This window comes from Vipera ursinii, assembly GCF_947247035.1.
Source record: "Vipera ursinii genome assembly, chromosome: 2".
NCBI lineage: Eukaryota > Metazoa > Chordata > Lepidosauria > Squamata > Viperidae > Vipera > Vipera ursinii.
The window spans coordinates 11,296,885-11,367,046 of NC_139513.1; the positions used below are offsets into that span (position 1 = coordinate 11,296,885).

The 70,162-nt window shown below is 46.9% G+C and overlaps 4 protein-coding genes across 8 annotated transcripts in view; 3 read left to right on the forward strand and 1 right to left on the reverse strand.

Annotated features, from left to right (window-relative positions):
• LOC310636604 (uncharacterized protein) overlaps window positions 1–3,493 on the forward strand; it is a 7,915-nt gene extending 4,422 nt beyond the window's left edge. For both annotated transcript variants that reach the window (XM_083356566.1, XM_083356567.1), the window contains exon 4: window positions 1,463–3,493. In XM_083356566.1, coding sequence (XP_083212692.1) covers window positions 1,463–2,388 — 926 coding nt within the window. In that variant the 3' untranslated portion in view covers window positions 2,389–3,493. The remainder of the gene's footprint in view (window positions 1–1,462) is intronic.
• Window positions 3,494–10,501: 7,008 nt separating this feature from the next.
• LOC310636467 (uncharacterized protein) lies at window positions 10,502–28,900 on the reverse strand. Of its 2 annotated transcripts, none has more exons than XM_083356330.1 (4): window positions 28,776–28,900; window positions 19,131–20,144; window positions 16,799–16,904; window positions 10,502–13,295 (listed from the first exon to the last, which is right to left on the reverse strand). In XM_083356330.1, the coding sequence occupies exons 2-4, from the start codon at window positions 19,896–19,898 to the stop codon at window positions 11,137–11,139; spliced, it is 3,033 nt and encodes a 1,010-aa protein (XP_083212456.1). In that variant the 5' UTR covers window positions 19,899–20,144; window positions 28,776–28,900; the 3' UTR covers window positions 10,502–11,136. The 2 variants fall into 2 exon arrangements, with proteins under 2 accessions (XP_083212456.1, XP_083212455.1); XM_083356329.1 differs by lacking the exon at window positions 28,776–28,900 and adding an exon at window positions 20,366–20,399.
• Window positions 28,901–39,378: 10,478 nt separating this feature from the next.
• LOC310636498 (uncharacterized protein) lies at window positions 39,379–52,374 on the forward strand. Of its 2 annotated transcripts, XM_083356409.1 has the most exons (4): window positions 39,379–39,435; window positions 44,699–45,317; window positions 49,521–49,647; window positions 50,866–52,374. In XM_083356409.1, exons 2-4 carry the CDS (start codon window positions 44,712–44,714, stop codon window positions 51,969–51,971), a joined length of 1,839 nt encoding a protein of 612 aa, XP_083212535.1. In that variant the 5' UTR covers window positions 39,379–39,435; window positions 44,699–44,711; the 3' UTR covers window positions 51,972–52,374. The 2 variants fall into 2 exon arrangements, with proteins under 2 accessions (XP_083212535.1, XP_083212534.1); XM_083356408.1 differs by lacking the exon at window positions 39,379–39,435 and having other exon boundaries at window positions 44,595–45,317.
• A 7,247-nt stretch (window positions 52,375–59,621) lies between these two features.
• The window catches only part of LOC310636525 (zinc finger protein 397-like), a 39,654-nt gene continuing 29,113 nt past the window's right edge, over window positions 59,622–70,162 (forward strand). For both annotated transcript variants that reach the window (XM_083356451.1, XM_083356450.1), the window contains exons 1-3: window positions 59,622–59,873; window positions 65,189–66,081; window positions 70,039–70,129. In XM_083356451.1, the coding sequence (XP_083212577.1) occupies window positions 65,296–66,081; window positions 70,039–70,129 (877 nt within the window). In that variant the 5' untranslated portion in view covers window positions 59,622–59,873; window positions 65,189–65,295. The remainder of the gene's footprint in view (window positions 59,874–65,188; window positions 66,082–70,038; window positions 70,130–70,162) is intronic.

Sequence of the window (70,162 nt, forward strand, 5' to 3'; positions counted from 1 at the left end):
GCTAGGCAACGGGTGGTACTCGGATGTTGCCGTACATCCTCAAAGTGGTACGATGAGTGAAAAGGTTGAAAAGCCCTGTTTTAAGTAACATCATCAGCGCTAGCAACGACGAGGAAAATGAAACGTCTGCGAGAAAACCACCAGGCTCAGAGAGCACCAAGGGCCCGTCCTTTCAACCCTGTGCTACGAATGTTATCCTAAGGCAGGGATGTCAAACTCAATTTCATTGAGGGCCACAGCAGCATTGCGGTTGCCCTCAGGGGGCCGGGTGGGCGTGGCCTACTGGGTGGGCGTGGCTAGAGTGCGTATGGCCTACTGGGTGGGCGTGGCCAGCTCTACATCGTTCGCATCAAGGGTGCCTATGGGCGCCTGGGCAGGAGTGCGACAGATCTGAAGGTCTCTGGCAGGAGGAGGGTCTCTGGGCCAGGGCCAAGGCAGCGGGGGCCGTTCCCTCACTGTTTCCAGGATGGCTTCACATGAAACCACTTCGTGGGCCGGATCCGGCCCCCGGGCCTTGTGTTTGACATATCTGTCCTAAATGGTTGTTGCTCTTCTTCCCTGTGTTCTACATTGCGCGATATGAAGGCAAACAGCTCAAGCATTTACAGAGCGCCTCATTATTGGTTACCTGTTGCCCTCCGGGTGAGATTTTAAGATGCTGGTACTTACCTTTAAAGCCTTGCATGGCTTAGGACCGGGCTACTTGCAGGATCATCTGCTGCCGGGAACAAATTCCCATCGTCCAGTACGCTCACACAGAGAGGGCCTCCTCAGGGTACCGTCGGCTAAACAATGTCGGCTGGCGACCCCCAGGGGGAGGGCCTTCTCTGTGGGAGCGCCAGCCCTGTGGAACCAGCTCCCCCATGAGCTTTGGATGGCCCAAGATCTCCAATCCTTTCGCCGCGGCCTCAAAACACTCCTTTTCCAACTGGCTGACCTGGACTGACAGGGATTTTAATTATGTTTTTAATTTTTAACTCTAACTTTTAATTTATTTTAATTTTAATTTTAATTTATTGTACAGAGGCCTTTAATTTTAATTTTTATCTTAACTTCTGTATTTACTATACGTTACTGTTGTTAGCCGCCCTGAGTCCTTCGGGAGATAGGGCGGCATATAAGTCCCAATAATAAATAAATAATATCAAAATCAAGATTGCACCAACACACAACCACCCTGCAATGTAGAACACAGGGAAGAAGAGCAACAACCATTTAGGACCTCTGGTACAAGAACACGGGCAATGACTAGAGCTCTGGCTACAACACATGGAACTATCAGCAATTCACTTTTGACAACAGATACCCAGAGACAACTACAACCCCCCAAAATGGAATGTTATCCTTTAAGGGGAACTCTTGTTACGTTATCGGTAGTCCCGGCTTGCACGCGGTTGGTTCCTTAGTCCAGTTATCCAGACTCCTCTTAAGCAGTTTTTTTTTTCCTCCTGTGTTCCTGCAGAAATGATCCAGATTAAGGAGGAGCCCGCGGAGATATCCGTAACGATACTCGAGCATCCAAATGCCGAAGGGACGAGTGCCAACAAGTGTGCCCTGTGTGGAAAGACCTTCAGTTGCAAGTCAGACCTCACCAGGCACCAGAGAACTCACACGGGCGAGAAGCCGTTCCGATGCTTCGAGTGTGGGAAAAGCTTCAGCCGAGGAGATTATCTGATTTTGCACCAAAAGCTTCACCGGGGGGAGAAGCCGTACAAGTGCTCAGAGTGCGGCAAGGGCTTCTACCGAAGCACCCGGCTGATTTCCCATAAAAAGGTCCACCTCGCCGAGAGGCTGTACAAGTGTTTCCGTTGCGGCAAGAGCTTCGGCGACGAGGCCAAGCTGGCCCAGCACAAGCAGGCCAAGCACACGAACGAGAGGCCGCACACCTGTGCCGAGTGCGGCAAGAGCTTCCGTCGCAGCACGCACCTCACCCGGCACCAGAAAATCCACACCCGCAAGGCCCGCTATCGCTGCCTGCAGTGCGAGAAGACCTTCACTTGTCGGAAGCACCTCCTCGCCCACGAACGGACTCACACAGGAGACAAGCCGTACAAATGCCTGGACTGCGGCAAGAGGTTCAGCTTCAGCGGGAACCTCGCCTCGCACCTGAGAATGCACACGGGCGAGAAGCCGTACCTGTGCCTCGAGTGCGGGAAGAGTTTCAGCCGGAGCGCGCACCTCACTTTGCACCAGAGGACCCACACCGGGGAAAAGCCATACACCTGCCTGGAGTGCGGGCGAGCCTTCAGCCAGAGCAGCAACCTCACCTCGCATCAGCGCATCCACACCGGGGAGAAGCCGTACGAGTGTCCTGTGTGCGGGAAACAGTTCTCGCGGGGCGACTCGCTGGTCTCGCATCAGAGGATCCACGCCGCCGAAATCAACTGATTTGGGGTTAAAAGGGCGTTTGGCGCAACTGGGCCACTCGGCAACAGGCTTCGATTATTGGGGGGGGGGAACAAAAAGGAAAAGATGGCAGACTCTTGCTTCGCGTCAAATAATCGGTGTGTGTCGGAAAGCTGCTTCGTTGTTGTCTTTGGGGATTCTCAAAGGTCGCGGTTGTCTGAAAGCTGCTTTTTTCCAAAAGATAACCGGATTTTCTTGGTTTTTTTTTTTCCCTTGGAAACGTTTCGCTTCTCATCTCGGATGAGAAGTGAAACTTTTTCAAGGAAAAAAAAAAAGTCCGGTTGTCTTTCAGAAAAAAGCACCTTTGGGACTTCTTCATTTGTTACCTACATGGACAAACAGAATTGGAAAACGATATTCAAGGATAGTGTATTATTTGTTACAGACGTTTATAAGATTCTAAGCAATGCCTTGCTGGATTGGACCCCAGGCCCATCTTGCCTGCCCAAGGAAGCCCTCAGGTCTCCCAGAAGATGGCCTTCAGAGGCAGCCATCTTGCCAGCCAGACTTTCGGAAGTGGCGTCCACGCACTTCCGGTGGGCCATTCTGGGCCTGGGAGGCCTCCCTCACTCTGAACGGATTTCCTGAGATGGCATCCATGCACTTCCGGTGGGCCGTTCTGGGCCTGGGAGCCCTCCCTCACTCTGAATGGACTTCCTGAGGTGGCATCCATGCACTTCCGGTGGGCCGTTCTGGGCCTGGGAGCCCTCCCTCACTCTGAATGGACTTCCTGAGGTGGCATCCATGCACTTCCGGTAGGCCGTTCTGGGCCTGGGAGCCCTCCCTCCCTCTGAACGGACTTCCTGAGGTGGCATCCATGCACTTCCGGTGGGCCGTTCAGGGCCTGGGAGCCCTCCCTCACTCTGAATGGACTTCCTGAGGTGGCATCCATGCACTTCCGGTGGGCCGTTCTGGGCCTGGGAGGCCTCCCTCACTCTGAACGGATTTCCTGAGGTGGCATCCATGCACTTCCGGTGGGCCGTTCTGGGCCTGGGAGGCCTCCCTCACTCTGAATGGACTTCCTGAGGTGGCATCCATGCACTTCCGGTGGGCCGTTCTGGGCCTGGGAGCCCTCCCTCACTCTGAATGGACTTCCTGAGGTGGCATCCATGCACTTCCGGTGGGCCGTTCTGGGCCTGGGAGGCCTCCCTCACTCTGAACGGATTTCCTGAGGTGGCATCCATACACTTCCGGTGGGCCGTTCTGGGCCTGGGAGGCCTCTCTCACTCTGAATGGACTTCCTGAGGTGGCATCCATGCACTTCCGGTGGGCTGTTCTGGGCCTGGGAGGCCTCCCTCACTCTGAACGGATTTCCTGAGGTGGCATCCATGCACTTCCGGTGGGCCGTTCTGGGCCTGGGAGGCCTCCCTCACTCTGAACGGATTTCCTGAGGTGGCATCCATGCACTTCCGGTGGGCCGTTCTGGGCCTGGGAGGCCTCCTCGGCTGTGAACGGATTTCCGGAGGTGGCATCCATGCACTTCCGGTGAGCCGTTCTTGGCCTGGGAGGCCTCCCTCACTCTGAACGGACTTCCAGAGGTGGCATCCACGCACTTCCGGTGGGCCGTTCTGGGCCTGGGAAGCCTCCCCGGCTTTGAATGGACTTCCAGAGGTGGCATCCACGCACTTCCGGTGGGCCGTTCTGGGCCTGGGAGGCCTCCCCGGCTCTGAACGGATTTCCGGAGGTGGTGTCCACGCACTTCCGATGGACCGTTCTGGGAGGCCTCCCCGGCTCTGAATGGACTTCCAGAGGTGGCATCCACGCAGTTCCGGTGGGCCGTTCTGGGCCTTGCAAAAAAGGGCTAGCTACCGGTTCTACCGAACCGGTGTGAACCAGCTGAATTCCACCACCGCACTTAATGCCGCAAATCTCTTCGAACCCAGAGAGATTCCATAGTGTTCATATTTGTTCCTTTTTTTTTTTGATGGGTAATTCAAAATCTTTTGTTGGTTGTAAAAGGGGGGCAAACTATATTTTTTGCCTCTTCTTACAAGGTTTTATATATATATATCATATATTTATGGCAAAGGATGAGACTGGATTGGCCCGGAAGCCATTTTGCAGTCCTAGAGGATTAAAAACAACAACAACCCATTGTTATGCCATCTAAAGTTGGAGCGATGCATGTTAAAAGGTCTTTAATTAACTAGGTGTTGCTTTGTTCTTAAGGGGAGTTCTGCTGGGTGATCATTTGAAAAATCCTCCTTAATGACCTTGAAGGAAAAATCCAGAGGTGATTGCTGGATTTTTTTTTTTGCTGAGAGCGATGAACTTGGTTCAAAACATGGAACAAACCTTTGTGGATCACACACACACACACACACACAACACACATACATGTTTTTGTAGATTTTCACGGGTACAGGTATGTAGGTCTTGGCGTATCTGGGTCTTTTTCCATGTAAGATTGAAGAGTGTCTTGGCGACATTTCGACGAGGTCCCACTTGTCATCTTCAGGCTGGTGTCTTCGGCTTCGTGCACGAAGCCGAAGACACCAGCCTGAAGATGGCAAGTGGGACCTCGTAGAAACGTCGCCAAGACATTCTCAATCTTACACGGGAAAAGACACACACAAACACACACACACACACACACACACACAGATATCCCAGCATCTTCCCAAGGAGACCGAAACAAGGCACACATTTCCTTTCTATTCTTTTTTTTCTTAAATCCCACACAACATCCATGTCAGGGCAGGCCAGACACAGAGAGAATAAATAGGGACTGGCTGAAAGGCATTTTCTATTTGGAAATGTTTGAGGGAATCCCTTGCTGCCTTGCTCTGACAGCATTCTGATATTCCACGTGAACCCAACCTTGATCTGAGATCCTTTTAACCGTCCTGGAGAGAGAAATGAACTTTAATCCAAACCATAGAGTTGAAAGGGACCTCAGAGGTCATTTAGTCTGATCCCCTTGCTCCAAGCCCTGTTGGAACATCTCTGACGGATGACCACCCAGCCTCTAAAGACCTCCAGTGAGAGAGACCTCACTATTTGAGGGTGGGTGGGTGAAAGCCAGAAGGACTCTTCCATTGCCTGATTAGGAGGCGGAGGCTGTGATCCCGTAAACCCAACTTGGAAGAGAATGTCTCTAATAATAACAGCATCACGATTTGGTAAATTCTTCAGCAATATTTCAGCCTGCTTTCTAGCATTCCCATAGGCGTGGGAAACCTATTCTGTTCTTTCCCTCTCTTACATCCCGTCCATTTCTTTTCCCTAGTGCCCAAAGGCAGCCAACATGGTTCTCTTCTTGCACCAACAGCTGTGCAAGGAAAACGGGTGGGAAGGAAGAAGTGGGTTAAATTTGACCCTGGATTTTCCCCCAAACCCACCCGAAATTTGTTTCCAGAACTGCTGCGGTCCTCAAAGAATTTGAAGGTCTTCTGTCACTGGATCCCACAGTCTTTAAGAAAAAGGATTTAGGAGAGTTGGCTTTGAATCAATTTCTCTAGCGGAAAAAAATATACATTTCGGGATGCAGACCTGAAAAACCAGATTGGGGGAAATCAGCGATGGAGAAAATCTTAACAATTTGATGGCATAAGACTCAAAAGAAACTTATTGGCTCTAAAAAGTGTGCCTCTACATATTTCCTGTTCCATCTCAAGAGTGCTGGGTACATTTAGCAATCCGTCTTTATACCACTGTGTTAATCCAGTGTTATTTCAGTGCTAGTCGGGGGTTGGACTAGATGACCTCCAGGATCCCTTTCGTTCTATGAAACCTATTATCCCACTTCTTCCTCCACCCTGTTTAGACAAAACAAAAAAGTTCAGGGGACTTTCCTGGTTTTATTATATTATAGATGATATAATTATTGTAATTGTATTCTATTATCTATCCTGATGGGAGAGCTCTGTGGAATTAAGCGCTTAAATTTGTAACATTTCACCGATCTTAACAGCTTTTCTCAAAACCATGTACTTATGAATTGCTAAATAAAACCGAGTCAAAACATGGTCAGTTTTGGAAACTATTTTTTTTTTTGTTAAAACGACTGCTGAAATTATCACTTCATCAGATCGTGAAATAGTTTTAACCTGTTACGTGCCCTGGTGTCGCAGTGGTTAGAATGAGGTATTGCAGGCTAATTCTGCCCATTGCCAGGAGTTCGATCCTGACCAGCTCAAGGTTGACTCAGCCTTCCATCCTTTCAAGGTCAGTAAAATGAGGACCCAGATTGTTGGGGTCAATATGCTGACTCTGAAAACCACTTAGTGCTATGAAGCACCATAAAAGCAGTATATAAGTCTACATGCTATTGCTACGTGAATGCAGCTAGTAATGGACCAGAAACCATGAATTTCTCAAGTAAAATCTACACTTAAGTGCTGACCACAATGTTATATTTCTCTTCCCATATCTGAATCCAGTAAGAGAAGTGTGGTTAAAATAATATAATTAATATAAAATGCCATCCAAAGCACGTGAAAAAAAGGAGCACAGCCTCCAGGATGGAATATACAATGGATAAGCAAAAAGACTTTTTTTTTAAAAAAAATTAAGTTTATTGGAAAAACAGAAGGACAGAAATGAGTTAAAAGCAGCTATCAGGAGACAAATTCTGACATACTTCCTGATCTGTAACACACACACACACGCACACCGGCAATCTCAACAGGACTTGCATCATGGGAGAGCAACTTGGCCACAGAAGATGAAGTCTAATGAGAAATACAGGTAATCCTCAACTTACAACCATTCATTTAGTGACGGTTTGAAGTTTACGACGACACTGAAAAAAGTGACTTAATACCATTTTCCACACGTACGACCACGGCAGCGTCCTCATGGTCAAAATTCAGATGCTTGGCAACCGACTCATATTTACGACGGTCGCGAGAGTCCCGGGGTCACGTGATCCCCTTTGGCAGCTTTCTGACAAATGGGAAAGCCAGGTTCGTTTCACAACCGTATCACGAACTGAATCGCCGCAGGGATTCACTTAACAACTGTGACAAGAAAGGTCGTAAAATGGGGCAAAACTCACTGAACAAACGTCTCGCTTAGCAACAGAAATTTTGGGGGGGGTCAGTCGTGGTCGTTAAGTCTACCTCTACGCTGGAATGAAAATTCCTAAATTTGCCAGTTTATTTTAATAACACACACACACACACTTTTTTTTCTGCCTGGCCTCCCTCCCCCAAATCCCATCCCCAATTACTTTTTGTGCCCCCACGTGGTTTTCCATCTTCAGGTAACTGTGTTTAGAGACACCTTAATATGCACAGAGAAGATTTCTCCTCAATTTCCTCCGTTACACGGGGCCTTAACAGGCATCAGTGAAGTTAAGATGGAGCCGTCACCGTGGTAACCCCCTTCTCGAGTTTTGGACTCCTTCACCCTTTAATAAAGTCTTAGCAATCTTGACTCTGGTCTACAGCCTGTGGAAAAATCCTCAGGTGAGATTTCTTAGTCTTGGCAACTTCCAAGATGGGCGGACTTCAACTCCCAGAATTCCCCAGCCAGCCATGGCTGGCTGGGGAATTCTGGGAGTTGAAGTCCACCCATCTTGGGAGTTGCCTAGTTTGAGAAACAGGGATAGTCCATCCGCCATGGGAATTTAGCTCAGGGTTTCTCCTTGTATCTAGGCAAGATCTGATGGGGAATCCAAGAAGGATATTCCTGCTTACTTCCCGAGACTTGAAGGATCTTTTAGGAAGGAAAGAGAAAGCGGCAATGGCATTTTCCAAGGTCAAAAATTGTGGGAAGGTGGCAACTCGTAAAAGAGAGCGCCACTTAGCTGGAGGAAGCCAAGAGGAGAAGAAAAGGCGACCTTGAATTTTTTTGGTTTTTTTTTTTAAGGAATTTAATGCTCCTAAAGTAGCGACTCTTTGACCAGGTTTGTTTCTAGTGTGCCGTGTCTTATTCTACTTTTTCCCCCCAATATTAATTTATTCATATCCCCCCTATTTTTACAAATTAGCTCAAGACGGCGAACCTATCCTCCACCTCTTTTTAATGTTTCTACATTGTGTATATTCAGGGTAATCTGTACGTTCAGTAGCGGAGAACTTTCCAGGAAAGTTCATAATTTCCCCTCAAACCATGATGATGATGATGATGGTGATGTTATCCATTCAGCCGTGATGACTGTTGGCCAGGCCTTGCCACATCTTTCAGTGTTGCACTATTGCACACTAAAACAACTGGACACGAGAGCAATTCTCCCCACCCCACCCCCTATGCCATCACTCTGCTAAACAACTAATTCCCACAACTCTGTCAAACTACCTAGTAGGGCTGCATAACTTTTATCCTTCTCATCCTTCCTATTACCTATTCCTTATTTTCTTAGGACTATAACTTTGCTGCTTGTATGGAATACTGCATCGTTTGGGTCACCAGGATGTAAAAAACGATGTTGAGACTCTCTAGAAGGAGTACAGAGATGTTAAGGAGACTGCAGGCTAAAACTAATAAGGAATGGCTGCTGGAATTGGGTATGTCTAGCACGGCTCAGCTTGGAAAGCTCTCCCTTTCCCCTCAGCATGGCCGGCTCAGGAATTCTGGGAGTTGAAGTCCACGAGTCACAAAGCAGCCTAGGCCAGGGGTAGGCCACCTTGGCTCTTTTGTGACTCGTGGACTTCAACTCCCAGAATTCCTGAGCCAGCACGGCTCAGCTTGGAAACCTCTCCCTTTCCCCTCAGCATGGCTGGCTCAGGAATTCTGGGAGTTGAAGTCCACAAGTCACAAAGCGGCCTAGGCCAGGGTTAGGCAACCTTGGCTCTTTTGTGACTCGTGGACTTCAACTCCCAGAATTCATGAGCCAGCATGGCTCAGCTTGGAAACCTCTCCATTTCCCTTTAACATGGCTGGCTCAGGCATTCTGGGAGTTGTAGTCCATGACTCATAAAAGAGCCAAGGTTGCCTACCCCTAGTCTAGTGGGCAGAACTCGCTGAACAAACATCTCGCTTAGCAACAGAAATTTTGGGCTCAATTGCAGTCATTAGGTCGAGGTCTATCTGTATAGCATTCATCGTTCTCTGGCGAGCCAGAGAACTACTGATATATTGAATACTGTACCCCGGCGCTTCCCAACCTTTCCAGATTGACCGCAGGCAGGCGGAGGGGATGGCTCCACAGAGATACAGGGCTACACCCCAGGGATTGGGGACCCCTGCTGTACCGGATTCAAAAAGATTGAGAACTCTGGTCCTGGAGCAAAGGACGAGAGCAATTGGAATGGTGAGAAGAGGCTGGGAGGAAAGGGAGCTTAGATTAGGAATAGTCCTCAGAATGGGATGTTCCTGGATTGGTTTTGGGCAGGGGTAGGCCACCTTGGCTCTTTGATGACTTGTGGACTTCAACTCCCAGAATTCCTGAGCCAGCACGGCTCAGCTTGGAAACCTCTCCCTTTCCCCTCAGCATGGCCGGCTCAGGAATTCTGGGAGTTGAAGTCCACGAGTCATAAAGCGGCCTAGGCCAGGGTTAGGCAACCTTGGCTCTTTTATGACTCGTGGACTTCAACTCCCAGAATTCCTGAGCCAGCACGGCTCAGCTTGGAAACCTCTCCCTTTCCCCTCAGCATGGTTTCGGGTAATCAGCCGCACACATCCCTGGGTTTCTTCTAAAACACAGTCACAAGGATGCACAGGGCACAGTGCAAACAATCTCAAGGGTGTTCTTTGGGCCAGCTGTAAGGGGTTCAGTGTCTAGTGGTTCGGTGTTTCTCAGCCTTGTCAGCTTTTAAAACGTTTGGCTGGGGAATTCTGGGAGTTGAAGTCCAGGTATCTTAAAAGTTGCCAAAGCGGAGAAACCGCTCTTTTCTATGCTGTGCTCTGGGGTCACGTGACTAGCAGGGAGGAGGGGCTTAGAGCGGAGGCCCAGAATCCTGCAAAAGCCTCCGTTCTAAGCTCCTCCCTCTTCTAGTCATGTGACCCAGAACGGGAAATTAGGGGAGGGGCTGTATTTCTCTGCACTCCCCAACCTTCCTAGTTCATTTTTCAATCTTGGCCACTTTAAGATGGGTGGACGTCAACTCCCAGAATTCCCCAGCCAGCAACGCTGGCTGGGGAATTCTGGGAGTTGGAGTCCACCCATCTTAAAGTGGCCAAGGTTGAAAAGCATTGCATGAACAAACCTAATCTTTCATCCGTTTTTGCTTTCAATCTGGTGCCCGGCTGGTCCTTTTTCCAGAACAGGATGGTGCTCACAGACAATTTCTTTCACATTATATTTCTTTCCCACCTTCCGTTGGTTTAGAAAAATGGAACAACGATGGACAACAGCAACTGCCGAAGCCCAAAGCGAAGAAGCAGAGGCAGCAGGGAAGAGCGAGGATAGTTGGCGAAATCAGTGCATTTTTACTGGCGACGTCATTCTGTAACGCAGCAGATCTCAAACTTGGCGACTTTTTTTTTTTTTTTGCAGACGTGTGGACTCCAACTCCCAGAATTCCCCAGCTAGGGAATCCTGGGAAGTGAAGTCCGCATATCTTAAAAGCTGCTAAGGTCGAAAAAACACGGCCTTCAAACAATAATCGTGAGGAACACTGCTGCAAAAGTCAAGACGTCGGTAGCCGTTTTTGAAGACGGCGGCCCCCTGTTTAATACGATCGGTGTCCTCAAAACTGTTTCACACATCTGTGTATTTTATAGTTCTGGCTCCGTCCTCGGTGGATCCTTCCGTAAAGATCAAGGTCTGTCCCACAACTGCCCTTTACCAACTGAATATTATCATTTTCCCTCCCCCGCTCCCCATGCTTGGGTGACTGAGGCCTAGCATAACCCTTCAGCGGTATTCCTTCCCTGTTCCCATTTTTGTTTCTCACAGTCATGGGACCTCTGATGTCTGGTAAGATTAGATCTTTGGCAGAAACCTTGTCCACAGTCCGCGCATCGATACGGCTTCTCTCCCGTGTGGATTCTCCGATGGACAATCAGGTGCGCCCTTTGGCTGAAGCCTTGCCCGCACTCCACACACTTGTGAGGTTTCTCCCCCGTGTGGGTTCTCTGGTGCACCACGAGGTGTGTCCTTTGCGTAAAACTCTGACCACACTCCGAGCAAATGTAGGGTTTCTCTCCCGTGTGGATCCTCTGATGCCGGATGAGGTTGGATCTCTGGCTGAAACTCTGCCCGCACTCGGCGCAGAGGTGAGGTTTTTCTCCCGTGTGGATTCTTTGATGGATCACCAGGTGCGCTTCCCACGTGAAGGTCTGGCCGCACTGGCCGCACTGAAAAGGCTTCTCTTTTGTGTGGATCCTCTGGTGAGCCACAAAGTTCTTCCTCCGATTGAACGTCTTCCCGCAATCCATGCACTGGCGAGGTTCTTCGCCGGCGTGGATTTTTTGATGCCGGATGAAATTCGATTGCCAGTTAAACATCTTCCCACACTTCATGCACTGATACGGGTTAGCTCGCAGGGAGATCGTCTCGTGGGTCCTGTGGCCCGGCTCAAGGCTGAGGCCCACCCGGTGATTTGAGCTGTGGTATGAAGCCTTCTCCTCCGTGTGGACTTTCTGATGTTTAATAAGGTGCGGGCTCTGCCGAAAACTCTTCCCACAGTCAAGACAGGTGAAGGGTTTTTCCCCGGTGTGAATCCTCTGGTGGCTGATGAGGTTTGCCCTCTGGTTGAATCTTTTCCCACAGTCGGAGCATTTGTGAGGTTTTTCTCGGGTGTGGATGCTCTGGTGTCTCCGGAGGTTCCCCCTGCGGCTGAATACTTTCCCACACCGGAAACACGGATAGGGTTCCTCTGCCGTTTGGTCCTGTCTGACAAGACCGCTTGGCTGGTGGGGCGCACTGTCGCCCGTGTGAATCTTCTGATGCTTGATGAGGTTGGATTTCTGGCCAAAGCTCTTCTCGCACTCGGAGCACTTGTACGGCTTCTCCCCCGTGTGGATTCGGAGATGCCTCACCAGATTGGACCGCTGGCTGAAACTCTGCCCGCAGTCGGCACATTTGTGGGGCTTCTCGCCGGTGTGCAACCGCTTGTGGATGATCAGGTGAGCTCTCCACCGGAAGCTTTTCCCACAGTCCGGACACCGGTACGGTTTCTCCCCAGTGTGGATCCTCTGATGTGCATTCAGGTTGGTCCTCTGGTTGAACCGCTTCCCGCACTCCAAGCACTTGTGCGGCTTGTCTTTCGTGTGGATGCTCTGATGCCTAAGGAGGTTGCCTCGCCGGGAGAAGATTTTCCCGCACTTGAAGCACTGACAGGGGTTTTCTCCGAGAGAATCCTCGTCCAATCTGCGGCGATTCGACCTCTGAGCCAGCCTCTTCCCGTTAATGGAGCGTCGCGGCGGCCTGTCCCCCAAATGGACGCTCTGGTGCTTGACGAGGTTCGATTTCTGAGTGAAGCTCTTCTCGCATTCCAGACATTTGTACGGCTTCTCCCCGGTGTGGACTCGGTGGTGTCGAACAAGATTGGAGACCTGGCTAAAACTCTGCCCGCAGTCTGTGCACTGGTGAGGTTTCTCTCCGGTGTGAATCCTCCGATGAATGATGAGGTTGGCGCTCCGACTGAAACATTTCCCACAGTCAACGCAGGGATAAGGCTTCTCGCCGGTGTGGAAGCGCTGGTGTCGCATAAAACTGGTTTCCCACTTGAAGCTTTTCCCGCATTTTGAGCACTGAAATGTCTTTCCTCCCACATGGGTTCTCTGGTGCCTGTTGAGATTGGATTTTTGAGTAAAGCCCTTGCCGCAAACAGCGCATACGTGTCTCCGCTTTCCCGTGGGCGCTTTGTCCTCCGAGACACGTTCACCGGAGACCCCGCTCTCGTCGAGAATGGCGTTGTTTCTTCTCTTGTCTGTGGGGAATCTCTGCTCCCATCTTTGTGCCGCTTGTTCCCCAAAGTTTTCTTCCAGAACTTGAGTTTCAGCTTTTTCCAATAAGACTTCAAAGACAGCCTCTTCATCGTCACTCTCCCACTTATCTGTCAAGATTGAAAGAGAGCATTAGAAAAGCTACGGCTCATACAGGTAGAATGGTTGAAACAACACAGATCCATATTCTGTGCTACTTTTTTCCCCCCATTTATTTATTTTTTTAACCCTTCTAATGCGTGACTACAATCAGTTTAAGATAATTTCACCACAATTTGTTTCAGGGCAAGCCAAGTTTAATTTGAAAGTTATGGGCTTCCCGTTTCCTGAGACTCTGCATAATGTGAGAAATAGGGATAATAATGGAATGGAACGGAACGGAACAGAACAGAATTTTATTGTCACTTTAAATGTGCACTAATCAGCATACATTAAAATGAAATTTTGTTTCATGCAGCACTCAAAAGATTACCATTATACATATACCCACATACACACACATACATGACACAGAGAATTAGCTTGTAAGCCGCCCTGAGTCTTCGGAGAAGGGCGGGATATAAATGGAATTAAAATAAAAAAAAATAAAAATATATATGTTTATGGCTTCCTGGCTTATTCCTGGTTTGTTTTTCTACCATGCCCCAACCATCCTCAGAAGAGAAGAATAAGAGAGAGAGAGAGAGAGAGAGAGAGAGAGAGAGAGAGAGAGAGAGAGAGAGAGAGAGAGAGAGAGAGAGAGAGAGAGAGAGAGAGAGAGATCAAACCAGGACATAGACTAACCAGCAATGATTACTTTGCCTGGCTGCTAGACTAACATTTGTTCATTTGAAAAATAAACCACATTTTTTTGGGGTCGGGGGGAAACCCACAGTTTTTTTTCCTCAGCTTCCGTTTTTTTCTTCAGCTTCTGTTTCTGAAATTGTGCTGGGAGCCATTTTCTCTTCAGGAAACTGAGGAGAATTGTCTTGCCCGCTGCAAAAAAACTGGGAGCGATTCTTTCCAAGTTGGAATCTCACAAAACCTTCTTCAGCAAGCTCTATTATGAGTTCCTTGCCCACTTCCGCCAGATATTTAGACTGCATTTAGCCTTTTTATTACCCTATCAAGTCCTTCCCAAAGATCTGGTAAGGCCACACTTGGAATACTGCATCCAGTTTTGGTCACCACGATGTTAAAAAAGATGATGAGACTCTAGAAAGAGTGCTGAGAAGAGCAACAAAGAGGATTAGGGGACTGGAGGCTAAAACATACAAGGAACGGTTGCTGGAATTGGGTATGTGTAGTTTAATGAAAAGAAGGACGACGGGGGACATGATAGCAGTGTTCCAGTATCTCAGGGGCTGCCCCAAAGAAGAGGGAGTCAAGCTATTCTCCAAAGCACCTGAAAGCAGGACAAGAAGCAACGAATGGAAACTAGTCAAGGAGAGACGCAACCTAGAACTAAGGAGAAACTTCCTGACAAGTTAGAACAACTAACCAGTGGAACCTGGAAGTCTTTAGGAAGAGACTGGACAGCCATTTGTCTGAAATGGTATAGGGTTTCCTGCCTGAGCAGGGGGTTGGACTAGAATTTATTTATTTATTTATTTATTTATTTATTTATTTATTTTTTGATTTGATTTGATTTGATTTGATTTGTATACCGCCCTTTCCCGAAGGACTCAGGGCGGTTTACAGGGTGTTTAAAAGAAAAATCAATACAAAAGTTAAAACAATTAAAAAGATTAAATCAGTCCCTGAGAGAAAAATAAAAAAAAACCAGTTAAAATTAAAATTCTCAGCCTGGGCCAGAGAGCTCGAAGACAGATGACCTCCAAGGTCCCTTTCTACTTTATCATCCTCATCCTCATCCTCTGGGATGGGCAGATGTTGCTGTTTGATGGTTAGAAAGATATAATTACGGGATGTAAGCTGTTCCCAATAAAACTGCCTTTTGCAATGGACTGATGGGGATTTTGTTGAGGTCAGTGGTGTTCAAACGGTGCTCGGGCTGTTTTGGGATTGCAGCCAAGGTGTTATTAACCGCAGGCATTGTCTTTGCTTTCTTTTGCTACTGTCATTCAATTTCTAATGGCAGATCTTTACACTTTGTGATTTTCTCCAGTTCTTTCTCTTTTCGATTCTGTCACATTCGGGTAGGGCCGTGTTCCCCTGTCTAGACTTTATTCGAAGTTACGATGAACCTCCTCGGGGCTATTCACAAATGTGAATCTGAAGTTTCCCTCCCTGCGGTCACACGGTCCCATTTTGGGGCACTCAAGAAATCAGCCCACGTTTGCAGCCGTTTGCAGCCATGCAAAGTTACCGGCATTCACTTCCCTTTTCCAGAAACAAAAAAAAAAAATGCCAGTTTCCAGCAGAAAATGTACATTGCGGTCACGTGACTTTGCATGGCTGCAAATGGCTGCAAATGTGGGCTGATTTCTGAGCGCGCAAAAAATGGGACTTTGTGACTGTGTCATACTCTCCAAAGAACTTAGAGGCATTGTTTACTTTAAAGAATCTTTATTCGAGTAGCATGGCATCGGCACGTACATGGTCGAAGCCAAAATCTGAATTCCCCTCCCCTTGGCACAAAGTATCAAGCACAATTCCCTCCTCTAATTAACAGTCATAAATCACATTCTCCAATTACTTTGAAATGCAGGCTTTCCCTCCAGTTCTCCAACCCGCCAGGTCTTATCATCTCTTATTTCAAAAACTCTGAACATTATAACACTATTATAATGTTATGTCTAACTAACTCCCATTACATTCCTCCTCCTCCTCCTCCCACCAGTATCATCTAGCTCTAGCTCTAACTCTAAGAGTGAAACACAAGTATAAAAAGGGCTGCATCTCCAAAGAGCCTTGGTGGAGCAGTGGGCTAATGCCTCCTTAAGTAACACCAGCTGCCTGCAATTAGTGCAGGTTCGAGTCCCACCAGGCTCAAGGTTGACTCAGCCTTCCATCCTTTCCAGGTAGGTAAAATGAGGAGCCAGATTGTTGGGGGCAATTAAGCTGACTTTGTAATAATGCCGCTTGGGGTGTGTGTGTGAAAGCCCTAATAAGCAGGCATATACATAGAATGAAGGCTATTGCTAAGCACATTGGTTTGTGCTTAAATTGTAAGCCGCCCTGAGTCTTCGGAGAAGGGCGGGATATAAATGGGATAAAAATAAAATAAATATGTTGTCAAAGCAAGAATATCTGGTGTTAGCAGCACTGACAGACTGCAAGGAGGGAAAATTCAAATTCACAACTTCGAATGAAGCCTGGACCGTGGAACATGGCCCTACCCGAATATGACAGAATGGAAAAGAGAAAGAACTGGAAAATAAAGAGTCATTGGCAGAGAATAGATGAACTTAAAACAACGGTGGTGTTCGCTTTACAGTTGTAGCCTTCCCTTAGGGACTGCCACAAAAAAGGTCATAAAGTCAGATGTAGCCCCATATCTGCTTAATGATCTGCTTTAATGACTGGCATGGCACTTACGACCCCAACTCAAGGCTCAACGACGGTTGCAAGTTGAAGACTACCAGCGTCGCTCTCGACAGTCGAGATGGGCAGCATAGTAAAGCCGTAACTAAATAAATAAATAAATAAATTCACGGCAAAGCATCCGTACCCAACCAGTTGGCCTGTTCCTGCTTGATTTCCCGGCAAGGCTGTTTTTCGCCAGCGTCGTCTTCTCTCGAAAAACTCATGGCTACTTCTTCAAACTCTCCCAGCACCTAAAACGATAGAAAGCAAGAATGTGGGGTGGAGGGGGGGCTGCAAGTCTGGCTACTCGAATCAGAATGACGAGGGGAGCCTCACCTGGCCGGTTCTGGCCCTTTGGGATGCGTGTGCGATGTCACAACAACACAAAGTATGAAGATGGTGGGGTGTGCTGCACAGCGGTGGAACCATTTAGTCGGGAAACACATTTCACAACTCCACTTTACTGAGACAGGCTACAAGCAGTGTTTTTCAACCTTGGCAATTCTGGGAGTTGAGGCCCGCAACTCTTAAAAAGTTGCCAAGTTTTGGAGACCCCCTTGTCTACACTCAAAAAAATGAGCATTCGGGACGAGGCGCAGCCTTGGGAAATGTTAAAACAGGCAGTAAGGCCTGGAGAAAAAAACTGGAAAACTAATTCCTGGGCTTAGTATGAAGTGGGAAAGTCAGAGAGACCCCAAATGTTTCTGGTGAAGAGACCGGCTTGATCACATTTTTATTTTATTTTAATTCCATTTATATCCCGCCCTTCTCCGAAGACTCAGGGCGGCTTACAAGCTTAGCAGTAGCCTTCATTCTATGTATATGCCTGCTTATTAGGGCTTTCACACACCCCACAAGCGGCATTATTACAAAGTCAGCTTAATTGCCCCCAACAATCTGGGTCCTCATTTTACCTACCTGGGAAGGATGGAAGGCTGAGTCAACCTTGAGCCTGGTGGGACTCGAACCTGCACTAATTGCAGGCAGCTGGTGTTACTTAAGGAGGCATTAGCCTACTGCTCCACCAAGGCTCCAAGCACATTTCAGGCTGTTGGCTCACCGATACCCTTCAAGGGGGAAATGCAAAATTTCAGGCACCAAATTTATTGCTGACTGGAAAGCCTTCTGTACTTTTTGTGTGAAACAACAAAAAAAATGAACTTGTGCTATATGCTTTTGATTAGGAAAAAAAAATAAGATTATAGAAATGGGAAGATCCTGCTCTAGCCACAGAATAAGAGGTAAAGTTATAATTGTTGAAAAGAAAATTGGACTTTTTTTATATCTTCTTTCCTCTTTTTCCTACACTTTTGGCTTTCTCCTTCCCCCCCCCCCCCGCCCGCTATTCTGCCTTTAGGACAAGAAGGCCTGGAGGAACGTTGTCCATGGGGTTGCGATGGGTCGGACACGACTTCGCAGCTAATGACAACTACAGCAAAAATCCTGCCTTCACTTTATTCTAAATATGTCCATCAATGATTCTAAATACATTCTGGCAAAGTTCCAACTTTCTTTGCTAAAATCTTTATAAAGTTATTTATTTTATTTATTTTTATTTTAATCCCATTTATATCCCGCCCTTCTCCGAAGACTCAGGGCGGCTTACAATTTAAGCACAAACCAATGTGCTTTAGCAATACTATCAGCATTTCGGGCACAGAGGACCAGTGATCAAGGCAAAGAATTTATCCCTCAGTTTGAGGAGGCAGCAGCTAATTTCAGCCTACAATAAAAGAATTTTCCAACCTCAGCTGCTTTAGAATTTATGAACACCATCTCCCAGAATTCCCCCAGCCGGCATGTAATTTTGAGAATTGAAGCTCACACATCTTAACGCAAGCTGGCTGCAGAACTCTGGGACCTGGAAGCCTGCAGATCTTAAAGCAAAGGGGCTGAGGAATTCTGGGAGTTGAAGTCCACACATCTTAAAAGTTGCTGAGGTTGAGACACACTTGATTCCACCTGTCGGTCCCTGCTGAGACACAATGAGAGAGCAACTGCGATACCGCTTCATAGTGCTTTACAGCAGTGGCCCCCAAACCTTTGGGCACCAGGGACCCGGTTCCATGGAGGTTTTTCCACCGACCGGAAGGGGCGTGCTTTCACATGCCGCCTGCATCCCGTGGATGGGGCTTCGCTCGTTTGCACGGCCCGGTTTCTGGCATGCCGGAGCACGGGGCCGGTCCACGGATCAGGGATCGGGGATCCCTCCTTTACAGCTCTCTCTAAGCGTTTTACAGAGTCAGCATACGGCTCCCCTACAATCCGGGTCCCCGTTTTACCAACCTCGGAAGGATGGAAGGCTGAGTCAACCTTGAGCCGGTCAGGATCGAACTCCTGGCGGTGAGCAGAGTCAGCCTGCAACACTGCACTTTAAGCCCTGTGCCACCCTGGCTCTTATGAGATGAAGGACCGATGGAAAACTCATCCCCAGCTCCCCCAACTCACCCCACCCCAGAAACAACCCCCCCCCTTACTTCCTGTTTCCAACTCTCAGTCTCTTGCTGCCTCAGCAGGAAGTCTTCCACCAAGGCCACCGCCTGGGCACAGGTCTCTGGCCCGCTTTCTCCAACCCAGCCCTGGATGTCCTCGGGCAAGATGGCTAAGAACTGCTCCAGGACCACCAGCTCCACCATCCGCTCCTTCGAATTCAGCTCCGGCTGCAGCCAGTTGAGACACAGCTCCCGCAGCCGGGCGCAGACGTCCCAGGGCCCCTCCGCCTCTTGGTAGCAAAGCCACCGGAAGTGCTGCCGATGCAGCTCCGCGCTGGGGGTCTCCTCGGCCTGGCCCTCTCCCTTCACCTCTCCATCGTCGCTCTGCTCTGCGGGGTCCCCGTCCAGGCCGGTTTTGAAAGGCCTCTCTCGCGGCAGAAGCCCACCTGCCTCTTCCTGTGGGGGCTGTTCGCCGGCCCCGGTTTCAACAGGAGCCAGAAGCCCCGGGATCTGGCGGTTGCTCCAACCCGAACACGGGGACTCTCTGTTCTTCAGGATGTCTCGCCATTGGGCTTCCCAACATGGCGACAGCATCCCCTCTTCGAGATCCCGCTCTGTTGGCTTGGCTGTCATCCGGCTAAAATGCTCTCCGATGGTGAAAGCCTGGATAACGTAAGGGCTCTTCCTGAAACGGGTCGGGCCGGCCAGCGCAAGGCCATTTCTCTCGAGCTCCTCCATTTTGACTCCTTTTTCTAGCCTGCTTTCGTAAGGGGGGAGGCCCACGGAGGACACCTCCTGTCGCTCGGCCGCCATTTCGACCTTGGCTCTGCTCAATTGCTCGCCTTCCCAGCCCAGCGCTGGTTTCTTTCTGCGGACATGACCGAGGTGTGTGTGTGTGTGTGTGTGTGTGTGTGTGTGTGTGTGTGTGTCTGAGTCCAAGTCTGGGCAAGTTCAGAGCGGTACATACAAGGCAGAGACGATGGGATTTCAGAGCTTCTCACCTACAGAAAAAAAAATTGGGAACATCTCTCTCTCTCTCTCTCTCCGAAGAACTTCTTCCTGAAGGACAGAGAAAGAAATGTGGGTGAGAAAAAAAATATAATACTGAAACGGTCACTCGCTGAACAGCAGAATCCCAGAGCTACAAAGGGGCCACACTGAGGTCATCCAATCCAGCCCTTTCCAGATTAAACCACTCTCAGGAAATCGTCTTGAGCAACCAGGTGAAAAACCAGCCTAACAACTCTCTGCTAAGACTCCCTCCACAAAACGGCTCTTACCCTTTAGGAAGTTTCTTCGAACGTTCGGTCAGGATCTACCCGGTCATCAGTTAAATCCATGGAATGGAACAAAACAGCATTTCTCAAAGGGAGAAATGTGAAAACAACTACCCCTGTTTTCTCGAAAGCCCTACCCCGGAAATAAGCCCTAGCTTGATTTTTTTTTGGGGGGGTGGGCCTAATATAAGCCCTATCCCGAAAATAAGCCCTAGTTTTGTGGTGAGGCACACACTTAAAAATCAAGCTAGGGCGGGTGTGTGTGCGGATCTGCCCTATGTGCACCCGCTTAACTGGCAGCCAGGCCTCTCCTCGCAGGCCCACTTCTTCTGAGGGGTCTCTTGCAGCCAGACCTGCATTTCTCAGTCACAGGCCTTTCCGGAAGGCTGAGAACCGAGCTACGGATTCAATCCATGGTTCGGTTCTGCAAGACCTCTGCCGCCAAGAACCGAACTACGGATTGAATCCATAGCTCGGTACTCGGCTGCAGAGGCCTTCCGGAAAGGCCTGACTGCAAAATGCAGGCCGGAATGCAGCTGCAAAAATGAAGCTGCTCCTTTGGCCCCAGGAAGAAGTGGACCGGCTGGGCTGGGTTGTCGGTGATAAGAACCCCCACCGAAAATAAGACCTGTGCCTCTTTTGGAGGCCAAAAAAGGCCCAAAAAAAAGGAGACCCGGCCTTATTTTTTGGGAATCACAGGTATAAGTCACTTTTTAAATTTCAAATGGTCTATACCAGGGGTAGGCAACCTTGGCTCTTATATGACTTGTGGACTTCAACTCCCAGAATTCCTGAGCCAGGAATTCTGGGAGTTGAAGTCCACGTGTCATAAAAGAGCCAAGGTTGCCTACCCGTGGTCTACATGATTGGTCGAAAGTCGAGGGCTACCTGTTCATCATTACTCCTGGCACTCTGCCTCTATTGGTAGTTCTCAACCTGTGACCACAACTGGCACAAGATTATTGCTAAATTATTGTCCAGCAGGAGTGACACCTGATTTTATGACTTCTTTTGCCACGGTTGATAAGCAGATCCCTGCAGTCGTTAAATGAAACGTGTGGCCGTTAAGCAAATGCGGCTTCCCCTGTGGCTTGCAGGAAGCCAGCTGGGAAGGTTGCAAAGGGCCACCACGTGACCCCGGGACGCTGCAACCCTTGTAAACACGGACCTCTTAAGGAAAGCTCTCTTAGGATCCGTCCAGCCATCTTAACTGCCCTTGAATATTCAGGCTCTGCTGAAAACAAGACTGCAGGTAGTCCTCGACTTACGATCCCAAGTCAGCCCCAAATTTCTGTCGCTAAGTGAGACATTGGTCGAGTGAGGTTTTGCTTGCCACCGTTAAGTGAAACGCTGCATTGAACCGCAGTGTTAAGTTGGCGACCCGGTTGGTAAGTGAATCTGGCCTGCCTTATCGATTTTGCTTGTCCGACAGTGACAGAAGGTTCCAGAAAGTTACCAAAGGAGATCACATGACCTCAGGACAGTGCAACTCTCCTAGGTACGAATCAGTGACCAAGTGCCCAAATTTGGATCACATGACCGTGGGGAATGCTGCGATGGCTGTTAAGTGTGAGGATCAATTATAAGTCACTTTTCTAGTATTGTAACTTCAAGCGGTGGCTAAACAAACAATGCTGAAGTCGAGTGTGTTTCCCTTTTGTTCAGATTATGCCATTTACGGCTGTCTTGGTGAAAAAGGGGAAGTTTCCACTTCCCTCCAGCTTATACTTCTGCCATCTTTTCCCAAGTTAGAGATGACTTTTCAAAAAAAAAAAAAAGGATCTTTGTATTTAATTGGCAAAGTCTTCTAAATCTGAAATGCACTCAACTTCAATGAGACCATAGGTCTGCATGGTCTGCATGGCAGACCAAACGTTTCTGAATAATTTGACAAATACTAGTTATAGCGATGTTGTATTTTTTTCTTTCTGATTCATATTTATTTCTTTTTTTTTTTTAGAAATTTTTTATTGGTTTTCTGGTTTTACATTTGAATATTTGAAAAGCAACGTGGCGGCTGAGTTGTTCAATAATTCAATAACCTACAAATATCTTTAGCACAGATCTCAAACTATTACATTAAATGTTTCCTCTCTTTTCTCCTTAGTATTTACTGTCCCCATCTTTAAATTAATACAACTCTGATTACATCAATTCAATCAAAAATAACTTTCTTACATTTATCAATAAGGTTTGGCTTATACATATCCTAGTTGGATTAACATTCAATCTTTTTAGACAATCAATGTCCCGACTAAATTTTCCCAATTTTTAGGTTTCCCATTAATATTCGTATTTATGACGGATGGGGTTCCCTTTTGTGACCTTCAGATTCATTTAACAACCAGCTTACTAACTGAACATCTGCAGTGATTTGCTTAACAACGGGGGCAAGGAAGGTCATAAAAATGGGGCAAAACTCACTTAACAAACGTTTCGCTTAGCAATAATCATTTGGGGCTCAATCGTGGTCCTAAGTCAAGGACTACCTGGATTCAAACCTGTTTAAAGTGGTAAAAAGCTGAACACGGGAGGAGGAACATGCATTTTTTGTGTGCCCACAGACAAGCTTTCTTCAATGCTAGGCTGCATTAACAGAGGGATAGAATCAAGATCAAGTGAACTACTAATACTACTTTACAATGCCTTGGTAAGGCCACACCTGGAATACTGCATCCAGTTTTGGTTACCACGATGTAAAAAAGATGTCGAGACTCTAGAAAGGGTACAGAGAAGAGCAACAAAGATGATTAGGGGACTGGAGGCTAAAACATATAGGGAACGGTTGCTGGAATTGGGTATGTGTAGTCTAATGAAGAGAAGGACGAGGGGTGACATGATAGCAGTCTTCCAGTATCTCAGGGGCTGCCCCAAAGAAGAGGGAGTCAAGCTATTCTCCAAAGCACCCGAAAGCAGGACAAGAAGCAACGGATGGAAACTAACCAAGGAGAGAAGCAACCTAGAACTAAGGAGAAACTTCCTGACAGCTAGAACAATTAACCAGTGGAACAACCTGCCTCCAGAAGCTGTGAATGCTCCAACACTGGAGGTTTTTAAGAAGAGACTGGACAGCCATTTGCCTGAAATGGTATAGGGTTTCCTGCCTGAGCAGGGGGTTGGACTAGATGACCTCCAAGGTCCCTTCCAACTTTATATTATTATTATTATTATTATTATTATTATTATTATTATTATTATTATTATTATTATTATTATTATTTCCTGATCTGATGAAACTGCACACACTGGAGCAACGTGTCTCAATCTCAGCAAATTTCAGAGGTGTAAACTTCAACTCCCAGAATTTCCCCAGCACCGTACTGAAGAAGCCATCTTCCCCTTTTGGACAAGCGGGGGTGGGTGGGAGGGAGGGGGGGAAGGGATTATTGCTTGGCTTCCAGGGCAAACAGAAAAGGGGAAGTTTGGAAAGAGGAACCAACCCAGCAGGAAAAAAATAAAATCAAAAAGTGGAACTGTGGGTCCAACCCAACCTCAAAAAGTTCTTTTAATTTTCCTCTTTCATCTTTTAAACCTGTAAGCTAGAGCGGTCTGCCAATTACTTGGAATCGCTTGGGTTCTTTTCAGCTAAAGAGTGGGGTAAAATATTCCAGAATTCCACCGTTTTGCAGATCCTGGAAGCTGTCCTGATTTGCTGGTTTCGTCGGATTACGAATGTGGGAAGAGTTTTCCGCTCTCCCTTGGAAAAAGTATCCTTTGATTTCAGCGGGGGCAGCACACAGAGCTTTTTCTTGGAAAAAGCTCAGTGGGTTAATACTTGGATGGGAGACCAAAAGGAAATCCAAGAGCTGCAGATTAGTCTGGGAGGTAAACAATTTTCCAGAAAACAGTAGTGGTAAACCACTTCTGTTTTGCCTGCAAAAAAAAAAATATGGTTATGATAACGAAAGCCCCGCAAGCTTAAAGTATCCCCTGCTTTAGGCAATAACCCAACTGCTTCTAAGAGAAGCTCTCTTAAAATCCAGCCATCGAAACCGTCCTTGAATGTTCAGCTTCTAGTGAACACAAGATCACAGGTGGTCCTCGACTTACGACCACAATTGAGCCCCCAAATTTCTGTCGCTAAGCGAGACATCGGTTGGGCGGGTTTTTTTGCCCCGTTTTACCACCTCTCTCTTGCCACAGCTGTTAAGTGAAACGCTGCATTTAGCTGTGCAGTGTGCACTGCACTGTGTTAAGTCAGTGACGCGGCTGTGGGGTGGAGCTGGCCGCCTCAGCGATTTTGCTTGTCAGAAAGCGACTGAAGGTTACAGACAAGTACAGAAGGGGGGGAATCACATGACCTCAGGACAATGCCGACGTCATAAATATGAGTCCGCTGCCGAGCGTCTGAATTTGGATCGCACGACCACGAGGATGCTGCCAACGGTCGCCAGTGCGAAATACGAACATCGGTCCCTTTTTTATTTTAATTCCATTTATATCCCGCCCTTCTCCGAAGACTCAGGGCGGCTTACAAGCTTAGCAGTAGCCTTCATTCTATGTATATGCCTGCTTATTAGGGCTTTCACACACACCCCTCAAGCGGCATTATTACAAAGTCAGCTTAATTTTCCAGTGCTGTTGTAACTTCGGTCACTCAATGAAACGTCATAAGTAAAGGACTACTTGTACAGCCGAAGCAACCCCACCAAACAATGTCTCGTCAAGAGAAATGCAGAAAACTAAAGCAGACTCTCGTTGAGCAAATGTGAAAATGTTCAGGACGAAAATATTGTGAGACACAGAAACGGCTTCCCAGCCTGAAGCCCAGAAAAGACAACCCAAGTCAAACTGAGGCAGGGCTATTGCCCTGTACACCGCCCTGAGTCCTTCGGGAGAAGGACGGTATAAAAATAAAATAAATAAATAAATAAATAAATAAATAAATAAATAAATAAATAAATAAATAAATAAATACAGCAACCGAGAAGCTGGCAAGAGCCTTTGCTTGAGAACCCTACAAGATGGCTGCTAGCGAACGGCCCAGTTCACACGACCCATTAAGCCAGCTTAGAGAAAAGACCTAGAAAGGGCATTTGAACAACGAGATCTTTACGTTCTGTGAAACCCAGTCCATTCACCTCTTTTGTGGCTCCAGGCACTGCGCCTCAAAGTGGGTGAATTTATCGACCAGGTTATTCAGTTTTGGGGAGTAGAGAAATGTACACCACTCTTTTACAGCGAAGGGGGCTTTGAGGGTACATTTCCTACAAACGTAGAGGATTACGAGGATGTGCTCACACCAACCAAACTGCAATCTAGTTAACAACTCTGAGGCTAGTGTGTTGTGCAACTAGCCCCATGGCTTGGGTGGTCTGGTACGTTCGTTATGCAAAGGTTCCATTGAGATTAAGCATAGATGTGTCATGCAACCATAGCATAAGAGTTAAAAACTATCCTGTTGGGGGACCTGAGGATCAGACAAGGCTGACAATATAAAGTTAAATAGCCTTGAGAAAACCAAGATCATGGCATCCGGCCCTCTCAATTCCTGGCAAATAGATGGGGAAGAAATGGAGGTAGTGAGAGATTTTATTTTCCTGGGCTCCAAGATCACCGCAGACGGGGACTTCAGCCAAGAAATTAAAAGACGCTTGCTCCTGAGGAGGAAAGCCATGGCAAATCTAGACAGCACACTAAAAAGCAGAGACATCACCCTGCCAACAAAAGTGCGTATAGTCAAGGCTATGGTCTTCCCAGTTGCAATGTATGGCTGTGAAAGTTGGACCATGAGAAAGGCTGAGAACCAAAGAATTGAGGCCTTTGAACTATGGTGCCGGAGAAGACTCCTGCGAGTCCCTTGGACTGCAAGGCAATCAAACCAGTCAGTCCTAGAGGAGATCAACCCTGACTGCTCTTTAGAAGGCCAGATCCTGAAGTGGAAACTCAAATACTTTGGCCACCTAATGAGAAGGAAGGACTCACTGGAGAAGAGCCTAATGCTGGGAAAGATTGAGGGCAAGAGAAGAAGGGGACGACAGAGAATGAGGTGGCTGGATGGAGTCACTGAAGCAGTAGGCGTGAGCTTAAATGGACTCCAGAAGATGGCAGAGGACAGGAAAGCCTGGAGGAACATTGTCCATGGGGTCGCAATGGGTCGGACATGACTCCGTAACTAACAACAACAAGCCTTGAGAATTAGGCAGCTTCCTAAGCTGCTAGTCCCCTGCGAAAGACTGCAGACCATCACCCTTGTTTTGCATCCCAAAGCAACCCACAATCCTAGAACTGCCAGAGGAGTACAGGTAATCCTTGACTTACAGCAGTTCATTTAATGACCATTCAAAGTTACAATGGCACTGAAAAAAGCCAATGATGACCATTTTTCGCACTTACGACCATTGCAGTATCCCCAAGGACAGGTGATCAAAATTCAGACACTTGGCAACCGGCTCTTATTTATGACAGTCACAGCATCCCGGGATCGCGTGATCCCCTTTTGTGACCTTCTGACAAGCAACGTCAACGAGGAAGCCAGATTCACTTAACAACCAGGTTACTCACTTGACTCAACTGTGGCAAGGTGGTCGTAAAACGGGGCAAAAGTCATTTAACAAACATATCCCTTAACAACAGAAATTTTGGACTCCATTGTGGTCGTAAGCCAAGGACTATCCCTGTATCTCAAAATCTGAAGACACCCTTTGAAACATCCAAGAAAAGGGATCTGGGGTCCGACTGAAAACAAAGCAGAAGCCTAAAAAAAAGGGACAGCCAGCATCCCCCCCCCCCATGTAGGGCTTTTTTTTTCCTCATAGAACGCTCAGAACGGAGTTCCGGCACCTTTTTTGGATGGAACCATGTAGGGTAGGCAAGGCGGGTTTGTATGACATGTGTGAGTTCCGGCACCTTTTTCTTTTACAAAAAAAGCACTGCCCCTATGGAAGAGAAAGCCCTCTGAAGCGGGTTTCACCATTCGGCTGGATCTGCACTCATCTGAACTGTCTCAAAGGTGCTTTTTCCAGAGACAACTGGACTGTCTCGGTTTTCGTTGAAGACATTTCGTTTCTCATCCAAGAAGCTTCCTCAGCTCTGACTGGATGGGGGGGTGGAGGGGGAGAGAGAGACACCAGGCAGAAAACATCTTGCAGCCAAGAAGTCTCCAGACCAATTTTCCCTACTCAGAATGATCCCGAAGACACAGACAAACCTCCAAACGGCCTCAAGGACTCTCTAAAAAAAAAAAATAGGAAGCAAACGACCAGCTGCTGTCTGCAAGGAATATAAAATCCTTCCATTCCCCACCATCCAGTCGTCAGCTTGAAGAAGCTTCTTGGAGGAGAGGCCAAAGGTCTTCAAAGAAAAAGAAAAAAAAAAACAAACCAACCAAGAAAGTCCTGGAGGAAAAAAAAGCACCTTTGGGACAACCGTGAACCTGGACCAACCGAGAATCTCCGTAGGCGCTCATCTGAACGGCAAACCCTCCGCTTCCCCACAACAGCGGACCCAACTTACAAATCCGCTTGGCAAGGCTTCCCACAACCAGGGCTTTTTTTTTTTTCTCATAGAACGCTCAGAATGGAGTTCCGGCACCTTTTTTTGGATGGAACCTTGTAGGGTAGGCAAGGCAAGTTGTATGACATGTGAGTTATAATAATAATAATAATATAAAGTTGGAAGGGACCTTGGAGGTCATCTAGTCCAACCCCCTGCTCAGGCAGGAAACCCTATACCATTTCAAGCAAATGGCTGTCCAGTCTCTTCTTAAAAACCTCCAGTGTTGGAGCATTCACCGCTTCTGGAGGCAGGTTGTTCCACTGGTTAATTGTTCTAACTGTCAGGAAGTTTCTCCTTAGTTCTAGGTTGCTTCTCTCCTTGACTAGTTTCCATCCGTTGCATCTTGTCCTGCTTTCAGGCGCTTTGGAGAATAGCTTGACTCCCTCTTCTTTGGGGCAACCCCTGAGATATTGGAACACTGCTATCATGTCACCCCTCACCCTTCTCTTCGTTAAACTACACATACCCAATTCCAGCAACCGTTCCCTATATGTTCTAGCCTCCAGCCCCCTAATCATCTTTGTTGCTCTTCTCTGTACTCTTTATAGAGTCTCAACATCTTTTTTACATCGTGGTGACCAAAACTGGATGCAGTATTCCAGGTGTGGCCTTACCAAGGCATTGTAAAGTGGTATTAGTACTTCACCTGATCTTGATTCTATCCCTCTGTTCCGGCACCTTTTCTTTTCCAAAAAAAAAAAAGCACTGCCCACAACCCTTCTTAAGTTGATCCAAGTTTAAACCAGGCACGCACACCCAAGCCCCCCTCAACCCAGCCGGCTGGCCGAACACGCAACACCCCAAAAGCTGGCACAGCAAGTCGTGTGAACCCACCACTTTCCCCCCAGCCACCCAGCCACCCCGCCGCTCCCTTCCCAGAACTGTGGCTGATGATGGCCTTTGCAGACCTACTTACCCTCCAGGATGCCCGCTTGGGGGAAGAGGGGCTGAATGCAAGCTTGTGCAAGCTTGCACACACACACACACACACACACACACACACCGGTCCCCGCTTTCCTTAGGAACCCCGACCCCCATGCACCCCCTCTTTTGCACCCGCGGCTGCAACTCCCCACCCTCCGCTCGCAGCCACCATCGCGGCTCGTCTGGGCACCGATTGCAAGCTGCACATCCCGGAGGGTGTCGGAGGAGCGATGCGCCGCCCCTCCCCGCACACCCACAAATTCCCACGCCTCTCTAGGCCTCCCTGCTCGTTGGTTTTAAACCGCGGCGGGTCCGCCGGCCGGGAGCTTCCGCCCATCTCCCTTCTGGCATTTCCGGCCGGACGCGGGCGGGGGGGAAAGAGGAGGAGGAGAGGAAAAGGCTTATCACGTGGATCCCGTGGCGTCACGTGATCGCCTCCCTACAGGTGGGAGGGAGGGAGGGAGGAGGGAGGGGGAAATCTGGGGCAGGAAATGCTCTTCTTAGAACCAGCTGGCCAGCTGCAGGTAGGCGTTCAACAGGAGTAACCCCGCTGACGAGTAGTCCTCGACTTGGGACCACGATTTTAAGAAGAGACTGGCCAGCCATTTGCCTGAAATGGTCTAGGGTTTCCTGCCTGAGCAGGGGGTTGGACTAGACGACCTCCAAGGTCTTTACAAAAACAAAATTTTACAATATATCCCCAAATCCCTCCCACCCCAAACCCCCCTACTTCCCAGAGCTAAATACAGGATTATAGTTACAATAATCATATTCTAAATAAAAATTATGCATAATATACAATTAACAATTAAATGAGCCTTGGTGGAGCAGTGGGCTGATGCCTCCTTAAGTAGCACCAGCTGCCTGCAATTAGTGCAGGTTGGCATCCCACCAGGCTCCAGGTTGACTCAGCCTTCCATCCTTCCCAGGTAGGTAAAATGAGGACCCAGATTGTTGGGGACAATAAGCTGACTTTGTAATAATGCCGCTTGGGGTGTGTGTGAAAGCCCTAAGAAGCAGGCATATACATAGAATGAAGGCTACTGCTAAGCTTGTAAGCTGCCCTGAGTCTTCCGAGAAGGGCGGGATATAAATGGAATTAAAATAAAAATAAATAAAATAAATAAACCAAATTCATAATGCGCTTTAACTCTCTTTTAACATAACTACCAACAACGTACCAATAACAATATCCCACTAAAATCTACTCATAAGCTAAATGGAACTTTTTAGTCCCATATTTGTTCTGAATATAATTTATCCTTCTCCTCCAAACTGAAATATATCTTTCCTGTGAATGATCTTTCAAATAAGCAGAAATCTTAGACATTTCTGCAAGATTCGAAACTTTAAACACCCATTCTTCTATAGTGGGCAAACTATCCTTCTTCCAATATTGTCCCACCAGTAACCGTGCTGCCGTTATCATGTTCAACATCAAGTTGGTTTCTTTAACATCACAATCTACAACAATGCCCAATAAAAACAATTGCGGGGAAAACTTTATCTTTCTCTTAACCTTCCAACTTTATATTATATTATATTATATTATTATATTTCGGTTGAAAAAGCGAGAACGTTGGTTCACTTCGCCCTGGTTTTACGACCTTTTCTTTGCCACCGTGGTTAAGTGGACCGCTTGCAGGCTGTTCTATCTTGTTAAGTGAATCTGACTTTGCCTTTGTCAGGACGTCGCAAAAAAAAGGGGGGGGATCACGTCACACACAGACACAGACACACACACACACACCCAGGACACAGCAACCGTTCTAAAAATAGGAGCCAGTTGCCAAGTGTCTGTATTGATCACGTGATTATGGGCATCGTGCAGTGGTTGGAAGGGTGAAAAAATGGTCATAAGCAGTGCTTTTTTTGTAAAAGGAAAAAGGTGCCGGGACTCAGACGTGTCATACAAACCCGCCTTGCCTACCCTACAAGGTTCCATCCAAAAAAGGTGCCGGAACTCCGTTCTGAGCGTTCTATGAGAAAAAAACCCCCTGATTTTAAGTCACTTTTTCCAGTGCTGTTGAAACTTTGAACGGTCAGTAAATGAACTGTTGTAAGTCAAGGACTACCTGTATTTAAGCTGCCAAACCTAGGAGTTGAGAGAGAAGAGTTTTAAACTAGTCAAATATACTCTGCTGGATTTCTATTCTATTTATTCTATGTATATGCCTGCTTATTAGGGCTTTCACACACACCCCAAGCAGCATTATTACAAAGTCAGCTTAATTGCCCCCAACAATCTGGGTCCTCATTTTACCTACCTCGGAAGGATGGAAGGCTGAGTCAACCTTTTTTATTTTATCATATTTGTATAGCCGCCCATCTTACATGAAAGCAACTCTGGGCTGTGTACAACATTCCTATAGTCACATTTTTGTCATTTTCATCAATAATAATAATAATAATAATAATAATAATAATAATAATAATAATAATGTTGGAAGGGACCTTGGAGGTCATCTAGTCCAACCCCCTACTGAGGAGTTACAGGACTGTTGTACTGTTCAAGAGGTTAACACAGCCTCAGGGACTTTCAGCTGGATGGCCGTCAATGGGCAATTCTGGGAGTTGAAATCCACATATCTGAAAGTTGCTGAGGTTGAGAAACACTGGATTAAAAAGAGACAATCTGCCTCAAATCTAATACTTTCCAGGTGTGTTAAATTATATCTCCTGTACTCCCTTGGACAATCTGATTGTGAGTGCTGAGGCTTGTAATCCAACACCTTTGGAGGGCAATGAAGTTCGAGCTAGTTGATACAAGCCTTTGTGGGCTCCACTCATTATAGAAAATGCTGGGTGTGGGGTGTTTTTAGCCCTTAGGTTCCAGCAAATGCAGAGGAAGGGGATAATGAAGCAGATCCAAAATCTACAACTTCTGAATTTCTCTAATAATTTAATGACAAGATGCTCTACAAGAGATCTGACAAGCTTAAAGAGCAAAAGTTAACATGTGGAAACAACAATGGCTTGCCACAAAAAGGAAAAGAATTGAGAATAATACTGGTGTAAATTCAATTAAGTTTTCTTCTCTTTTGTTTTTCTGAGTTCATTTCTTTAATTTCTTTGTTCTACCTTCTTACCCCATTTCTGTACTTCACATAATGTTGCTTTACCAAAAGAAATAGTGTGATGTAATAGTAATCTAATCTAGAGCCCTAGGATTCCATAGTGGTCTCCTGTCCCAGATGTATTTATTTTACTAGTAACTTAACACAGCTAACATATCCAATCCATTCCTCCTCCGAGTTTCCTCACCACAACAACCCTGTGAGGTGTCTTGGGCTGATAGGGAGTGACTGGCCCAAATTCACCCAGCTGGCCTTCATGGCTAAGGCAGGACTTGAACTCGCAGCCTCCAGTAGGTAAGATCAACTAGACGTCTGTTTATTAAAGCCTGCTTTCTTGAAGTCCAAGATACAGCCTCATTTAGCTGTTACATTTCTTTATCGTTACACTAGCCTACAAACATCTCTGTCTCTTAATTTAGTAAAAAGGTAAAGGTTCCCCCGCACATGCGTGCTAGTAGTTTCCGACTCTAGGGGCCGGTGCTCATCTCTGTTTCAAAGCCGAAGAGCCAGCGCTTCTCCGAGGACGTCTCCGTGGTCATGTGGCTGGCATGACTAGAAGCCAGAGGCACACGGAACGCTGTTACCTTCCCACCGTAGGGGTCCCTATTTTTCTACTTGCATTTTTTACGTGCTTTCGAACTGCTAGGTTGGCAGAAGCTGGGACGCGTAACAGGCGCTCACTCTGTTACGCGGCTCTCGGGATTCGACCCGCCAAACTGCCGACCATCTGATCGACAAGCTCAGCGTCCTAACCCACTGAGACACCGCGTCCCTCGTCTCTTAATTTAGGATACTGTAAATTAAACCCGTGGACAAAAAAATTAACTCCCAACCCTTTTCTCCGCATACATTTATTATTTACTGTTGGTGAGTCACACAGCCAGCCTGATGTTTAGGCTGGATATGATGTTTTTATCCCCAATCAAATCCTTCGCCAGGGGCCTGAGATAGGCAGATACTGTTTAATAATATGAAAGGTATTGTTGTAGGATGTAAACTATTTCAACTAAGGCTGCCTTTTGCAAATTGAGAGTGATTTTGTCAGTGCTGATGTTATTCAAGCAGTACTCCAGTAATAGGTCTATGGCAGTGGTGTCAAACTCAATTTCATTGAGCATTCAGCATCGCGGTTGCCCTCAGGGGGCCAGGTGGGTATGGCCAGGGTGGGTGTGGCCTACTGGGTAGGCATGGCTGGAGTGGGTGTGGCCTACTGGGTGGGCGTGGCCAGCTCTACATCGTTCGCATCAAGGGTGCCTATGGGGGCCTGGGCAGGAGTGGGACAGATCTGAGGGTCTCTGGCAGGAGGAGGGTCTCTGGGCCAGGGCCAAGGCAGTGGGGGCCGTTCCCTCACTGTTTCCAGGATGGCTTTGCAGGCCACATGAAACCACTTCGCGGGCCGGATCTGGCCCCCAGGCCTTGTGTTTGACATGTCTGGTCTATGGAGATTCTCAGTCATCCAGGTTGTCGTCGTCCCAAAGGTGCTTTTTCAACGAGGCAACCGGACTTCCTTGTTTTTCTTTGAAGACGTTTCACTTCTCATCCAAGAAGTTTCTTCAGCTCTGACTGGATGGTGGGGAATGGAAGGAGTTATCACGTGAAGTACTAATACCACTTTACAATGCCTTGGTAAGGCCACACCTGGAATGCTGCATCCAGTTTTGGTCACCACGATGTAAAAAAGATGTCGAGACTCTAGAAAGGGTACAGAGAAGAGCAACAAAGATGATTGGGGGACGGGAGGCTAAAACATACAGGGAACGGTTGCTGGAATTGGGTATGTGTAGTCTAACGAAGAGAAGGGTGAGGGGTGACATGATAGCAGTCTTCCAATATCTCAGGGGCTGCCCCAAAGAAGAGGGAGTCAAGCTGTTCTCCAAAGCACCTGAAAGCAGGACAAGAAGCAATGGATGGAAACTAGTCAAGGAGAGAAGCAACCTAGAACTAAAGAGAAACTTCCTGACAGTTAGAACAACTAACCAGTGGAACAACCTGCCTCCAGAAGCGGTGAATGCTCCAACACTGGAAGTTTTTAAGAAGAGACTGGCCAGCCATTTGCCTGAAATGGTAGAGGGTTTCCTGCCTGAGCAGGGGGTTGGACTAGATGACCTCCAAGGTCCCTTCCAACTTATATTCCTTGTAGACAGCTGGTCATTTACTTCCTTTTAGAGAGTCGTTGAGGCCACTTGGAGGTTTGTCTGTGTCCTCTGGGTAGGGCAAATGGGTGTGGAGCCTTCTTGGAACTACTAAAAGGGCTGTGTTGTAGACTGGAGATCGATGATGTTGCATCCTACCCCTCTATTGAGAGAGGGATATTCAATTTTGGCATAAATGGCCCTCCCAACGGAGGACCGAGCTGTCTGCAAGGAATATAAATCCTTCCATTCCCCAACATCAAGAAAATCCAGTTGCCTCTTGAAATAGCACCCTTGGTACTCCAGTAATAGTAATTTGATGTTTTGGATTGCACTCAAGGCATCTATATATTGTCTTTCTTTCCACAGTTGTTCTACTGCTACTTGCAGGTCTTTTGTGTTATGTGATTTTCTCCAATTCTTTCTCTTCTCTTCTGCTCTTTGCAACATCTGCTATCCAGACTTTTTTGTTGGTCTTTTTTTTTTTTAATCAACAGTTGTTAAGTCCTGGAGTGTTGTGTGGTCACCCTTATTATTCTATTAAAAGTAAAGACAGTCTCACATTGTATGACTGTGGGTGGCTTACAGGATACTGCAACTTAAAAAAACAACAACAGAATATAGCTCCATGGCATGGTAGGCGGCAGATAAATGAAATAAAAAATATAAAAGTGCAAAAAACAACAACAACACAGCAGCTAAAGCATCTCACAGTCATCCATTCTATGTCTTCCACCCATCCCGCAGGAAGGCTAAAATGATCTATTATTGAGATTGGCTATAATAACGGCGATCAAACTGGTCAGTCCTAGAGGAGATCAACCCTGACTGCTCTTTAGAAGGCCAGATCCTGAAGCTAAAACTCAAATACTTTGGCCACCTAATGAGAAGGAAGGACTCACTGGAGAAGAGCCTAATGCTGGGAAAGGTTGAGGGCAAGAGAAGAAGGGGACGACAGAGAATGAGGTGGCTGGATGGAGTTACTGAAGCAGTAGGAGTGAGCTTAAATGGACTCCAGATGATGGTAGAGGACAGGAAGGCCTGGAGGAACGTTGTCCATAGGGTCGCGATGGGTGGGACACGACTTCGCAACGAACAACAACAACAATAATAACGGGATCTGGCAAGTCTTAACAGTTCAGTGAAATAGGAAGGTGCCTGAGTCGCTTCTGAATGTCATTTGTCACAACAGCTTCTGCCTTTTGATAAAATTGGTTAGTCCAGGGGTAGGCAAACCTCGGCTCTTTTATGACTCATGGACTTCAACTCCCAGAATTCCTGAGTCAGCATAGCAGCTGACACATATTTATGATGGTTGCAGTGTCCCAGGGTCATGTGATCACCTTTTGCAGGGGGTCTTCAAACTTGGCCCTTTTATGACTGGTGGACTTCAACTCCCAGAATTCGTCAAACCAACTATGCTGACTCAGGAATTCTGGGAGTTGAAGTCCATGAGTCATAAAAGAGCCGAGGTTGCCTACCCCTGGGTTAGTCAGAGAAGGTGCTAGTAGACTTTTGATTTTTGGCTATGACAGACTAACACCTCTGTCTCCCTACCAAGGTCTTCTAAAAGGAATTGTGTTTTGCGACCCGTGAAGTTGCTCAGCCCTGGACAAGCTCTTGTAGAGTTGATCCTCTTTCTAAAGATTGTTGTTGATCCTTCCGCACGCTTGGCCCTCCTTGCCACTGCCGTCTCCTGCATGGATGAAAACACTCCAGAATAACGCAAACTTTGCACCGACGGAGACGTTCTGCCCATTTGGACAAGTGGAGAGTTTGGTCTAGTAGTGCAGTGGTAGGCAACCTTGGCTCTTTTATGACTCGTGGACTTCAACTCCCAGAATTCCTGAGCCAGGAATTCTGGGAGTTGAAGTTCACGAGTCATAAAAAGAGCCAAGGTTGCCTACTCTGGTCTAACGGTTAAGGCAGGAGACTAGAAACCAGGAGAGAAGTGAGTTCCAGTCCTGCTCTAGGACATGAAAGCCAGCTGGTTGACCCAAAGAAACCTTTTGTCAAAAGGCAACTGGACTTTTGTTGTTTTTTCTTTGGAAAGTGTTTCACTTCTCATCCAAGCTTTTTAGATCACTTCATTCTCCATCAGTCTGTTAGAACTAAAGAAGCTTCTTGGATGAGAAAAAATTTGCTTTTTTTCCTCCCTTTTTTTGTTGTGTTCCAATACACACAAAGGGAATAAACCTGTGTATAGCAAAACATGTGTTCCTGCAATACATTTCTGTGAGAAATACATGATTTTCTGGAAAAATTTCTGGGGTGCCAACAATTTCGGCCATGACTGTAAGTTAAATAGACAGTACACAGCCTTGCCGGACTCCTTTCCCAGTTTTGAACCAATCAGTGCTTCCGTGTCCAGTTCTCACTGTTGCTTCTTGACCCGCATATAGGTTTCTCAAGAGACAAACAAGATGGTCTGGTACTCCCATCTCTTTAAGAACTTGCCACAGTTTGTTGTGATCCACACAATCAAAGGCTTTAGCATAGTCAATGAAGCAGAAGTAGACGTTTTTCTGGAACTCCCTAGCTTTCTCCATGATCCAGCGTATGTTGGCAATTTGATCTCTAGTTCCTCTGCCTCTTCGAAATCCTGCCTGTACTTCTGGTAGTTCTCGATCCACATACTGCTGTAGTCTAGCTTGTAGGATTTTAAGCATAACTTTACTAGCATGTGAAAAGAGTGCAATGGTGCGATAGTTTGAACATTCTTTGGCACTGCCTTTCTTTGGAATTGAAATGTAAACTGATCTTTTCCAATCCTGTGGCCACAGTTGAATTTTCCAAATTTGCTGGCAAATTGAGTGTAGCACTTTTACTGAGATCATTCTGTCATTTTGGGGATTGTATCCCAGGATTGCTTTTCCTATTCTTTTATTGACTATGAAGGCTACTCCATTTCTTCTGAGGGTTTCTTGCCCGCAGTAGTATACCTGATGGTCATCTGAATTAAATTCACCCATTCCTGTCCATTTTAGTTTGCTGATTCCTAAGATGTCGATGTTCAGTCTTGTCATCTCTTGTTTGACCAAGTCCAGCTTGCCTTGATTCATGGATCTTACATTCCAGGTTCCTATGGAAAAAAAAATCTTTACAGCATCGGACTTTCCTTTCACCACCAGATACATCCATAGCTGAGTGTCCTTTCGGCTTTGGCCCAGTCGCTTCATTCTTTCTGGCGCTACTAGTACTAGCCCTCTGCTCTTCCCCAGTAGCATATTGGACGCTTTCTGACCTGAGGGGCTCATCTTCCAGTGTCATATCTTTTTTCCTTTTGGTACTGTCCATAGGGTTTTTCATGGCAAAGATACTGGAGTGGGTTGCCATTTCCTTCTCCAGTGGATCACATTTTGTCAGAACTCTCTGCTATGACCTGTCCGTCTTGGGTGGCCCTGCACGGCATAGCTCATAGCTTCATTGAATTACGTAAGCCCCTTCGCCACGACAAGCCAGTAATCCATGAAAGGGGTTAGAATAGATTAGATAACCATTATTGTCATTTTACCTGTGGGCACAATGGCACACATTAAAAATGAAATTTAGTTGCTCCTGTCTCAAAAGTGTACACATACACAACACACATTTAAAACATACTATGCATACTGTCTTAAAGGGACGCGGTGGCTCAGTGGGTTAGGACGCTGAGCCTGTCGATCAGATGGTCGGCAGTTCGGCGGGTCGAATCCCGAGTGCCGCGTAACAGAGTGAGCGCCTGTTACTCGTCCCAGCTTCTGCCAACCTAGCAGTTCGAAAGCACGTAAAAATGCAAGTAGAAAAATAGGGACCGCTACGGTGGGAAGGGAACAGCGTTCCGTGCGCCTTTGGCGTCTAGTCATGACCACGGAGATGTCCTCGGAGAAGCGCTGGCTCTTTGGTTTTGAAACGGAGAGATGAGCACCGGCCCCTAGAGTCGGAAACGATTAGCACGCATGTGCGGGGGGAACCTTTACCTTTACGCATACTATATTTATGACGGTGGTGGCGTCCCAGTGTCACGCGATCGACCTTTTGCGGCCAATTGCATAGGAAGCCAGATTCACTTAAAACAGCCAGAGGAACCAGTGCTTTTTTTTGTAAAAGAAAAAGGTGCCGGAACTCACACATCTTATACAACCTGCCTTGCCTACCCTACAAGGTTCCATCCAAAAAAAAGTGCCGGAACTCCGTTCTGAGCGTTCTATGAGAGAAAAAAAGCCCTGCAGAACAGCCCCAGCGATTCGCCGGCAAAAAACTAACTGAACAGCCCCAGCGATTCGCCGGCAAAAAAAAAAAAAGAGCGAGATTCACTCAAATTGTCTCGCTCAGCCAGGTCAATCTGTGGGGCGGTGGTGGTGGGGAAAGAAATCCCGTGGTGGTCGTAAGTCGAGGACCGCCTGGGACCCGCCCGGCCAAACATATAGGGAACGGTTGCTGGAATTGGGTATGTGTAGTCTAATGAAGAGAAAGACGAGGGGTGACATGATAGCAGTCTTCCAAGATCTCAGGGGCTGCCCCAAAGAAGAGGGAGTCAAGCTATTCTCCAAAGCACCTGAGGGCAAGACAAGAAGCAACGGATGGAAACTAGTCAAGGAGAGAAGCAACCTAGAACTAAGGAGAAACTTCCTGACAGTTAGAACAATTATTAACCAGTGGAACAACCTGCCTCCAGAAGCGGTGAATGCTCCAACACTGGAAGTTTGTAAGAAGAGACTGGACAGCCATTTGTCTGAAATGGTATAGGGTTTCCTGCCTGAGCAGTGGGTTGGACTAGATGACCTCCAAGGTCCCTTCCAACTTTATATTATTATTATTATTATTATTTTTATTATTATTATTATTATTTTTATTATTATTATTATTATTATTATTATTATTATTATTATTATCATCATATCATCATCATCATTATTATTATCATCATCATCATCATCATATCATCATTATTATCATCATCATCATCATCATCATTATCATCATCATCATCATTATTATTATTCTTATTCTTCTTATTTTTCTTATTCTTATTCTTATTCTTATTATTCTTATTCTTCTTCTTATCATTATTCTTATTCTTATTATTATCATTATTATCATTATTATCATTATTATTATTATTATTATTATTATTATTATTATTATTATTATTATTATTATTATTATTATTATCATTATCATTATCATTATCATCATCATCATCATCATAAGGCTTGAAACCTCGGTCCTCCCGAAGGGGTTAAAAAAGGAGCAGCGTCTGCCGGCTTTCCCAGAGCGGCCCCGGCGCCTGTGTCAGCACGGCGAGAACGAGAGAGAGGAGAGAGGAGAGAGAGAGAGGCAGCGCGAGGAGCGTCGAGGGCCCCGCCCTCCCAAGCCCTCGCCCCGAAGCTCCGCCCCCTTCCTCACTCTCTGGATTTTGAATTTCTCAACTCGGGGCAGGTTCGGCTTCCTCCGGCGAGCCGTGAGTTTCGGAGGCTGCTTTGCCCGGCTGCGGGGAGGAGGAAGGGGGGGCTGGGAGGAGGAGGTGGGGGGCCGCGGAGGAGGAGGAGGAGGAGGGGAGGAAGAGGAGGAGGAGGAGGAAGAGGGGAGAGAGGCAGTACGGTCTAATGGTTGAAGGCACCGGGTTTGGAAGGCACCGAGACGGCGAGCTCCAGTTCCCCCGTCCCCGTCCCCCGCCTTAGGCGTGTAAAGCCGGCTGGGTGACTTTGGGGCCGGCCCCTCTTCCTCGATCCTCTCCACGGCAGGCTCGGGAGAGGCGGCCAGCGGGCGGTTCCTCGTCCCGAACCCAACAGATCGATCCGTAAAACAAAAAGGGAGGAAAAAGAAAGAAAGAAAGAAAGAAAGAAAGAAAGAAAGAAAGAAAGAAAGAAAGAAAGAAAGAAAGAAAGAAAGAAAGAAAGAAGCAGATCTCCTTTTTTGGGGGGTGGGGGTGGGTGGGGTGGGGGGTCGTCGGGAGAGATCGATCCGTAAAAGAAAAGGGAGGAAATAAAAAGAAAGAAAGAAGCAGATCTCCTTTTTTGGGGGGGGTGGAGGGGTGGGGTGGGGGTCGTCGGGAGAGATCTATCCGTAAAAGAAAAGGGGAGGAAAAGGAAAAAGAAAGAAAGAAGCAGATCTCCTTTTTGGGGGGTGGGGGGGGTGGGGTGGGGGGGCTCGTCGGGAGAGATCGATCCGTAAAAGAAAAGGGGAGGAAATAAAAAGAAAGAAAGAAAGAAGCAGATCTCCTTTTTTGGGGGGTGGGGTGGGTGGGGGTGGGGGGTCGTCCGGAGAGGATGCCAGGAAGCAAAGCAGAGTGGGGGGGGAGTGGGGGGGGTCCAAAGCCGGTGGTGGTGTGTGCTTGGGGAGGTTGGAAAGAGGGTGTACAGGCGGTCCTCGAGTTACGCCCAGCGTTTCTGTCGCCCCAGCGGGACCGTTTCGTTCCTTAGGTGAGTTTGGTCCCGTTTTACGACCGGGCTTTCGCCAGCCTTGAGCGCATCTCTGCAGTTCGGTTGCCGTTGTGGTTGTTAGCGGCGAAGTCGTGGCCGACCCATCGCCACCCCATGGACGACGTTCCTCCAGGCCTTCCTGTCCTCTACCATCTTCTGGAGACCATTTAAGCTCACGCCTCCTGCTTCGGTGACTCCATCCAGCCACCTCCTTCTCTGTCGTCCCCTTCTTCTCTTGCCCTCAACCTTTCCCAGCGTTGGGCTCTTCTCCAGTGAGTCCTTCCTTCTCATTGTTGTTGTTAGCGGCGAAGTCGTGTCCGACCCATTCCAACCCTATGGACAACGTTCCTCCAGGCCTTCCTGTCCTCTACCATCTTCTGGAGTCTATTGAAGCTCACGCCTACTGCTTCAGTGACTCCATCCAGCCACCTCCTTCTCTGTCGTCCCCTTCTTCTCTTGCCCTCAACCTTTCCCAGCATTAGGCTCTTCTCCAGTGAGTCCTTCCTTCTTATTGTTGTTGTTAGCTGCGAAGTCGTGTCCGACCCATCGCTACCCCATGGACAATGTTCCTCCAGGCCTTCCTGTCCTCTACCATCTTCTGGAGACCATTTAAGCTCACGCCTACTGCTTCGGTGACTCCATCCAGCCACCTCATTCTCTGTCGTCCCCTTCTTCTATTGCCCTCAATCTTTCCCAGCATTAGGCTCTTCTCCAGTGAGTCCTTCCTTCTCATTAGGTGGCCAAAGGATTTGAGTTTCAACTTCAGGATCTGGCCTTCTAAAGAGCAGTCAGGGTCGATCTCCTCTAGGACTGACCCGTTTGATCGCCTGGCAGTCCAAGGGACTCGCAGGAGTCTTCTCCGGCACCACAGTTCAGTTAGCGGAACCCAAATTGTTAACTGGATCTGACTCCCCCCCCCCCCCATTGACTTTGCTTGTCAGGAGGTCGCAAAAGCGGATCTCATGACACACGCACACGCGCGCGCACCCCTAGGTCGTAAATACGAACCACTTGCCAAGCATCTGAATTTTGATCATGCGACCGGGTGGAATGCTGCCAGGGCTGTAAGTGCATAAAACCAGGGGTAGGCAACACTTGGCTCTTCGATGACTCGTGGACTTCAACTCCCAGCATTCTCGAGCCAGCAATTCTGGGAGTTGGAAGTCCACGAGTCATCAAAGAGCCAAGGTTGCCTACCCCTGGCATAAAGGGTCATAATTCACTTTTTTTCGGTGCGGTTGTAACTTTGAACGGTCACCAGAAGTGTTGAAAGTCCAGGACTACCTGTATTAACCTAGCGCAGGGGGAACAAACAGAAAGGCCATCGTTGTGTAATTCTGCTTCATTCCTCGATCTTGTTTGCAGAAATCTAGAAAAGTCCTTCCTTCCTCCCTCCCTTCCTTCCTTCCTTCCTTCCTTCCTTCCTCTTAAGGCTGAGGATAGAAAATTCCACAGCTATTATTGTGTGAAGTGGGTTGGTCTGAGAGAAAGTGACTATATTTGCATCACCTCAGAAATCATAAACTATGGCTAACAAACTATGATGAAACAGGGATTTAAGTCCTTCCCTCCCTTCCTCCCTCCCTCCCTCCCTTCCTTCCTTCCTTCTTTCCTTCCTTCCTTCCTCTTAAGGCTGAGGATAGAAAATTCCACAGCTATTATTGTGTGAAGTGGGTTGGTCTGAGAGAAAGTGACTATATTTGCATCACCTCAGAAATCATAAACTATGGCTAACAAACTATGATGAAACAGGGATTTAAGTCCTTCCCTCCCTTCCTCCCTCCCTCCCTCCCTTCCTTCCTTCCTTCTTTCCTTCCTTCCTTCCTCTTAAGGCTGAGGATAGAAAATTCCACAGCTATTATTGTGTGAAGTGGGTTGGTCTGAGAGAAAGTGACTATATTTGCATCACCTCAGAAATCATAAACTATGGCTAACAAACTATGATGAAACAGGGATTTAAGTCCTTCTCTCCCTTCCTTCCTCCCTCCCTCCTTTCCTCCTTCCTTCCTTCCTTCCTTCCTCTTAAGGCTGAGGATAGAAAATTCCACAGCTATTATTGTGTGAAGTGGGTTGGTCTGAGAGAAAGTGACTATATTTGCATCACCTCAGAAACCATAAACTATGGCTAACAAACTATGATGAAACAGGGATTTAAGTCCTTCCTTCCTCCCTCCCTCCCTCCCTCCTTTCCTTCTTCCTTCCTTCCTTCCTTCCTCCCTCCCTCCCTCCCTCCCTCCCTTCCTTCCTTCCTTCCTTCCTTCCTTCCTTCCTTCCTCTTAAGGCTGAGGATAGAAAATTCCACAGCTATTATTGTGTGAAGTGGTTTGGTCTGAGAGAAAGTGACTATATTTGCATCACCTCAGAAATCATAAACTATGGCTAACAAACTATGATGAAACAGGGATTTAAGTCCCTTCCTTCCTTCCTTCCTTCCTTCCTTCCTTCCTTCCTTCCTTCCTTCCTTCCTTCCTTCCTTCCTTCCTTCACAGCCGGTGATGGGCTTATAGTCCCACCAGCCCACCAGGTTGGGGATTAAACTTCAGCCTAAGTCTCTGTACTTTTCATTAACATCTTCTCTTCCTACATTTGCCCACAACTTCCTTTATCGTTTTTTTTTCTTTTACCACCACAGAAAGGAGAAAAAAGGTAAAATGGTGACAATAGGAGAGAGAGGTCGTTGATCTTCCAGAGGTGGTTGCTTCAACTCCCAACAGCTGCAACTGCCTGGCTGGCAACCAGGATGATGGTATATAGGCTCTTCAAAAAATGTGCTACGGGCACCCAGTTTCCACACAGCATTTTTCTCAAACTCAGCAACTTTTAAGATGTTTAGCCTTCCAGCTCCCGGAATTCCCCAGCCAGCTAAGGCCACGGATTTTAAAGTTGCCGAGGTTGAGAAACACTGAGCTAGACGTAGCAATTAGCTTAAATTTAGTACTTTATCAAACGAGCCACCATCAACTGGGTTCAGGCAATGCTCTCAGTCAAACCTGAAGGAAATGACATTTGATTTAGCACAATATGTAACCCAGTTATGGTTCTTGAACGGGAGAACTGGAAATGTTTTATCCAAAAGCAGGCTGAGGCTTTAATAGTTTCCTGAAATATGGATCTAGTGCCTTTCTGTATCCCCAATCACTTTCCATCAATTATAATTATGGATGTGCAGTACAAGTAGTCCTTGACCAAAATAGGAGCTGGAAAATTTGTCATTTAAGCAGTGCAGACATTACGTTGAGGCCTCACGTGACCGCATCACAATTTTACCAGCTATTTTGCTGCGTTCATTAAGCAAGACAGCCCATGACCTCGACTTGCGATCTTCCCTGCTGGCTTCCCCACTGAGTTTGCTTGTCAGAAACCTGCAAGATTAGGAGGATCACAAATGGCAACCGTGGCTTCGGGACACTGGCGCTACCGTTGTCATAAATATCCAAGGGTTGCCAGGTGCTAAATTAAGATTAGACTTACATACCCCTTCACAGTGCTTTACAGTCTTCTCCAAGTGGTTTACAGAGTCAGCACATTGCCCCCAACAATCTGGGTCCTCATTGTACCGACCTGGAAAGGATGGAAGGCTGAGTCAAATTTGAGTCAGTCAGGATCGAACTGCCGAACTGCAGGCAGCCGGCACTCAGCAGAAGTAGCCTGCAGTACTACATTCTAACCACTGCGCCACCGCGGCTCAAGATAAGATAATCTTTATTGTTATTTTTTTACTGTGGGCACCCTGGCACACATTAAAAATGAAATTCTGTTGCCTGTTCTCAAAAAAAAGTATATATCTACTCATACACATACATAACATACATACTGTATACGCATGCTATTACTTACATACATAGGTAAAGGTAAAGGTTCCCCCGCACATGCATGCTAGTCGTTTCCGATTCTAGGGGCTGGTGCTCATCTCCGTTTCAAAGCCGAAGAGCGAGCGCTTGTCTGAGGACCTCCGTGGTCCTTTGGCCAGCATGACTAGACGCCAAAGGCGCACGGAACGCTGTTACCTTCCCACCGGAGTGGTCCCTATTTTTCTACTTGCATTTTTATGTGCTTTCGAACTACTAGGTTGGCAGAAGCTGGGATGAGTAACAGGCGCTCACTCTGTTACGCGGCACTCGGGATTCGACCCGCCAAACTGCCGACCTTCTGATCGACAAGCTCAGCGTCCTAACCCACTGAGCCACCGCGTCCCTTTTGAGGGGAGGATACCATGTCCCATTTTGGCAAGCGATAGCAGTTGTCACTGATAATTTTCCATTGGTGAATGACTCTCTTCCCCCCCCCTCTTTTTGATCCCAGGGATACCCCAAGGATGAAAACTGAAAAGGAGGCCACGGATAGTCCCACTGCTGAAGCTGAGGGGAGCCTGCAGCTTGTTGTGACAGGCATCGTGGGAGAGGACTTGCCTGCAGCAATGCCATCGCAGATTAAAATGGAACCAGAAGAAGGGCACATGGTATCTTGGGAAAACCGGTGGCAGAATTTCCTTAAAGAAGCTGAGTCCTCTAGCTCCATCTGGGGAAACATCCCAGAGGACGACTCGTGTGGCTCGGAAGGCCAGCAGGATCTCCGGGGAAGAAGGATCGTCACCGTCCCGCCCGCCTTCAAGCAAGACGAACAAACCAGCTCTGAGGAAGCCCACCGCCAACACTTCAGGCGGTTCCGCTACCAACCGTCGGAAGGTCCCAGAATGGCTTGCAAGCGGCTGAGGAAATTCTGCTGGGGATGGCTGCAACCAGAAAGACGCACCAAAGACCAGATCCTGGAGCTGGTGATCCTGGAGCAGTTCCTAGAGATCCTGCCTCGGGAGATCCAGAGAAGAATTCGGGGCTATGGAGCAGAGACGTGTTCACTGGCAGTAGCTCTGGCGGAGGAGTTCTTGCTGAGGCAGCAAGAGACGGACCAGCCGGAAGAGGAGGTGAGAATAGTGAATCCATCCTTATCTTTCAGGAGCCCGTTTTTGAAGGGTGGGTGGTGCAGTTTGCCTGTGCGATAATTCCAGGTTCAATTCCTCCAGCATCTCATGGAACACTTGCTTTTCATGCCCACATAACAATACCCCTGCAGAGTGGGGCTTCCTTAGTGATGTCACTGCCTATACCCAAGCATCATGAAAACACATCCTGTTCCATGCTTGCTGGCAAAAAACTAAGCCGGCCTGTTTCCATGGTGAGAAAAGTGAGGCTCTACATCAGGGGTCTTCAAACTTGGCCCTTTTAGGACTTGTGGACTTCAACTTCCTGGTGGAGGAATTCTGGGAGTCCACAAGTCCGAAAAGGGCCAAGTTTGAAGACCCCTGCTCTACATTTAGGCAAGAAACACCAAATGCACTGGTATAGTATAGGTCAGGGGTAGGCAACCTTGGCTCTTTTATGACTCGTGGACTTCATCTCCCAGAATTCCTGAGCCAGCATGGCTCAGCTTGGAAACCTCTCTCTTTCCCCTCAGCGTGGCTGGCTCAGGAATTCTGGGAATTGAAGTCCACGAGTCATAAAGCGGCCTAGGGCAGGGGTAGGCCACCTTGGCTCTTTTATGACTTGTGGACTTCATCTCCCAGAATTCCTGAGCCAGCATGGCTCAGCTTGGAAACCTCTCTCTTTCCCCTCAGCGTGGCTGGCTCAGGAATTCTGGGAATTGAAGTCCACGAGTCATAAAGCGGCCTAGGGCAGGGGTAGGCCACCTTGGCTCTTTTATGACTCGTGGACTTCATCTCCCAGAATTCCTGAGCCAGCATGGCTCAGCTTGGAAACTCTCCCTTTCCCCTCAGCATGGCTGGCTCAGGAATTCTGGGAGTTGAAGTCCACGAGTCATAAATGAGCCAAGGTTGCCTACCCCTGGTATAGGTGATACCTGGCATTTTTCTGACTTGTGGACTTCAACTCCCAGAAACTAATCAAGGACAGAAGCAACCTAGAACTACGAAGAAATTTCCTGACAGTTAGAACAATTAACCAGTGGAACAACCTGCCTCCAGAAGCGGTGAATGCTCCAACACTGGAAGTTTTTAAGAAGAGACTGGACAACCATTTGTCTGAAATGGTATAGGGCACAGGTCTGCAACCCGCGGCTCCGGAGCCGCATGTGGCTCTTCCACCCGTCTCCTGCGGCTCCTGGTCCTCTGCCATGTGCAGTCCAAAAAAAAAAGTGGGACTAAAAAAGTTCAACCAATGAATTCAAATATGCAGGGTAGGTGCATATCTCGCCTTGGCTCTACTCTTCAGTAAAACCCTCTACTCTTCTGTGCATGTGTGCATGTACACGCATGCACACATATTTTTTGCGGCTCCCAGTTTTTTCTTTTGTGAGGGAACCGGTTCCGAGTGGCTCTTTCACTGTTTGAGGTTGCTGACCCCTGGTATAGGGTTTCCTGATTGAGCAAGGGGTTGGAAGGTCCCTTCCAACTACTTTGTTGTTGTTGTTGTTGTTGTTATTCCTCAGCCAGCTTGCCTAGCTGAGGAATTCTGGGAGTTGAAGTCCACAAGTCATAAAAGGGTCAAGTTTGAAAACCCCTGCTCTACATTTAGGCAAGAAAAGCCAAATGCACGGGTATAGTATAGGTGGTACCTGGCTCAATAGTAGTAACTGTGAGAGAGATCTCGGAGTCCTAGTGGACAATCACTTAAATATGAGCCAGCAGTGTGCTGCAGCTGCCAAAAAAGCCAACACAGTGCTAGGCTGCATTAACAGAGGGATAGAATCAAGATCACATGAAGTGTCGATGCCACTTTACAATGCTTTGGTAAGGCCGCACCTGGAATGCTGCATCCAGTTTTGGTCACCACGATGTAAAAAAAGATGTTGAGACTCTAGAAAGAGTACAGAGAAGAGCAGCAAAGATGATTAGGGGACTGGAGGCTAAAACATATTTCTGGACTTGGGTACAACTAATTTAATGAAAAGAAGGTCCAGGGCTGATGTGATAGCAGTCTTCCCATATTTATGGGAGTACCACAAGAAGAGAAATTTCCTGATTCTGAGCTGTCAATCAGCAGAATAGAAAGTGGCGAGGTTTCCAAACACTTTCCTGCCTATCACAGCTTGCACTGTTTCATTCTGGACCACTTGAAGCTTCCAGATAGTCTTCAAAGGCCATCCCCATGTAGAGCAGGTTGCAGTAGTCAAGCCATTAGATGACTAGGCCATGTTTGAAAGTCCCTTTGATCTAGGACAGGGGTAGGCAACCGTAGCTCTTTTATGACTCGTGGTGTCAGAATCCATTTATATTTCATTTCTAACTATCTCTTCTGTGCAAAACCCAAATCTTACCCTCCCCCGGATTCCCAAAGAGGAGAGGGAAGAAGCATGGGGTTTTATTGCTTTCACTTCCTTTCCTCAAATGTAACCCTTTTGTTTATTCTGCGTGCCTGCTATCCATCACAATATAAATTACTCTCTCACTAGGAAAGGGGGTGGAAAAGGGAGGAATGAAACTCTCCGGAATCTGGTTTGTTTCTCCGAATGAAGTATGAGAGGGGTGGAAATGATCCTGCTGCAAACTGTTAATTCTTCCATGATGGGCTTATCACCTGGAGCTTGGCTGATCCGGAACTGACCGAATGAACTGTGGGGTGGGGTCTGTTTGGGAACGCTTTAAAAATATCGATCTGTGAGGAGATTCCTCAGATCCTGTCTATTATGCCTGCTATCTCCTATTTCTTAGTAAAAGTTCCTGCTTGGAAAACCTTGTCTCCAAGAGGCCTTCTTTCCTAAGATGGGGGGTGAAGTAGGTTCTGACACGTGGACTTCAACTCCCAGAATTCCTGAGCCAGCACGGCTCAGCTTGGGAACCTCTCCCTTTCCCCTCAGCGTGGCTGGCTCAGGAATTCTGGGAATTGAAGTCCACGAGTCATAAAGCGGCCTAGGGCAGGGGTAGGCCACCTTGGCTCTTTTATGACTCGTGGACTTCATCTCCCAGAATTCCTGAGCCAGCACGGCTCAGCTTGGGAACCTCTCCCTTTCCCCTCAGCGTGGCTGGCTGAGGAATTCTGGGAATTGAAGTCCACGAGTCATAAAGCGGCCTAGGGCAGGGGTAGGCCACCTTGGCTCTTTTATGACTCGTGGACTTCATCTCCCAGAATTCCTGAGCCAGCACGGCTCAGCTTGGGAACCTCTCCCTTTCCCCTCAGCGTGGCTGGCTGAGGAATTCTGGGAATTGAAGTCCACGAGTCATAAAGCGGCCTAGGGCAGGGGTAGGCCACCTTGGCTCTTTTATGACTCGTGGACTTCATCTCCCAGAATTCCTGAGCCAGCATGGCTCAGCTTGGAAACCTCTCCCTTTCCCCTCAGTGTGGCTGGCTGAGGAATTCTGGGAGTTGAAGTCCACGAGTCATAAAGCAGCCTAGGCCAGGGGTAGGCCACCTTGGCTCTTTTATGACTCGTGGACTTCATCTCCCAGAATTCCTGAGCCAGCATGGCTCAGCTTGGAAACCTCTCCCTTTCCCCTCAGCGTGGCTGGCTCAGGAATTCTGGGAATTGAAGTCCACGAGTCATAAAGCAGCCTAGGGCAGGGGTAGGCCACCTTGGCTCTTTTGTGACTCGTGGACTTCAACTCCCAGAATTCCTGAGCCAGCGTGGCTCAGCTTGGAAACCTCTCCCTTTCCCCTCAGCGTGGCTGGCTCAGGAATTCTGGGAGTTGAAGTCCACGAGTCATAAAAGAGCCAAGGTGGCCTACCCTGATGTAGGAAAAGTTGTTTTTAATCTAATTGTTCGTGTTTAATATTTTGTAAGGCAAGAAGAAGCAAGAATACAAGAAAACACCTTCGAACATTGTATCTCAACATTCAATAGTAGCTTTCGCACAGCACTAAATTTTATCAAAAGAAGTATTATTATTATTATTAGTTATTAATTAACAGTGATAGTTAGTTGTAGGATCTTTCCAGGTCTGGGACAAAGTTAGTCTGTGTTTGAATTTTGGCAGTTAGAGCTTACCTTAGCATGCCAATTACTCAAGAATAGGCTGAAACTTTCCACTTTGGAGCAGTTCTTAATTCTGCAACCATGAGTAAAAAAATTACAACTGGCTCCTTTTTGTCTAGTTTCAACCTCCCTCCCTCAAAAAAAGGTATAGTAATCCCAACTCTCAAATTCTAATCTTCCATCTTTTTTTTTGTACCTTTAGGTCCCAAGTCCAGTTGATGAACAGGCTGGAGATTTCTGTGACTTTGGAGAGCCATCCCTGGAGACCCCAGAGAGACCCCCTTATAAAGAGATCAAGCCCGAGGGAAATGAGGAGGTTTCTTCATTAGGTCAGGATTGTCTTGTTTCTTCAGCTCTGGATTCTGCGTCAGGAATCCTTTCCAGAGTGGGGATTGAAACACACCTCCTGTTTAATTGTGCTTGCTTCTTGGCTTCCAATTCCTGGAATTTATTTATTTTAATTTTTTGTGATGGTCGAACCAATACATGTTAGCCTATCCAGTTAAGTATGATTGGGCAAAAAAAGGGTTAACATTTCCATTTTCCTCTTTTTATTTATTTATTTATTTATTTATTTATTTATTTATTTATTTATTTATTTATTTATTTATTTAAAAAAGTTAGGTGGCAGAGATTTTATTTATTTATTTATTTATTTATTTATTTATTTATTTATTTATTTATTTATTTATTTATTTATTTATTTAAATTTATGTACCGCCCTATTCCCGTAGGACTCAGGGCGGTTTACAGGGAGGGTTAAAAACAAACATACAAAAATTAAAATCAGATTAAAAATTAATTACATCAAGTCCCCAAAATGGCAAAATGATGCCACCTAAGGGGGGCGTGACTCAGGTTTTCGGTTTGCCCAGTGTGCCTGTTTGGGCATATGTGTTTTATTTATTTAAACATTTAAATCGTTTTGTGTGTTGCCCGTGTTTCTCAGCCTTTGCAAGTTTGAAGACGCGCGGACTTCAACTCCCAGAATTCCCACAGAACAGGGTGGGAAGTTGAAATCCACACATCCTAAAGTTGCTAAGGTTGAGAAACACCAGCGTAATTCTCAGCTCTGCATACTCGGCCTTGTGCTTACAAACATTGAACGTTTTAGAAATCATCATAATATTGACATTATGGTCATAATGTGGTAGCACAGTGGTAATAATGTAGTACTGCAGGTTGTTTCTGCTGACTGCCGGCTGCCTGCAGTTCGGCAGTTCGACTCTGACGCCTCAAGGTTGACTTAGCCTCCCATCCTTCCGAGGTCAATAAAACGAGGACCCAGATTGTTGGGGGCAATAGGCTGACTCACTTAGTAAGGGCTGTAAAGCACTGTGAAGCGTTATATTAAGTCTTGAGTGCTGTTGCAGTTGCTATAAATCCTTTTTTAAAAATCTTTAAAGGTTTTAAGTTAACTAAATCATCAGAACGTTCACAATCTGTACAGACGCTACTGTCCCCAAACAATACGGTGTGTTGCCTGTGTTTTACGATAAGAGCATAAAGCAGGCATTATAACATTGTACACTTTCGCCCCCTTCTAGAAAGCGACCAAGAGATGTATCAGCCTATTGAGGAAGATCAGATGGTCGCTTTTGACAGGTCCGAGATCAAAGATGTTGTGGTTGATTATCCCGAAGAAAATGAAACGCAGAATTCAGAAGAGGCACCCGCTAATGAGCTGGATGGGGTCAACCTTTGGAGATTCACTGTCCCCCCGAGGCAGCACAAAGACGGGCCGAGGCATTCCTGCCCCCTGTGCGGGAGAGCGTTTACCCGAAAATCGAGCCTGAATAGACATCTTATAATTCACACCGGAGAGAAGCCCTACAAATGTTCTCACTGTGGGAAAAGCTTCAATCGGAAGACCAACCTGCTCTCCCACGAGATGGTGCATGCCAGAGACAAGTCGTACCAATGTTCGGACTGCGGGAAAAACTTCAAGCCGAAGTGGGGTGTCAACGCCTACCAGATAGACCACACCGGAGAGAAGGTGTACAAGTGCATTTCTTGCAAGAAGAGCTTCAGGCAGAGATTAGAATTGGGGAGGTTGTTGAACGGGCAGAAGAAGGAGATGACCGCGGCGCAGCTGAAAGGGGAGTGGAAAGATGGAGTCTTTGGTCCTCTCGAAGAACATGAGAAGCCGGCGGAAGGTGAGGTCGCCGAAGAAAAAAATATAGCCCTCATGGGTCCGTACGACGACCTCGATAAACTTAACAGCTCGCCGACATCGTACAAGGGAAGGCAGGGCAGCCCCTGCCCGATCTGTGGGAAGGTCTTTGCCACGCAGTCGAGTGTGAACCGACACAAAAGAATCCACACGGGAGAGAAGCCATATCAGTGCTCCGACTGCGGTAGGAGCTTTAATCAGAAGACGACACTCCTCACCCACATTGTGATCCACACTGAGCAGAAGCCCTATCAGTGCTCGGAGTGTGGGAAACACTTCCGGCACTCCTCCGGCCTCTTGGTGCACCAGCGGATGCACACGGGAGAGAAGCCCTACAAGTGCGCCATCTGCCGGAAGAACTTCACCCAGCGCGCGCACGTGGTCAAGCACTTTGTGAGAAAGCATGCGCGAGAGAAACCATCGGCTTACCTTGCTCAGCCCCCATCCCCCACCCACCCCAGTAATGGCGGGCAGCTGTAATTAGATGGCACTCTTTTCACCTTTTAGTTTGGAAATGGATTTCTCCTTAGGAGCCCCCTCACAACTTTCTTTCCTTGTAGTTCACAGCACTGAGCACTTAAAACCGGGAATGCACGACCCACAGCCTCCAGTCGCAAGGGGTGGGGTGCCGTTTTTGCAGGAGAAACACTCAAATTAAGACCCAGAATAGACTTGACGGTGCTTTAAAATGGTTCCTCCTGAAACTCAGTTGGAGGGGAGAAGGCAAAGATGAAAAGATGAGACGGTCGGCTGCCTCAGCGAAATTGCTGAGCCCCGTGAAGCAACTGCTGATGTGAAGATTCCCAAAGGCAGTGAAACAACGTCTTAATTGTATGGGTAGTCCTTGCTTACTGACTGCTTTATTCCGTGACCAGTCAAAGTTACATCAGGGCTGCACTTAATGACCTTCGAAGCGTTCATCGATCATGTGTTCGCTCTTACAGTCAGTATGCTTTGTCCTGTGCCTGACCGGTTGTTTTTTCTCCGCCCCCCCCCCTCTCTTGCAAGTTGGAGAAATTGGAGAAGTTTACAAGAGAGCAAGCAGGGACACAGTGGGAATACACATTGAAAGCAATATATGGCCATAACAGCCAGTATATTCTCCATTATGTACCTGCTTACTCTCTTGTAATCCCATTCTCTTCAAACTACTGTAGGGAGAAAACAGGTCAGGCATAGGAGAGCTTGCCTACAGTAAACCTTTTTTTATGCCCCCTCACCGAATGGAGAGATTGGAGATGAAAGGATTACAAGAGAATAAGCAGGGCACACAATGGGGAATACTTTGGGCTGCTTACATAGCCAGTACCAAGATACTGATTTCAACGTGTATTCCCTATTGTGTGTTTGCGTACTCCCTTGCGATCCCTTTCTCTCCGATGAATGTAAATACACACATTAATTCCCCTTTTTGCTTATCATCCCAGTGCTGGGCTTAGCATTCGAAAGGGTGAGGGAAATAGAGGAAACAGAAGCCCAATGACAAGTCATGTGATTTCCCACTTTGCGACCACTTCACTTAACAGCTGTTGGTCCCAATTGTGGGAGCTAAACTTGGGACTACCTGTGCTCCAGACTATGGTAGCCATATCAAAAGAGTTGGCAAGTTTCTGAGTAAATGGGAATGACTGCAATGTGTAACTAATAACTGTAGGTAACCCTGGGGTTTTTTTTTTTGCACTGTAGCTCTTTCAGATCCAATGCTTGGTTTTTATGTCAGTTCTAGGCATCCATAGTGTATGCGTGGAGAGTAAAATGATGAAAACGTGTAGCATTGTGACATAAGCCCCATCCCTTTTGTATATGTGCCAGGACGTGCGCACATAGGAAAGGGGCAGAGGTTGCTGTGCAACGCTTTCATCATGTTGATCTGGGTTCGCATATAACACTTTTTAATACTTTTTTTAAAAAAAATTGAATTTCCGTGAGAATTTCAAATATTTACGTAGTGCTGGTACAATTTTAACACGCCCTTAATGTCGGATTACAAACCGTTTCCCAGACGCCATGCTAATACTGTTGCTTAACTTTGGCAATTTGAAGAGGTGAGTACTTCAGCACGGGGAATCTGTCCTATTATCTAGACATTTTTATTTCTTTAGCATTGACTGATTTGGCTGCTGTATGTAGGAACTGAGTGACTTTTTAAACCTGGCTGTTTCTGATTCCAGCCATCAAATATGTATAACAAACTTCACTTTGGAAAGAAATTGAATCTGCTGTTATGTTTACTCAATTATCATTAACGTAACCTGGTGCTTTCCTGCTTTCCTGCTGAGTTAGGTTGAAAATATTTCAGCCCCTTTGACCAATTTCTCGGAAATTACTTTCAATTTGGTTCTGTGTTGCAAGTAAGTGATGGGCACAATCTTTGTCAATGGAGAGGGAAGGTAGAAATTTGTTACTCGTCGCAGAAGCTGATTAGAATAAACCTAATGGGAACATTGGATCAGAGGCAACATCTGTCACAAGTCCAGTATGGGAATTATTGCAACAGAAATTTCTCTTAACATTCTTGCTTTCTTCGAGAGTCTGATTATTGTGATGGCATTTTTTTTCCTGGACAGAGAAATATTCACTGGTATGGGAAGTGGATTTATGCAAAAGGGTAAAAGATTTCCACTTAATATCCGACTGGATTTTCAGGGAATACTATTCCCAAGGTCAAAATCCCATTTTTTAAAATTAAGGGGGGGGGAATCCATACCTTGAAATCTGAGTCGTCTTTTCAAAGACCACATTAGATCTCGGAGGGGTGAGAGAGAATATAGAACAGAATAATAGCTTCATTGTCTCTTTGAATGTACACTAATTGGCATACATCAAAATGAAATTTTGATGCACACAGCTGTCAAAAGGGTCACCCCCTCCAATACAGACTACATAAACAGGACAAAAATAAATACAGAATTATGCATATACCCACATACATGACGACACAGGGAAACAAGACAGACTAGTTGGGATTATGTATAGATGGAAAAACGAATGTTGCGAGTTGACCAGACGGATGGCATAGGGAACTAAGCTATTACAGAATCAGGTAGTCCTGCTAGAAATACTTCAAAACCTCCTCCCAGAGGGGAGCAACGGAAACAGACCGTGAAGTGGGCGTGTGGGGTCTCTGACAATGCTTCGAGCTCTAAACACATAGCGCTTATAAGCAGCGTCCTGAATACCAGGGAGTGAGCTGGCTATGATCTTCTCGGCTGTCCTTACCACTCTCTGTATGGACTTTCTGTCTGAGGCACTGCTGCCACCAAACCAGACAACGATGCAGTTTGTTAAAATGGTCCCCATCGGGCCTCTGTAAAAAGTGGCCAGGACAGAAGGAGAAAAATGTGCTCTCCTCATCCGATGCAGGAAACGCAGACTCTGTTTTGCACGATTCACTAAGGATGAGGTGCGGAGAGACCAATTCAGATTGTTATTATCTGCACCTCCCAGATACTTCATCCTGTCGGCCACCTCTACAGCCACATCCTTGATACTGAGTGGAGTATGGCTATGCCGGCTCTTTCTGAAATCTAGAGTGATCTTCCAGACTCATGAGAAATCTTGTGAGATTTCGAGATCTCGGCTTTTTAAAATGATTTCATTTTTCTCAGTGCGCACACACGCACGCTAAAACCTCCCGTTTCCTGTAACTTTTACCCCGGGCGAAGGTGCGCCACAGGTAAAACTTTTTGAATCAAGGTAACTGTTCCGTGCGCCTTTGGTGTCTAGTCATGCCGGCCACGCAACCACGGAGATGTCCTCGGACAAGTGTTGGCTCTTCGGCTTTGAAACGGAGATGAGCACCGGCCCCTAGAGTCGGAAACGACTAGCACGCATGTGCGGGCGAACCTTTACCTTTTTACCTCAGATGGGCTTGGTTTCAGAACACAGCCCAACGTGGGACACGCAACACCCTGTGGAATTGAGATTTTGCAAAATGTATAAAACGTTCTAAAGCAGTTTATGACATAGCCAGGTTGGTCTAGTGCGGGGGTCTTCAAACGTGGCTCTTTTGTGACCTGTGGACTTCAACTCCCAGAATTCCTCAGCCAGCATGCCTGGTGGAAGAATTCTGGGAGTTGAAGTCCACAGGTCAACAAAAGGGCCAACTTTGAAGACCCCTGGTCTAGTGGTTAAGGCATCAGACCAGAAAGCGGGAAATCATGAGTTCAAGTCCCATCTTAGCCAGGAAGGCCTGCTGGGTGATTTTTGGGCCGATCTCTCTTAGCCCAGCCCACCTCACAGGGTGGTGGTTGTGGGGAGAATAGAAGGCAGGTGTATTGGATACGTTCCCCACCTTGAGTTATTTGTAAAAATAATACGGGCAGCATATCAATAACTATAAATAATACAAAATGTCATAAAACATTTCCTATGCTGATGTCTGAGTGGCATACAGTTCCAAATGGGTTATGTTCAAGATGGATACGGTAACAGAAGAGCAGAGTTGGAAGGGACCTCGGAGGTCTTCTAGTCCAACCCCCTGCTCAAGCAGGAGTCCCTGTACCATTCCAGATAAGCGGCTATCCAGTCTTTTCTTACAAGCCTCCAGTGACGAAGCACCCACAACTGTTGACAGGATCCGAGGTGTTGCTTAGTAAAAGGAAAGCAGAAGTTGCCTTTTAAGCTTTACGTTTTTATTCAGCTGAACAAAGACGGGCCCCTCTAAAAGAGAGAAGGCCCAAATGACAGGAAATCTTTATATTTATACTTGTTGGTTACATAAGCAATTCACCCAGACAGGTTGGCACACCATAGATAAAAGCAGAAATACTTAAAAATGTTCCTTTTTGGGTGTTTCCCTAAAGACACTGCAGGTTCTCGGGTGACTTGGGACGTTGGGTGATTTCCATGCTGACCTTCTATGACTCTGCATCCGTGACTCTGTAAGAACCCAGAGATAGCGGGGCAATCTCCACATGTTAGCGAACAACAACAACAACAATGCTTCCCCCTGATTCCTGGTCAACACGAGGATTGAAGGCAATCCTTTCCACTGGTTAATTGTCCTGTGAGGAAATTTCTCCTTATTTTTAAGTTGCTTCTCTCCTTGATTAGTTTTCATCCATTGCTTCTTGTCTTGCCTTCAGGCGCTTTGGAGAATAATAATAATAATAATAATAATAATAATAATAATAATAATAATAATAATAATAATAATAATAAAATAATAATAATAATCATCGGGGCTTTTTTCCTCATAGAACGCTCAGAACGGAGTTCCGGCACCTTTTTTGGATGGAACCTTGTAGGGTAGGCAAGGCGGGTTATATGACGTCTGAGTTCCGGCACCTTTTTCTTTTACAAAAAAAGCACATAATAATAATAATAATAATAATAATAATAATAATAATAATAATAATAATAATAATAATAATAATAATAATAATAATAAATAATATATTATAATAATAATAATAATAATAATAATAATAATAATAAAGAAGAAGAAGGAAGAAGAAGAAGAAGAAGAAGAAGAAGAAGAAGAAGAAGAAGAAGAAGAAGAAGTAGTAGTGGGAAGGGACCTTGGAGGTCATCTAGTCCAACCCCCTGCTTGACTCCCTCTTCTTTGTGGCAGCCCCTGAGATACTGGAACATTGCTATCATGTCACCCCTGTTCCTTCTCTTCACACAAATAGAAACCACCTGTGCAAACTTTTTCTTTCACCCCTCATGTCTGTAGGCTAGCTAGGCAGGCTGAGGAATTCTGGGAGTTGAAGTCCACAAGTCATAAAAGGGCCAAGTTTGAAGACCCCCTGGTATTATAGATATCCCCTTGTACTTTCTCTCCCCTCCTTACATTTTAGTTTATATAGATTATAAACTTAACATATTATAGATTATATATAGATTATATAGGGACGCGGTGGCTCAGTGGGTTAGGACGCTGAGCTTGTCGATCAGAAGGTTGGCAGTTTGGCGGGTCGAATCCCGAGTGCCACGTAACAGAGTGAGCGCCTGTTACTCGTCCCAGCTTCTGCCAACCTAGTAGTTCGAAAGCACGTAAAAATGCAAGTAGAAAAATAGGGACCACTCCGGTGGGAAGGTAACAGCGTTCCGTGCGCCTTTGGCGTCTAGTCAGGACCACGGAGGTCCTCAGACAAGCGCTCGCTCTTCGGCATTGAAACGGAGATGAGCACCGGCCCCTAGAATCGGAAACGACTAGCATGCATGTGCGGGGGAACCTTTACCTTTACCTATGTATGTAAGTAATAGCATGCGTATACAGTATGTATGTTATGTATGTGTATGAGTAGATATATACTTTTTTTTGAGAACAGGCAACAGAAATTCATTCTGATGCCTTTGGCATCCAGTCATGCCGGCCACATGACCACGGAGACGTCTTCGGACAAGCGCTGGCTCTTCAGCTTTGAAACCGGCCCCTAGAGTTGGAAACGACTAGCACGCATGTGCGGGGGGCACCTTTACCTTTAGGTTTCAAAGCCGAAGAGCCAGCGCTTGTCTGAGGACGTCTCCGTGGTCATGTGGCCGGCATGACTGGACGCCAAAGGCGCACAGAACGCTGTTCCCTTCCCACCATAGCGGTCCCTATTTTTCCACTTGCATTTTTACGTGCTTTCGAACTGCTAGGTTGGCAGAAGACCTTTACCTTCACCTATAGATTATATAATTTATATAATCATAAATCTATGTTTGCTTCATTGAGTCAAGACGGTTGAGGCATCATTCTTTTCTTACGTTGCCTTCGTCTTTTTTTTTTTAAACTACTGGTTTAAAAAAACAACAAAAAGAGCTCTGGAGACCATCTTTTAGTTTAGGCCACAGGGGTCTTCAAACTCGGTCCTTTGATGACTTATGGACTTCAACTCCCAGAATTCCTCAGCCAGCGTACCTGGCTGAGGAATTCTGGGAGTTGAAGTCCATGAGTCATCAAAGGGCCGAGTTTGAAGACCCCTGGTTTAGGGGGGTCTTTCTTGTGAAAGACTACGTTTCCCAGGAGCCTTTGCGGAGGCGCACACGCGCACACACACACACACACACACACACACACACACGCCATGCATGTTGGCTGACGAATTGAAGTTGAAGTCCACAAGTCATAAAAGGGCCAAGTTTGAAGACCCCTGCTATAGATTATATAATTTATATAATCATAAATCTATGTTTGCTTCATTGAGTCAAGACGGTTGAGGCATCATTCTTTTCTTACGTTGCCTTCGTATTATTATTTTTTAAAAAACTATCGGTTAAAAAACAAACACAAAAAGAGCTTCCGAGACCATCTTTTAGTTTAGGGCAGGGGTCTTCAAACTCAGCCCTTTGATGACTCATGGACTTCAACTCCCAGAATTCCTCAGCCAGTGTACCTGGCTGAGGAATTCTGGGAGTTGAAGTCCATGAGTCATAAAAGGGCCGAGTTTGAAGTCCCCTGGTTTACGGGGGTCTTTCTTGTGAAAGACTACATTTCCCAGGAGCCTTTGCGGAGGCGCATACGCACGCGCGCGCACACACACACACACACACACACACACACACACACACACACACACACGCGCCATGCATGTTGGCTGACGAATTGAAGTTGAAGTCCACAAGTCATAAAAGGGCCAAGTTTGAAGACCCCTGCTATAGATTATATAATTTATATAATCATAAATCTATGTTTGCTTCATTGAGTCAAGACGGTTGAGGCATCATTCTTTTCTTACGTTGCCTTCGTATTCTTTTTTTAAAACTATCGGTTAAAAAAAAACAAAAAGAGCTTCGGAGACCATCTTTTAGTTTAGGGGGGGTCTTTCTTGTGAAAGACTACGTTTCCCAGGAGCCTTTGCGGGGACACACACACACACACACACACACACACACACACACACACACAGAGAGAGAGAGAGAGAGAGAGAGAAACAAACACACAAACACAAACAGGCGCCTTCCCCCGGAGGCATTTTCCTTGTTTTATTTTTAATTTTTTCCCTTTTCCCTTTTTTGCAAAGAGCCAGCTGAGCAAAAACGAAGGGAGGAGGAGGGCCCCCCTCCCCGCAAAACCACAAAATAAAACCCACCTTTTCGACACTGGGACCCCGTTCTGGGGATGGGGAGGGGAAACTTTGCAAACATAACAAACCCCCCACCACCACACACACACAAACCCACACACACACATACACACACACAAAGGAGCTCTGCAAAGTGGAGAGAAGCCATTGCAAACGCCTAGTTGACTCTTCCCAGCCTCGCCCTTTCCTGCCCGGCTTCCCCTCCCACGGAAGCGGCTGTATATTATTATTTCACGCTTCTTTGCCTTTGGCGGCGAGCTCCACTTCCTGGTGGGGGAGGCGTCCTCGTTTTATTTTATTTTTATTTTATTTTATTTTCTTTTTCCACCCTCCCCCCGGGGAGGTTTCTACCGCAGGGATCCGGGTGAGTGGCGGCCGATCGGAGGAGGGTTTGGAAAAGGCGTTTGAAAGGGTTCGACGGGCGTAACGTGAGAAGCCCCCATTGATTTCAATGGGATCGACTGCCCTCAACCCCCCCACCACCACCCCGGGAAAGTCCTGAAGCAATGCCGGGACGGATTGCATGCACTTCCTAAGACCTAAAGCAGCCCAGAGGCGGAGGAGGTTTGCGTCGCGGAGTTGCCACCCTCTCTAACATTTCACGTCTTAATTTGGGGGGTGGGTGGGCAGGGTCTGGTTTCTCTCTCCCCCCCCCCCAGTTTTCAGCCATGGAAGCTACTGGGGACCCTTGGGGCCGACCCCTCCCTCTCAGCCCCAGAGTGTGGACCCAGATTGTTGGGGAAGGAGTGTGTGGGGGGGTACCCAATTCTAGCCCCCTCCCCTCTTAGCCATGGTAGTTTCTTGGGGTCCTCTGGGCCAGTCCTTCTCTTTGGGGGGGTGGGGGTGGGGGTGGGTAGAGGCTGGGGTGCTTTCTCTGCCCCCTTGAGCTTCTGAAGAAAAAGAACGAAAACTCCTACCTTTGAGGGTCAAGCCAGTATTTTGAACCATGATCCCATATCCATAACCATGATCCCATATCCATAACCATAATCCCATATCCATAACCATAATCCCATATCCATAACCATAATCCCATATCCATAACCATAATCCCATATCCATATCCATAATCCCATATCCATAACCATAATCCCATATCCATAACCATGATCCCATATCCATAACCATGATCCCATATCCATAACCATAATCCCATATCCATAACCATAATCCCATATCCATAACCATAATCCCATATCCATAACCATAATCCCATATCCATAACCATAATCCCATATCCATATCCATAATCCCATATCCATAATCCCATATCCATAACCATAATCCCATATCCATAATCCCATATCCATAACCATAATCCCATATCCATAACCATAATCCCATATCCAAAGGGGTTGGCCTGAGATGCCAAGCCCCCCCCACCCCCCGCGAAAGGCTTGCCAAGCAAAGTTTAAGGTGTTGTGCGAAGGCGGGTAAGTCCTCGAATTACCACCGCAGTGGAGCCCAACATTTCTTTTTTTTTCTTTTTTTCATTTATTTTTCTTTTTTCTTTTCTTTTCTTTTCTTTATTTTAATTCCATTTATATCCCGCCCTTTCTCCGAAGACTCAGGGCGGCTTACAAGCTTAGCAGTAGCCTTCATTCTATGTATATGCCTGCTTATTAGGGCTTTCACACACACACCCCAAGCGGCATTATTACAAAGTCAGCTTAATTGCCCCCAACAATCTGGGTCTTCATTTTACCTACCTGGGAAGGATGGAAGGCTGAATCAACCTTGAGCCTGGTGGAACTCGAACCTGCACTAGTTGCAGGCAGCTGGTGTTACTTAAGGAGGCATTAGCCCACTGCTCCACCAAGGCTCTAAGTTTTGATTTGATTTTTTTTTAAAAAAAAAATACAATTCCACGGTGGTGCTTGTTCCAGAAAACGTGTGTCGTCTTGAGTTCATTGTTCGCTGATGCAAAGGAAATTCCAAATCCCTTGTTCGTTTCTCCAACCGTGGGTAAAATAAGTCCCACATTTGGAAAAATTCTGTTTCTTCTTTTTCAATCTCAAAACCGCGTCTGTCCATTTCCCCAGGGTCTTAGTATTTTTTTTAAAAAATTGTTTCCTCCTTCGTTTTCCCCCAATATTGGGCAAATATGTCTTGCTGCTGTTGTCACATTTCTGTTGCTCATTTCTTAAGGGAGGTTTGGCCTTGTTTTATGACCTTTCTTGCCTCAGTTGTTAAGTGAATCATTGCAGATGTTAAGTAAGTAAGATTTTAAGTGGATCTGGCTTCCTTCACTGACTTTGGTTGTCAAAAGGTTGCAAAACGTAATTGCAGGACCCCAGGATATTGCAAACCTGGACTGAGGGGTTTAATGTTTTTAAATTGTGATTTAATTTTTGCGGCTAGACTTAATTTAATTTATTTTTAATTTTATATTGGATTGTTTTTAAATTTTGCCTTGTAAACCACCCTGAGTCCTTTGGGAACAGGGCGGTATATAAACCAAATAAATAAATAAGTAAGTAAGTAAGTAAGTAAGTAAGTAAGTAAATAAATAAATAAATAAATAAATAAGAGTCATGGTCATGTGATCATGGGGATGTTGAAGTCCACAAGTCATAAAAGGGCCAAGTTTGAAGAGCTTGGAGCATGTGGGTTGTTAAGTGAGGACCTCACATGATTGTGACTTTCTGCCGGCTTGCCTGTTCTTTGCTTGAGGGAATCCACCCAGGAAACATCCGAAATTGTGATTATGTGACCATGGGATACTGCAAAACGTGAAACTCCAAGGATGGTCATAAGTACCGCTGGTTCGGTTCCCAGCGTGACTTCAAATGCTTGCCGAATGAATGGCCATAAGTCAAAACAATTGCCTATATAGGTTGGACTCAACTTACAACCATTCATTTAGTGACCATTCAAAGTTACAAGGGCACTACAGTGACTGATGACCAGTTTTCACGCTTATGACCGTTGCAACAGTCCCACGATCATAGCGATCAAACTTCGGCTCCTTGGCAACTGGCATGTATTTATGACGTTTGCACTGTCCTGGGATCGTGTGAGCACCCTTTGTAACCTTCCCAGCCGTCTTTCAACAGCCAAGTCAACGAGATTCGCTTAACAACCGCATGATTCGCTTAAACAACTGCAGTAAATTCACTTAACCCCTGTGGCAAAAGATCGCAAACTGGGGCAAAACTCGCTTATAGCAACAGAAATTGGGGGCTCGGTTGCTGTTGTAAGTTGAGGACTAGCAGCATGCGTCGACAGGCTTCAGGACCCCTTTTATGTCCCCCCATGCCCCCAAATCCGTGCTTTGCTGTCTTGATTGGCAAGATGGCAGCTGCTTTTCCCTTGTTGATTTACAACAGGGGTCTTCAAACTTGGCAACTTTTAAGACTTGTGGACTTCGCCTTCGGTCCTTCCGCCGTGACCTGCAGACTTGGTTGTTTCAACAAGCGGATCTGGACTGACTATGTATTTTAATTAGATTTTACTGGATTTTAAATTGTCATGTTAATTCTTTTTAACCTTTTCATTCCATGTTTTTTCTTTTTTTAATTTTTATTGTTGTGAGCCACCCTGAGTCCTTTGGGAGAAGGGCGGCATATAAATTTAAATAAATAAATAAATAAATTCCCATAATTCCTCAGCCAGCCTGGCTGGCTGAGGAATTCTGGGAGTTGAAGTCCACAAGTCATAAAAGGGCCAAGTTTGAAGACCCCTGATATGGACTGTAAGAGGAGTGGACTTCAACTCCCAGGGATCTCGGAGTCTTAGTAGACAATCACTTCAATATGAGCCAGCAGTGTGCTGCAGCTGCCAAAAAAGCCAACACAGTGCTAGGCTGCATTAACAGAGGGATAGAATCAAGATTGCGTGAAGTACTAATACCACTTTATAATTCCTTGGTAAGGCCACACCTGGAATACTGCATCCAGTTTTGGTCACCACGATGTAAAAAAGATGTCGAGACTCTAGAAAGGGTACAGAGAAGAGCAACAAAGATGATTAGGGGGCTGGAGGCTAAAACATATCGGGAACGGTTGCTGGAATTGGGTATGTGTAGTTTAATGAAGAGAAGGGTGAGGGGTGACATGATAGCAGTGTTCCAGTATCTCAGGGGCTGCCCCAAAGAAGAGGGAGTCAAGCCATTCTCCAAAGCACCTGAAAGCAGGACAAGAAGCAACGGATGGAAACTAGTCAAGGAGAGAAGCAACCTAGAACTAAGGAGAAACTTCCTGACAGTTAGAACAATTAACCAGTGGAACCGCCTGCCTCCAGAGGTGGTGAATGCTCCAACACTGGAGGTTTTTAAGAAGAGACTGGACAGCCATTTGTCTGAAATGGTATAGGGTTTCCTGCCTGAGCAGGGGGTTGGACTAGATGACCTCCAAGGTCCCTTCCAACTTTTTATTATTATTATTATTATAATTATTATAATTATTATAATTATTATAATTATTATAATTATTATAATTATTATTATTATTATTATTATTATTATTATTATTATTATTATTATTATTTCCTCAGCCAGCATGTATGAGAATTCTGGGAGTTGAAGTCCACAAGTCATAAAAGGGCCAAGTTTGAAGACCCCTGATTTACAAGGTTGATGAGATTTGAGGGAGGGAGGAGGTTACCTCGTGCTGAGGCCCAACTTCTTTTGTCCCGCTCAGGTGACTTTCTCCTCCCCCCTTTGTTTCCTTAAAGACTTGGTTCCTTCTTACCTCCCTCCCCGAAAGGGATCTTTTAGAGCAGGGCTTTTCAACCAGTGGTACGGGTACCACCTGTGGTACATTGGCCCCTGCCAGGTGGTACGCGACCATCCTAGAAAAGTGGTAGCGGGGGAGGGGAATGAGCTGAACCAGTGGCAGCACCGCACAAGCCTGAGCGAGAGATGGCTGGAGCTGCAGGGCTGTCAGGGCTCAGCGGAAGCACCAGGATCAGTGCCAGGCTCCAGCTGGAGCTTGGCGCTGATCCCGGTGCTTCTGCTGAGCCCAGAAGAAGCGCCGATCAGCTGGAATGTTGCAGCATCTCCAGGGTCTTGTGAATTACATTCAGCTGCTTGGCAACCGATTCATATTTATGACGGTCACAGTGTCCCAGGGTCATGTGAAGTGACCAAAACCTGCTGCAACCACCCAGCAGATGGGGGAGGGGAATAAAAACCAAACACCCCCCCCACCCCCGCTGCCAATCCTCAACAGAAATGCTCACAGCAATGAAAACCTCGGACAGGAGGAAGAGCGCCGCCGGGCGGGCAGGCAGGCGTCTTGCTCGGCTGTGGCTTGAGGGGGGGCACTTTTTTCAGTGCCTTTGTAACTTCGAACAGTCGCTAAGCGAACTGTTGTAACTCGAGGACTACCTGTACTTCATCACTTTTTTCCTCTTTTTTTTTTTGGTCATCAAGTTTTTGACACCTTGCTAGGCGACGGGTGGTACTCGGATGTTGCCGTATATCCTAAAAGTGGTACAGTGGGTGAAAAGGTTGAAAAGCCCTGTTTTAGAGGAGATCGCTGGCTTTTCTTCCCTGTCTTGGGTTACATCCCTGCTTCATCTTTTAGGTATGGCAGCTTCAAGACTAGACTCACTCTGGACACCTGTTTCTCTCCTTTGGGGAGGATGGAAGGGTGACTTCAGAATACGGGGGGCTGTTAGAAGTGTCTGTCTGTCTGTCTGTTGGGAAACTGAGGCGCCATCTCTTGTCCCCCGCAGAACGCCAGAGAGGCATTTGGCCGTCCGCTGTGCAGGTTTCCCAGCAGGGATTGTCTCTGTGTCTCGTCTCAGTGGAGAGAGTCCTGCTATACGTTGCCACAAAGCTGATGGCCGACGGAGAAGTGCCCCGGACGGGATTCAGCCTGCAATTGCAAACCGCTTTGGAGAAGTGGATGCAGCCAGGGTTCAAAAGGCAGGATCTGGGCCGAGTGGCTTCCAAGTCAGGCGAGGAGTTAGGAGGAGACAGGAAGGGCTGCAGAGGGCTTGAAGGAACGGAGCAACTGGTAAAACAGGAGCCAGACCTCCTCTCTCAGCAGTGGGAAGCCCAGTGGCAGGAATTCTTGAAGATGTCTGAATCCCAGCAGCCCTGGGGGGTTGTGTCCCTGGCCCAGGTGGAGCCCTCCCCCTGGGATGATGCCAAGGCCTTCCTGGCCTCTTTCGAGCAGGTGGCCGAGGCCTGCCGTTGGCCCAAGGAGGAGTGGGCATCCCGGCTGCTGCCCGCCCTCCGAGGGGAAGCCGAGCAAGCATACTGCAATCTGGAAAGCTCAGAGAGAGAGGATTACGGGAAAGTGAAGGCGGCCATCTTGCACAGGGATGCCCTCTGCCGCGAGAAGCTGCGCCAGCACTTCCGCCGCTTCTGCTACCAGGAGACCGAGGGCCCACGGGGGGCGTATAGCCGGCTGCAGGCACTTTGCCATCAGTGGCTGAAAGTGGAGCACCATTCCAAGGAGCAGATCCTGGAGTTGCTGATCCTGGAGCAATTTTTGGCCATCCTGCCTCCCGAGATCCAGAGCTGGGTCCGTGGAAATAGCCCGGAGACCTGCATTCAGGCGGTGTCCCTGGCTGAGGATTTTCTGCAAATGCAAGAGGAAGTTCCGCATCAAGAGCAGCAGGTAAGGCGAGATACAGTTGGGGAGACACACACACACACACACACAGACACACAGACACAGCTTTGGCGCCCTTCCTTTGCAGATCGAACAAGGTTTGTGAAGCATGAGGTGTGAGTCAAACTTTGGGACTGATAGCTGCGCCATCAAAAGGATTCAGAATCGGACAGAATGCTGAATCCAGAATTTGCAATTACCTAACATGATTTCATGTTGAGGGATGCGGTGTCTCAGTGGGTTAGGACGCTGAGTTTGTCGATCAGAAGGTCGGCAGTTTGGCGGGTCGAATCCCGAGTGCCACGTAGCAGAGTGAGCGCCTGTTACTCGTCCCAGCTTCTGCCAACCTAGCAGTTCAAAAGCACGTAAAAAATGCAAGTAGAAAAATAGGGACCACTCCGGTGGGAAGGTAACGGCGTTCCGTGCGCCTTTGGCGTCTAGTCATGCCGGCCACATGACCACGGAGACGTCCTCGGACAAGCGCTGGCTCTTTGGCTTTGAAACGGAGATGAGCACCGGCCCCTAGAGTCGGAAACGACTATCCCGCATGTGCGGGGGAACCTTTACCTTTTTAACATGATTTCAGGGTATGTCAGTCCTTCGAGTTAGTCTACGCAACAAACCGTGTTGATTAACACCACTTTTTTTTTTGCATGGTTCCAGTAAACTGAATCTTGCTAGTCTCAAAGTATATTTTCCCCCCTCGTGCCTTTACTTTCTAGGGCAGGGGTGTCAATTTCATTGAGGGCCGCATCAGCAATTGCGGTTGCCCTCAAGGGGCTGGGTGGGTAATGGCCAGGGTGGGAGTGGCCTACTGGGTGGGCGTGGCTAGAGTGTGTATGGCCTACTGGGTGGGCGTGGCCAGCTCTACATCGTTCGCATCAAGGGTGCCTATGGGGGCCTGGGCAGGAGTGGGACAGATCTGAGGGTCTCTGGCAGGAGGAGGGTCTCTGGGCCAGGGCCAAGGCAGTGGGGGCCGTTCCCTCACTGTTTCCAGGATGGCTTCACATGAAACCACTTCGTGGGCCGGATCGGGCCCCCGGGCCTTGTGTTTGACATGTCTGTTCTAGGGGTTGGGAAGAGGGTCCCTTTTTGGTGGGCTGAGAAGTGTCTCTATTAGTCTTATTATACAGGTGGTCCTCGCCTTATGGTCACAACTGAGACAAAAAAAAATTCCGTTGCTAAGCGAGACAGCTGTAAAGTGGGGTTTGCCCCGTTTTGCAAACCATTTCTTGTTACAATGGTTAAGTTAGTAACCTGGTCGTTAAATCTGGCTCCCACCCCCACCCCCGGTGGACTTTGCTGATTAGAAGGTCGCAAAAGGTAACCGTCCTAAACGTGAAGCAGTTCCCAAGCATCTGAATGTCGATCACATGGCCATGAGGATGCTGCAGTTGTTGTAAGTGTAAAAAAATGTCACGTTAACTTTGGTTCCTAAAAGAAGAGCAACGTAAGTCAAGGACTACCTGCACTGTTACCCTGGATGTGGCTTTTCCTCCTCCTGTCTCTCAAGGAGGAATTCCCACAGATCATTGCAGCTCCTCAGGGATACATCGTGGACTCAATATGGAAAATACTGTCAACTTGTCCAGCTGGCATTTCCAGGAAAAAAAAACTCCTGGGACATGATTTTACCAAAAGTATTCATACTTTACTGAAAATCTACATTGGCACAGAAGAAGCCAAACCAGCTCTGGTTTTCCCGTGCAAACCCTGACATAGTTATTTTCCCATTTCCCTCTGATCCACCCACAGTCCAATATGTTCACCAATCGCTTCCGTTCATTTTGTTAGGACACGGGTCGGCAACCCACGGCTCTGGAGCCGCATGTGGCTTTTTCATCCTTCTCCTGCAGCTCCCAGTCATCCTCCGCCATTTGCAGAGACAGAGACAGAGACAAAGGAAGGCACTTGCGCTTCCCTTCTCTCTCTTTCTCTCTGTGTATGTGTGTGTGTTTCCCAGAGAAAAGAAAACACTGGGAGAATAGAGGCTCCCTCTCTCTCTCCCTCTCTCTCTCCTCTCTCTCTTTCTTCCTCTCTCTCTTCCTCTCTTCCTCTCTTCCTCTCCTCCACTCTCTCTCTCTTCTCTCTCTCTTCCTCTCTCTTCTTCTCTCTCTCTTTTCTCTCTCTTCTCTCTTCCTCTCTTCCTCTCTCTCTCTCCTCCACTCTCTCTTCTCTCTCTCTTCCTCCCTCTTTCCCTCTCTCTCTTCTCTCTCTCTTTCTTCCTCTCTCTCTTCCTCTCTCTCTCTCCTCCACTCTCTCTCTCTTCTCTCTCTCTTCCTCTCTCTTCCTCTCTCTTCTCTCTCTCTCTTCCTTCCTCTCTCTCTCTTCCTCTCTCTCTCTCCCTCTCTCTCTCTCTTTCTTCCTCTCTCTCTCTCTCTCTCCTCCACTCTCTCTCTTCCTCTCTCTTCTCTCTCTCCTCTCTCTCTTCTACTCTCTCTTCCACTCTCTCCCTCTTCTTCTCTCTCTCTTCCTCACTTCCTCTCTCTCTCTTCTTCTCTCTCTCTCCTCTCTCTTCTACTCTCTCTCTTCCACTCTCTCTTCTTCTCTCTCTCTTCCTTTTTCTCCCTCTCTCTTATCCACTCTCTCTCTCCTTCTCTCTCTCTCCTCTCTCTCCTACTCTCTCTCTCCCCCTCTCTCTCTCTCTTCCACTCTCTCAGCTTACCAGGTGAGCAGAAGATCGGAGAGAGGGAGAGAGTGGGGGGAGAGAGAGAGAGAGAGAGAGAGAGAGAGAGAGAGAGAGAGAGAGAGAGAGAGAGAACTCATACACAGCAGCCTCTATTCTCCCAGTGTTTTCTTTTGGTTGGTTCACATGGTGTGGTAGGATGGAGGGTTTGTTGTCACTGTGTGTTGGGGGGGAGGGAGCACGGGGGGGGGAGGCTCAGCTAATCTCAATGTACACATCTTGTACTTTGACAATAAAGGTTTGTTTGTTTATTTTATTTTATTTTATTTTATTATTTTATTTTTTATTTTATTTTATTTTATTTTATTTTATTATTTTATTTTATTTTATTTTATTATTTTATTATTTTATTTTATTTTATTTTATTTTATTTTATTTTATTATTATTTTTATTTTATTTTATTTTATTTTATTTTATTTATTTTATTTTATTATTTTATTTTATTATTTTATTTTATTATTTTATTATTTTATTTTATTTTATTTTATTTTATTATTTTATTTATTTTATTTTATTTTATTTTATTTTATTTTATTGTCTGGGAAACGGGTCCAAGTGGCTCTTTGAGGGTTTAAGGTTGCCGACCCCTGTCTTAGGAGAAAACAGCTAGCCACACTTGGTCCTTGCAAACTTCCTAAGACGCCTCGGTTGCCTAGATACCATCCCTCCCACCTTTGCATTCCATTCCACAATCTCTTCCCTTTTTTTTTTTGGTCCAGCTGTGAGCCAGGGAGAAAATGTAGGCGAAAGGGTGAATCAGTCTTGACAATACCCACCTAGCTACCACCTTCTTCCTCCTCCTCCGAATTCAATGAATGAGGGAGGAATGTATCTGAGTTGCTTCTGAATGTGTTAGCTTGTTCCGGACTTAAAAAAAAAATAGTTCAGCCCCTTTCGCCTAGGGAACAATTCCTGCGTATCTTCCCGACTCCTTCCCGACTCTCTACAAGGAGACGGAGACCAGCCCTATCTAGTTAATTCCTGTGGCTGGGGCAAAAAGAACTAGGCCTCTCCCATTCCTGGTCCTGACCCTTTTCCATCTAGCCCAGGGGTAGGCAACCTCGGCTCTTTTATGACTCATGGACTTCAACTCCCAGAATTCCTGAGCCAGCATGGCTGGCTCAGGAATTCTGGGAGTTGAAGTCCACGAGTCATAAAAGAGCCGAGGTTGCCTACCCCTGATCTAGCCCATCCTGACTGGACATTGCCATGCAACACCCCTCTTCTCCGTCGCTCTTCCCTCCTGTTGAAACAGATGTTTTTCTCCTGTTTCCAGATGCTCAAGGAAGTGAGGGACGCTGCAGAGGACTGTGGGAAGGGACAGCTGTTCAGGGAGGCTAATCACGAGGGGAACACTGGACAGGCCGGTGAGTGACGCAAATGGATGAGTTGAAGCCAGT

Bases quoted from the DNA above. Each gene is read 5' to 3' on its own strand.
- LOC310636498 (XM_083356408.1), top strand. From the start codon at position 44,664: ATGACTCTCTTCCCCCCCCCTCTTTTTGATCCCAGGGATACCCCAAGG. The intron at 45,318-49,520 runs GTGAGAATAGTG...TTGTACCTTTAG, and splicing joins CGGACCAGCCGGAAGAGGAG to GTCCCAAGTCCAGTTGATGA. The intron at 49,648-50,865 runs GTCAGGATTGTC...GCCCCCTTCTAG, and splicing joins TGAGGAGGTTTCTTCATTAG to AAAGCGACCAAGAGATGTAT.
- LOC310636467 (XM_083356330.1), bottom strand. From the start codon at position 19,898: ATGGCGGCCGAGCGACAGGAGGTGTCCTCCGTGGGCCTCCCCCCTTAC. The intron at 16,905-19,130 runs GTAAGGGGGGGG...CTATCGTTTTAG, and splicing joins CTGAGAGTTGGAAACAGGAA to GTGCTGGGAGAGTTTGAAGA. The intron at 13,296-16,798 runs GTACGGATGCTT...CAATCTTGACAG, and splicing joins GGAACAGGCCAACTGGTTGG to ATAAGTGGGAGAGTGACGAT.